Source organism: Euphorbia lathyris, chromosome 5, assembly GCF_963576675.1.
Source record: "Euphorbia lathyris chromosome 5, ddEupLath1.1, whole genome shotgun sequence".
Classification (NCBI taxonomy): Eukaryota; Viridiplantae; Streptophyta; class Magnoliopsida; order Malpighiales; family Euphorbiaceae; genus Euphorbia; species Euphorbia lathyris.
The window spans coordinates 95767227-95839315 of NC_088914.1; the positions used below are offsets into that span (position 1 = coordinate 95767227).

The 72089-nt window shown below is 35.5% G+C and overlaps 2 protein-coding genes across 2 annotated transcripts; one reads left to right on the forward strand and one right to left on the reverse strand.

The window, feature by feature from the left end:
* Positions 1–12158: 12158 nt before the first annotated feature.
* LOC136229447 (UDP-glycosyltransferase 89B2-like) lies at positions 12159–21507 on the reverse strand. The gene is made up of 2 exons (XM_066018242.1): positions 20791–21507; positions 12159–13043 (listed from the first exon to the last, which is right to left on the reverse strand). Exons 1-2 carry the CDS (start codon positions 21480–21482, stop codon positions 12413–12415), a joined length of 1323 nt encoding a protein of 440 aa, XP_065874314.1. The 5' UTR covers positions 21483–21507; the 3' UTR covers positions 12159–12412.
* A 20745-nt stretch (positions 21508–42252) lies between these two features.
* Positions 42253–42861, forward strand: LOC136229937 (zinc-finger homeodomain protein 4-like). Its single transcript, XM_066018797.1, has one exon. The coding sequence runs from the start codon at positions 42253–42255 to the stop codon at positions 42859–42861; it is 609 nt and encodes a 202-aa protein (XP_065874869.1).
* The last annotated feature ends 29228 nt before the right edge of the window (positions 42862–72089 follow it).

The following is a 72089-nucleotide window of genomic DNA, read 5'->3' on the forward strand; positions in this document are numbered from 1 at the left end:
CATCATACCCATTTGAAAAAGTGGGATCCACTATTTATGTAATTACTAAAGTACCGTTAATTGAGTTTCCCTCTTCTCTTCTTCATTTTCATTCTTTCTTCTTCCCCTTTCTTCATATCCATTGTTTCTCTGCAAGAAAACAAATTAATAAACCCCAATCTACAGAATCAAAATGGATTTAGTAAAAAACAGTGGCCATGCGGACAGAGCCAACTCACCAACAACACGACAATGATTACGGTAGATAGATCTGGAGTTTCCGGTGACATCTTCTTCAACCATATTGAGAACAAGTACAACCGATCAAGGAGAATCAAAATCGGTTGTACTTGTTCTCGATGTGTTGAAGAGTATGTCACCAGAAGCACCAGACCTGTCGACTATGATCATTGTCGTGTGGTAGGTGAGTTGATTCTGTCCGAACTGTTTTTTACTAAATCGATTTTGATTCTGTAGATTAGAGTTTATTAATTTTTTGTTGCAGAGCAACCATGGATACGAAAAAAAAAGAAAAATGGAGTAGAGAGAGGATAGATGTAAAATGGTTTGAGATTAGATATGAAATTGTAGAGGAGAACAAAAAAATTAATAAACCCCAAACTAGAGAATCAAAATGGATTTAGTAAATAACAGTGGTGATGCGGACAGAGCCAACTCACCAACAACACGGCAGTTATTATAGTAGATAGATCTGGAGTTTCCGGTGACATCTTCTTCAACAATATTGAGAACAAGTACAACCGATAAAGGAGAATCAAAATCGGTGGTACTTGTTCTCGATATCGTAGAAGATGTCACCAGAACCCCCATATCTGTCTACTGTGATCATTGTCGTGTCGTTGGTGAGTTGACTCTGTCCGCACTGTTTTTTACTAAATCGATTTTGATTCTGTAGATTAGGGTTTATTAACTTTTTTTTGTTGTAGAGCAGCCATGGATACGAAGAAAGAAGAAAAATGGAGTAGAGAGAGGATAGATGTAAAATGGTTTGAGATTAGATATGAAATTGTAGAGGAGAACAAAAAAATTAATGAACTCCAATTTAGAGAAGCAAAATGGATTTAGTAAATAACAGTGGCGATGCGGAGAGAGTCAACTCACCAACAACACGGCAGTGATTACAGTAGATAGATCTGGAGTTTCCGGTGACATCTTCTTCAACGACATGGAGAACAAGTACAACCGATAAAGGAGAATCAAAATCAGTGGTACTTGTTCTCGATATCGTAGAAGAAGATGTCACCAGAACCCCCCATATCTGTCTACTGTGATCATTGTCGTGTCGTTGGTGAGTTGACTCTGTCCGCACTGTTTTTTACTAAATCGATTTTGAACAAAGTATAAATTTAATAAATCATCTATCTAAAATTTGAACAATTTGAACATTAATTAATAAGAATAAATTAGCTTAGTGATATCATTCAATGGTTGAAAAACAAAAGGTTGAGGTTCAAATTTCACGTCTTACATCTAACAAACAATGATATTTATTAATATATAAAAAAATTTATGACGGGTAACGGGTACCAGATACCGTAGGGATATTCTCATACATGTCCCATTACCCTAACGGGTAATAGTTTTGATCTCATACTCGTCCCATACCCTTTTATACTGGGTACGAATAGTCCCATTTGGATCAGATAGTGTCGGGTACCTGCGGGTACAGTACCCATTGCCATCCTTAGTGATTCAGCTCAACTTGTCCATGAGTGGCTAAACTCATTTTACAACTTTATCTAGGGCTGTAATCAAGTCGGGCAGAGCTGAGATTTGACATGTTCATTCTCGACTCATGTTCGAGCTTATCATCCTGTTTGTGAGCTGCTCGCAAGCAGCTCGTTTATTTGTCCACGAGTTTTGCTCGTGAGCAGCTCGTTAATTCTATTCATAAACTTTACTCGCGAACATCTCATTAATTGTGTGCATTTGAAATTTCTTTATCACATAGTTTTGAAACCTATAAAATTAAATTTTTACACAAAATTACGTAGCTTTACATTTTCCCTTTGTACAAATACTATTATTAAAAAAACATTGAACCAAGCTTGTTCACAAGCTTGTTCACAAAAGAACCTATAATCAAATATGTTCGTAAGCTTTGGAGCAAAATTTCACCGTCAAGTTGAACTTGTCTATAAATCGAGCCGAACACAGTGTAGCTTTTATCGAGCCGTTCGGGCTCATTTACAACCCTACTATATAATATAACATGGTTATAGTTGTCTGAAAATGGTTACTCAACTTTAATTTGTATTTTGTCTCAATAAAGTCACTCTGGTGTCTTCAAGATAAAAAAACACACCAGAAAAGTAACGTAATTGCCACATCAGTAGTAGTCAATTTTCACCGCTGACTGAAACGAAACCTGGCTATCATCTAACTGACTGAAACGACACGTGGTTGCACATAGCTAACACGTGCTGTTTCAATCATCTAGGTGGTAGCCATGTGTCATTTCGATTACCGGCGATAGTTGATTACTACTGATTTGGCAGTCACGTCATTTTTTCGGTGTCTTTGTGGTCTTTAAGTTGTCGGAGTGATTTTATTGAGATAAAATTCAAAGTTGAATAATTTCATCGAGATAAATTAAAAGTTGACTGGCCGTTTTGCGACCAAAAAAGTTCAGTGATCAACGGTGCGTTAACCCCGGATTGTATAATTCTCCATATAAAATATAGAATTTGGACAAGGGCTCATAATCTGTTATATGATAATGTTTATAATTGTAATATATAGTTCATATTACACCCTCTATACTTGTTAATACTCGAGTTTACTCGTTTTCACGGTATGACTATTAATTTGAGTTTACTCAGTTATGGAGTTTTCATTTCTCAATTTACTCCCTATGAACATATTACAGCTCATACATAGGGTAAATTACACTCAAGGCTACTGAACTTTACTCATTTTTACGGTATGACCACTAAACTTTAAAACGTAAGACAAAATTGGCTCAACTTTATACTTTCTAACGTAATAGGCATTAATCTGTAAGTAATGCCTCAAAGTAACATGTAGAGACCTCAAAATAAAAAATTCCAAAAATTGATAATATTCTAAGCAATTTTAATTTTTCAAAATTTTTGTTTTGAGACCATTTAAGTATTGTTTGGTTAGGAGGGAGAAAATGAGTTTTTAGAAAGAGAAAGCTCTAGAAATGGTGATTTTGGAACATAAAAAAATGTAGTTTCATGGTAAATGTCGTTCTAAATAACTTTAATTTTTGAACATTTTCATTTTGAGGTCGTTGTGGATAATTTTGAAGCGTTGGTTAAAGTTCAGTGGCCATAATCTATTCTCTCAATTTTTATTCTTTCTTCTCCCCCTTTATTCATATCCATTGTTGCTCTGCAACAAAAAAAATAAAATAACAAACCCCAATCTACAGAAGCAAAATAGATTTAGTAAATAACAGTGGCGATGCGGACAGAGCCAACTCACCAACAACACAACAGTGATTACAGTAGATAGATCTGGAGTTTCTGGTGACATCTTCTTCAACGACATCGAGAACAAGCACAACCGATAAAGGAGAATCAAAATCGGTTGTACTTGTTCTCGATGTGTTGAAGAATATGTCACCAGAAGCACCAGACCTGTCTACTATGATCATTGTCGTGTCGTTAGTGAGTTGACTTTGTCCGCACTGTTTTTTACTAAATCGACTTTGATTCTGTAGATTAAAGTTTATTAAAAAAAATTATTGAAGAGCAACCATGGATATGAAAAAAGAAGAAAAATGGAGTAGAGAGAGGGAGAGGATAGATGTAAAATGGTTTGAGATTAGATTAGACATGTTCAAAAGCCCATTGGCCCGCCTAGCCCGTCCAAGCCCGCTCTTCAAAGACAGGGCTTGGACGTATATGTTTCGTAATAGGCCCGGCCCGGTCCAAGGCCGTTTAGGCCCGAATATAGAGTAGGTTGGGTTTGGGATTTGTCTCAAAACTCAGGCCCAGCCCAGGCCGGCCCAAACTTTATATTCCAAAAATAAAAATTTTAAATTTCTTCAACATAAAAATTTTCATACCATATATTTTTTAGAATTGGCGAACATGTAAATATTTTTGTTACTGTTTTATTTATTACTATCAAATGAGTATTTTTTTTTAATTTAGGATTGCGTTAATTGATTTTTATTGGAATAATCCTCTAAAGTTTATTTTATTATTTATATTTATAATAGTATAATTTTTTAGTTTAATTTTAATTTGAAAAAAATACAAATATTAGTTGGGCCGGGCCGGGTTGGGCTTGGGAATTAGTTATTTTAGCTTGACCGAGCCCGATGTAAATATAGTGCAGACTAAATTGGGCTTGGACAAAGTAATTATGTGACAAGCCCGATTAGGCCCGGCCCAAACCCAGCCCGACCCAGTCCATGAACAGGTCTAGATTAGATAGAGAAGAGAGAGTGCACTTTGTTTTAGGAGGGAAATCCAATTAAGGGTACTTTAGTAACCGTATAAGGAGTGAATTCCACATTTTCAAATGTGTAGGATAAAAATGCTCACGTGACGAGTTGACTTTTGTTGACCTATCATTTTTCCACGTTATACATGATAATGTGAGGTCAGTTATAAAGTTGTGTATTTTAGAGTGCAAAAGTGAAGGTTGTATACTAAAGTGTGAAATGATATAAAAGTTGTACATCACGCATGTAATTTACCCAAATAAAGTTTCACACAAAACTATTATTATTTAAAGGTCCAATGCTTCCCTAGCCCCCTTAACTTGTCCAAATTGGCCATTTTACCCCCTCAACTCATCGAATGTTCTATTTACCCCCTTAACTCCATAAAAGTGGTATTTCTCACCCTCTCAACTTGTTCATTTATCCTCCCAACTCATAGAATGTTCTATTTACCCTCCTTAACTCCATAAAAGTGGTATTTTTCACCCCCTTACAATCCGTTATCGAAGCCTAAATTAACAACTTTTTTTAAACGTTAAACCTATATTTATGCTATTTTGTAAGTGGAACCTAAATTGATACTTCCCCAAAAATGATAGGCCTATTTTGGTACATTATCCCTACATATAATGTATTTAACTTGTTTATATTAATGTTCTTGTTATTTGTATTTTTTTATTCGCTCTTTCTCTTTTCAACTTTTTTGACTACTATAAAGGGATAAGAAATACTATTTTTATGGAGTTAAGAGGGTAAATATGATCATAAGTGGTGAGAAATACCACTTTTATGGAGTTAAGGTGGTAAATAGGATATTCGATGAGTTGAGAATGGGTAAAATGACAAATTTGGACAAGTTAAGTGGGTGAGAAATACCATATTTATGGAGTTAAGGAGGTAAATATGACATTCGATGAGTTGGAAGGGTAAAATGACCAATTTGGACAAGTTAAGGGGGCTGCAAAAGGATTAAACCTTATTTAAAAAAACAATTATACCAAGCTTGTTCACAAGTCTTAAAAAACAATTATACCAAACTTGTTCACAAGTCTGTTCATCATCATTATAATTGAGTTTGTTCATTAATTTATTTATAACCGAGTTGAGTTTCGCTATACTTAAGTTCGACTCATTTATAAATCGGACCGAATACAATCAAAATTTTATCAAGCTGAACACCGAATATTTATAAGTGATTCCGCTCATTTACAATCTAGCTGCAACTTCAAGAGGCCGTCGTTGTTTTTAAAATTGAAGGGATAATTAGACTGCAACCTCCTCTACAATTGAAACCGTATTTCCTACTTTCCAAATACCTTAATGGAACCGAACTTGTTTATGGGTCTGTTTATGAATATTATAATCGAGGTTCATAAGTTGGTTCACGAACTTACAAGCGAGCCTGCTTATGAGCTTTCAATCCGAGTTTCATTATACTCAAGCTTAACTTTTTTTACGAATCGAGCCCTAAAACCATGCCCAGCTCAGCTTGTCCATGAGTGGTTCAACTCATTTTACAACCCTATCATATTTTACAACTCTATCTAGGGCTGTAATCGAGTCAGACCGAGATGAGTTCGAATGCATCATTCTGTCTGTGAATTGCTTGCAAGCAGCTCGTTTATTTATCGACGAGCTTTGCTCGTGAGTAGCTTGTCAATTCTATTCATGAACTTTACTTGCAAGCAGTGGCGGAGCCAGGACATATAGGTCGGAGGGGCTAGACCGTGGACAAAAAAAAAAATCCAAGGAGCAATTTAAGAAATTTTCCCCAAATTATGGAGCAATTAGGAAATTTTCTCCAAATAATCTTCGGATAAATTACATCATGGTCACTGATCTTTATCCATTTTAACATTATGGCCACTAAACTTCAATTCTTAATGGTATGACTATTGAACTTTATACTTTTTAACACCGGTGGTCACTCAACGCCTCAAAACGACCGTTAATGAGCTCAAAATAAAAAATTCGAATAGTTAATAATATTTTAAATAACTTTTATTTTTGAAAATTTTCGATTTGAGGTCATTTAGGTGTTTTTGGTTAGGAGAGAAAGTGAATTTTGAGAGAGAGTGCTCCAAAAAAAAAAGTGATTTTAGAAAATAAAAGATGTGGTTTCATGGTAAATGTTGTTCTGAACAACTTTAATTCAACGGTCATTTTGAGGAGTTAGTTAAAGTTGAGTGACCATCGATATTTAAAAAATATAAAATTTAGTGGTCATACCGTTAAAAATTGATATTTAGTGGTCACAATGTAAAAATGGGCAAAGTTCAGTGGCCATGGGTGTAATTTACCCATTTCTCTTCACTCCTTTTCTTTGTGAGTAAAGATGAGAAAACAATGTTTATAAAAAAAAAAAAAAGGAAGAGGGAGAGTAATGCTTGCTGGGTCTCCAAACCAATAAAGAGGTGGAAAAGGGTAATTTCGCCCTTTTTACCTCTTTATTTTTTTAAACCCTTAATTACAAAACGACGTGGTTTTGGCATTAAGGGTTTTAAAGAAAATAAGAGATGGAAAGGGCAATTTCGTCATTTCCACCACTTTTCCAGCATCGAAGTCTTCTTCTTCGGCCGCCATGGCTGGAGGGGCTCCAGTCATGGCGGCTCCCTGGCGGAGCCAGGGTTAAAGCCCCCTTCCATAGGGTTTCCGACGGGGCCGGAGGGTCGGGAGACCCTCCCTTACCCTCTGGCTCCGCCCTTGCTCGCAAGTATCTTATTAATTATGTAATCTTAAAAATTAAATTTTTACACAAAATTACGTAGTTTTACATTTTCTTTTTATACAAATATTATTATTGAAAAAATCATTGAACCAAGCTTGTTCACGAGCATGTTCGTAAACATTATAATAAAAAAAAATTGTTCATGAACCTATACCCAAATATATTCATGAGCTTTCGAACCGAGTTTCGTCGTGTTCAAACTCGATTTATTTATAAATCAAACAGGATACAATGCCGCTTTTATTGAACCAAAAAGCGAGATGGGCGACTCATTTACAACAGTATCATATAATTTAGGGTAAATTTCAAATAGAACCCCTGTGGTTTCACTAATTTTTAGATAAAGAACTATGATTTACTTTTTGTCAAAACGAGGATTAAGGTTTTAAACTTTAGCAAAATAAGGACTTTTTCGATTGATACTATTAAAATCACCTTTGACGACTTCAAAAATGACATATTTTAAGAACTACTAATATTCTAAGCAACTTTAATTCTTCAACTTTTTTATTTTGAGATTATTTAGATAATGTTTGGTAAAGAGAGAGAAGGTTAATGTTTAGAGAGAGAAAGTTCCAAAAAACATGATTTTTGAAAATCGAAAATGTAGTTCCATAGAAAATATGACATTGAACAACTTTAATTCTTGAAAATTTTTATTTTCAGGTCGTTAAAGATGGTTTTAATAGCATTAATCCAAGTGCGAAACCTCAATCATCGTTTTGACAAAAAGTAAACCACAGTCCTTTATCTGAAAATTAGTAAAACCACATGGATTTTATTTGAAACAATAACCCGTTTTAACACCCGAGACATAAATACATCATTTGCAGATGCCTCTAAGAACAAATTCCCCAAAAATGATGAAGAGCAGACTCAGAAGATGCAAGAAACCCACAATCTTTCAACTACTTTCATCAAGATAGCATTTTATAAACATTATAATCGAATTTGTTCGTAAGTTTATTCACGAACCTATAACTGAGTCCGCTTTTAAACCGAGTTTTACCGTGCTCAAGCTTGATTTGTTTACGAATCGAACATCAAAATCATGCTCAAACTTGGCTCGTTTATAAATCGAACCATACACAATGGAGCTTTTATCGAGTCGAAAATTGAACCGCTCATAAGCGGCTCGACTCATTTACAGCCTTATCATATTTTACAATCTTATCATTGTGGCGAGTCGAGTCGAGTTTTAGCCTGCTCATGCTCAGATTATTAGAAAATGGACCACTTCGAGCTCAACATCTTGTTAATGGGCAGCTCATTATGAACTACGCAAATAACTCATTAATCATGTTCAATTGATTTTTTTTTTAAATCACATAGTTTTGAAATCTACAAAACTACGTCGTTTTATGTTCCCCTTTATAGAAATACTATTATTAAAAAAATCATAGACCCAACCTTGATCACGAGCATGTTAATAAACATTATATTCATGAACTTATAACCGAGCCTGCTTACAAGGTTTCGAGCCGAGTTTCGTTATGCTCAAGTTCGGCTCGTTTATAAATCACCCTGAACACGGTCAAACTTTTATCGAGCCGAAAAACGAATCGCTCATGAGCGTCTTGACTCATTTATGAATCGAGCCTCAAAATCGTGCTCAAGCTCGCATCGTTCATGAATCAAGACGAATACGGTAGAACTTTTATCGCGTCAAAAGTCGACCTGAATGTGGTAGAACTTTTATTGAGTCAAAAGTCGAGCCGCTCTTACAATCCTATTGTATTTTACAACTGTATCATGAATTTTGCTCACAAACAACTCATTAATTATGTAATTTGAAATTTGTTTAACATAGAATCAAATAGATTTAAAACCTACAAAATTAAAGTTCAATGTGGCCTGGTGAACTATGCATCCCTGCTAAGCGAAGGTCCGGAAAGGGGTCCCACCACAAGTAGGGGTGGGCATGGTTCGGTTAACCGGTCCATTAGGCAAAAAAATTAACTGAACCGTTATCAACAGTTTTTTCACCATCCAAACTGAAACCAGTCCATATCAATTGGTTAACCATACAACCGGTTAACCATTAATTTCGGTTAGGTTTTTCGGTTAACGGTTTTTAACCAATTCTTACTAGTTAACCAAAAATCAACGGTTAACCATAATTTTTATCAAAACCTAAATTTTTAAACAATATTAAAATACACAAAAATTCAAAAATTCAAACGAAACGAATTCAGAATTCAAATATAAGTACCAAACTAAAAAACAATCCATCAAATTTACATTTAAAACATAAAAAAATGTAAATAATATTTCATCAAAGTACTTATTTACAACATAAAACAGCATAATCTATGTTATATATTTATATTAAGCAGTATAATATATGTATTTATAATTATATTTGTCTTGCCTTTGTCGTCAAATGGCCTATATATATATATATTTTTTAAATTATATTTATTAAACGGTTCGGTTAACCATTAACCATGGTTTTTGAACACTCTAACCCGAAACCAAAACCGAAACCGAAACCGATACCTATCTATTTTTTTAACCATTAAAAAAACTATCGGTTCGGTTAACCACTTTTTCCGGTTCGGTTATCGGTTTGACCGGTTTTTTTGCCCACCCCTAACCACAAGAGTGTATTGGGAGAAAGTCTTTCCTTGCCAATTTTTTTTGCAAGAGGCCGTTCCTAAAACTCGAAACCGTGACCTCTCGATCACACGACAATAAAAACATTAATATAACCAAACTTACTGATGAACTTGTTGATAAAAATTTCAATCAAGCTTGTTCATGCACCTATAAGTGAACCTGCTTGCGAGCTTTCAAATCGAGTTTCATCGTGCTCAAACTCGGCTCCTTTATAAATCAAGCCCAACGCAGTGGAGCTTTTACCAAACTGAAAACCGAGCCGCTCGACTCATTTACAACCATATCATATAATCTAACACGGTTATAACAAGATAACCTATTTTAACATTCTTATTATTATTCATCTTTAATTGGGGATTAGTCGGAGTTAATCAGATTTATATTTTTATATTTTTTCTTGGCCTAATACATAGCTCTCTGAATTTGTCCATAAAAGTAGATTGGCTCCCTGAACTTTGTTAGTATCTCACTTGCTCCCTAAACTTGTTATTTCGAATCACCAGCTCCCTAAATCTGCCCATAAAAATAGATTAGCTCCCTGAACTTTGCAAGTGTTTCACCAACTCTCTAAACTTGCTTATGCCGTTAGAAAATGAACGAACTCAAACTTAACATCATATTCGTGAGTTGCTCAAGAGCTTCTTGTATATTTGTCCACGAGCTTTGATTGCGAATAGCTCCTTAATTTTGTTTATGAACTTTGGTCACGAACAATTTATTAATTATATTCATCTGAAATTTCTTTAAAATAAAATCATATAATTTAAAAACCTACCAGACTAAAATTTCATCGTAAAACTACATAGTTTTTTCATTTTCCCTTTATAGAAATATTATTATTAAAAAAAATCGAACCAATCTTGTTCAAAAGCATGTTTATAAAATTATAATCAAGCTTGTTCATAACCAAACATGTTCATGAGCTCTCGAGCCGAGTTTCTCCATGCTCAAGCTCGACTCATCTATAAATCGAATCAAATAGGGTCGAGCTTTTATCTACCCGAAAATCGAGCCGTTCGACTCATTTACAACCTTATCATATAATATAGCATGATAACCTGTTTTAACATTCTTATTATTCATATCACGACACAATAACCCGTTTTAACACCCGAGACATGCATACATTACTTGCGGCTACCGCTAATAACGAATTCCCCAAAATCATGAAGAGCAGCCTCAGAAGATGCAGGAAATCCACAATCTTTCAACTTAGCCTTCATCAAAATAGCCTTACTATGCATCTCCTGATCTTCCATTAACTTCTCAATTCCCATCAAAATCTCATCTTTACTAACAATTTTAGACATATCATCAGCTACTTTATACCCTAAATTAAGATAATCAACTACCAATTTAGCATTAAAATGCTGATCACCACGAATCGGCCATCCCAAAATAGGAACCCCGATCCCAATTGCTTCCATCGTTGAATTCCACCCGCAATGCGATAGAAAACCCCCAATTGAACTGATTGAACCGAACTTGTTCACGAGTTTATTTGTGAACATATAACTGAGTCTGCTCGCGAACTTTCGAGTCGAGTTTTACCATGTTCAAGCTTGAGTAGTTTTCTAATCAAGCCTTAAAATCGTGCTCAAACTTGACTCGTTTATAAATCGAGTTGAACATATTGGATCTTTTATCGAGCCGAAAATCGAACTGCTCATGGACAACTTGACTCATTTACAACCCTAACACATTTTACAACCCTATCATTGGGGCTGTAATCGAACCGGCCCTAGCCAAACTTTGGTCTGCTTGTGGTCGACTCGTTATAGAATGGACGAGTTCAAGCCTCAAAATCGTGCTCAAACTCGGCTCTCGTTTATAAATCGAGCCAAACACATTGGAGCTTTTATCGAGCCTCAAAATTGTCCTCAAACTCGGCTCGTTTATAAATGGACCCGAACATAGTGGAGCTTTTATCGAGCCGAAATCGAGTCCCAAACTCGGCTCGTTTATAAATCGAGCCGAACACAATGGAGCTTTTATCTATCCAAAAATTGATCCTCAAAATCGTGCTCCAAATCGATTTGTTTATAAATCGAACCGAACATAATGGAGCTTTTATTGAGCCAAAAATCGAGACGCCCATGAGCTGCTCGACTCAACTCACTTACTATATCATATTTTACAACCCTATCATTAGGGCTGTAATCGAGTCAGACCGAGCTTTAACCTGCTCACGCTCGACTCGTTAAAAAATGGACAAATTAACGGACAACTTCGAGCTCAACATTCTACTCATGAGCTGCTCACAAGCAGCTCGTTAATTCTATTCATGAACTTGATAACTCGGGAACAATTCATTAATTATGTTCATTTAAACTGACATAGTTTTTACATTTCCCCTTTATAAAAATATTATTATTAAAATAATAACCCAACTAAGCTTTCTACCGAGCATATTCGTAAACATTATAATCAAACTTGTTCATGAATTACAACTGAGCTTTCGAGCCGAGTTTGACTATGACTTCTCTATAAATTGAACCGAACATAATCGACCTTTTATCGAGCCAAAAACCGAATCGCTCGACTCATTTACAACCCGATCGTATAATATAACACGATAACATGTTTTAACATTCTTATTACGACACAATAACCCGCACCCGTACCCGTAAAACCCGAGTTCTACATCACTTGCGGCTACCGCTAATAACGAATTCCCCAAAATCATAAAGAGCAGCCTCAGAAGATGCAGGAAACCCACAGTCTTTCAACTTAGCCTTCATCAAAATAGCCTTACTATGCATCTCCTCATCTTCCATTAACTTCTCAATTCCCATCAAAATCTCATCTTTACTAACAATTTTAGACATATCATCAGCTACTTTATACCCCAAATTAAGATAATCAACTACCAATTTAGCATTAAAATACTGATCGCCTCGAATCGGCCATCCCAAAATAGGAACCCCGACGCCAATTGCTTCCATCGTAGAATTCCACCCGCAATGCGATAGAAAACCCCCAATTGAACTATGGCTCAAAATTGCCACCTGTGGTGCCCAGCCATTGATTATCAAACCTCTCTCTCCTACCTTTTTGTCTAACCCGTTCGGGGAGTACCCGGTTTCTGATTGAACCACCCAAATAAAGGGTCGGGTTGATTGTTCTAACGCGGTTGCTAATTGTTCAAATTCTTCCATAGTAGGGGTAACTTCACTTCCAAATGCAATGTATAACACTGTTTTTGGTTGTTTGGAGTCTAGCCATGTCATCACTTCCGATTCGGGTTGATCCTGTCGAGTTTCCGGCTGCCAGTACCTGTCGATAGGATGTCAAAATAGGTCGTTGTGTCATAATTAATCGTCATGTTATAATCATGTTCCGCTAATTTAGTCTTAACATACAAAAAAAAAAAAAAAAAAGCTTAATGCCTTGTACTTGGCCCGAAACTTCCACTGCTGCCTAACTTTTAAAAGTTTCAAACGATTCTTTATTCTTGTCCAATTGCATTCAATAACCGCAAAACTGAAACAGCCCCATGTACTTTCAAAAGTTCGTAATTATGTCTCCCATTTTATACATCCAACAAATTCTATTTAGAAATTTGGATTATTGAATGCAATTAAATAAAATAGGAGGTCGTTTGGAATTTTTGAAAGTTCGGGGGATGAGGCAACATATGTATTAGGCCTAAAACAACATTAAGCTCTTACTCGCCAAATTAGTTATTTGTAAACATATAACTCAGCTAAGAAAGCGTTATTCAATTTATCTCTGTTTGAAATAATGTTTTTACAGTTTTTCTATAGTCACATTACATATTAAAAACATGTTTTCAAACTGTGAAAAAAATATAAATTTGGAACGCGGAAGAAATGAATAACACTATGTTAACCGAGTTTTATGTTCAAAATTGATTTTTTTTTTTATGATCAGGGCTTAACGTGGTAAAAAGTAAAAGGTCAGAGCTTAACGCATTCAAATAAAAAATCAAAAGGTTAATGAACCAAAAAAATGATGTTTTTTTACTTAAAAAAGGTAAATAATATATTAGTCTCCTTTTTTATACAGAACATTGTTTAGTCCATCTATTTTGAAATACACATTATAAGATCCTTATTTTTTTTATCAATATTAACCTTTTGGGCCTTCTCTTTTGTCAATATTAACCTTTTGATACTGATTTCTATTTTTTTTAGATTTTTAACCGTTATATTTGACATAAATAGACAAACAAAACATAGGAACCTTATAGTATGTTTTTCAAAATAGGAGGACTAAACAGTGTGTTGCATAAAAAAATGGTAAATAATAAATTATTTACCCTTAAAAAATGCTAAAATTTTATTTCAATATTTCTAGCTTGAAGCAATTTTGGATATCGAAAGAAAGTAGGCAGCTTTTGATCGCTGTAACTGATCCCATGAACTTCAAAACTTTACAACTAACGTCTTCAATTTGTTTATTTAGAACAAATAACCCATCAACTTGCTTATGTGAAACAAATAACCCATAAAATCCAAAAAAAAACATTCAACATAATATTATTTCAGAAATAAAAAAAAATATCCAAAATATCAGTTGTTACATCTACATCTAACTAATTTACTATAAAGGGTAAAAAAAACTCTTAAAATTATAAATATTAACTTATTTGATGGGTTATTTGTTTTAAATAAATAAATTGGTGAAATTAGTGGTAACATTTTAAAATTCAAAGGTTAGTTAGGCCCTGTTCTTTATCACTTAATTTCAGTAACAATCAGTTCAGTTCAGTTCAGTTCAGCATTCAGTTTCAGTAATTTATCCTTATTTATTATATTATAATTATTTGTATATAATTTATTATAATAATTATTATTATTTAATTTATTATTATTTATTATTATTATTATTTATAGTTTATCATTATCTATAAATTAGATAAAAGTTAAGAAATGATAGTCAAGAAATGATAGTTTATTAAAGTATATATCGTTTAATAAAAAAATTAAAACTAAAGTATGCTTCCATATTTAAAAATTAGGAATTGCACTCAAATTTATCGAATTTATCAATGTTAGAGATAAAATTGCACCATTTTAGATATTAGGGGTAAAATTACCCATGACCCAAAACGTTAGGGATATTTTTACACTTTAACCCTTAATTAGAATAAAAAGTTAAAAGTTTGTATTCATATAAAAATTTGTATTTGATTTCATAGGCTTTAAATTATATGTAAATTTGTGTTTGTATGTAATTTGTATTTTTAATTTAAATTAGACTCATTTTTATTTAATTTTATAGACTTTTATCGAGCCAAAATTTTATCAAGCCGAGCTTTTATTTGATATTCAATTTAGTTTTATCTTTAATAATATATTTATTTATTTATCATTGATATTATTAAATTTATTAGAACCATCATTATTATTATTATAAGTTTATTAATGTCCAATATCATCAATTAAATTATTTTAAAGTCTAATATCATCATTATTATTTAGTTCGGTTCAGTTCGGTAGTATTCAGTTAAATTCAGTTCAGTTCAGTATTCAGCAGTATTCAATTCAGTTCAGTTCAGTTCAGTTCAGTTCAGTTCAGTTTTTTTCAGCAATAAAGAACAGAGCCTTACAGATTTTTGGATATCTTAAGAGGCTGAGGATATATTAGCCTAAAAAAAATATGGGTTGCGGCTTCAAAAAAAAAAAATTGTCATTATCCAAGCTAATACGACACAATTTTGGCCTATGGCCTACTAGACTGAGCCAAACAAATAAAATAAAAAAGATACATAGGCAAAGTGCAATGATAGAGGGGGCGGACATAGGCGGAATCACCAGATACTTTTTCGGATTTAGTAAGAGCATCTCCAAGAGACTCTTAGTAGATGGGTTGAGACAACTCATTTATATATGAGTTAACATGATCCAATTCATTTATTAAACGGGTTATATGGATTGACTCATTTAACTCAATTAATTAATTCTAATAAAAAATTAGAAAAAAAACTAATAAAAAAAGCGTGAAAGTGTCAAAATGGAAAAAAAATTGTAATTCCAGAAATCTGTAATTCTAGATTCTGGGATTCCATTATTTTCTAGAATTCTAAAAAATTCTGAAACTCCAAAAAATATTAGAATTCCAAAAAACACCGAAATTTCAGTATTTTTTGGAATTCTAGAAATATGTAATTCTATTCGGGAATTCCAAAAAATACTAAAATTCTAGTGTTTTCTAGAATTCTAAAAATCTAGAAAATACTGGAATTTCATATTCTGAAACAAAAAAAAAGGAGAATGAGGAGAAAAATTGTAACAACCCGGCCCGGAGTGGGTGGCGCCGGGGTAAGAAGACCTGAGCAAGGAGCGACCCTAAGGATGGCGATGGGTTCAGGAATGAACTGAATCCCACATCGGAAATGGAGAGGGAGTGATTGGGGCTTATTAGTAAGATGTGAATCCAATACATGTAGACGCGTTTTAAAGCCGTGAGGCCCAATGTGTTGAAATTGGGCCAGAGCGGACAATATCTACATGGTATTGGACCAGGGTGTTACAAAAATACTCATGTATTTTAATATTTATCAAATACTTGTATCACTTAATTCTCCTATGTGTTTGGATATGTTTATGAAAGGGAATGGGGTAAAGGGAATCCAATTCCCTATAGGATTTGGGGTAATGGCTTAACCTAAAGTGGGGTAATTCTATAATCTAAGGGAATGAGTTTTTTTTTTTAAACAAACAAGAAGAAAGGGAATGAAACCCTCTCATTCCCATTCTCATTCCTAAAGACCCCAAACCAAAAGCCCCCTTAGTTCACTCCCTAAAAATAATATAAATAATTGACTCTTAGTGATTTAAGAGTGACTAAGACATATCATCTCCAACAATACTCCTTATACTCACTCCTTATTTATTATTTTATCATTACAATTATTAATTGTTGTGATATTTACCAATAGTGAAAAGAGAGAGAATCTTTAATAATAAATTATTAATAAAAAAAATGAGTTAGAAGGCACTAAGAGATGGAGAGAGGCTCTCTATTAATAGAGAGGATGGAGATGCTCTTAGTGATTTGAGGAGCCACCAAGAGACTGTTGGAGCTGGTTTTTTATTCTCCCTCCTCAAATTTTAACTTAAGAGCCAACTTAGGAGACTGTTGGAGATGCTCTAAGAGCGGAAATGATTTATCTTATCCGTAGATCAATAAATCTACGTGGTTGCAACAAAAAAAAGGATCCAGATCCGAATATTCGGAATGGTCTAAAGGATGAAGTTTGGATATTGTAGTCATTTTATGAGTTCTTTTTGCTCTTTGTAGTCATTTTCATCTCTTCGTTGATATTGTATTTGCTTTAGTCTGTAATCATATGAGGTTTTATTCCTTACATTATGTTTGTTGTACTTCTTCATTTTTTATCTAATGAAATTACAAGCATTTTTCTTTAAAAAAAAATACTTTTTCAATCACCCGGAGGTGCACTGATACCCTTTTAAAAGATACATTTATTGTCTCCTCTATCTGTTTTTTTTATGTCACGAGTTAAAGGAGAGAAAATAAATGTTTAGAAAAAAAAACCCTCAGAAAATTATGGTTTTGTACAAAAATAAAAATAAAAAGACATATTTTCATGGTAGTAAATATGATTCTAAGCAATTTTAATTTTTAAACTTTTCCATTTTGAGATTATAAACTATCGTTTTGTAACATGAAGTAAGATGTTAGAAACTGTGATTTTTATATTACGTTTTTAATGTTAATAATTGGTTTAAACTACTCTTTGGCTCTGATCCAAAATTTTATTATTTGGTCACTGATCTATTATTTGGTTTCTTTTGGGCTCTGATATATCCTAATTATTGCAATTTCACCCAATTTGAATTGAGGTTTAACATAAGTATTATTCTATTAATACGTGACGATATTTTGACATTTAGACTTGATAAATTTTAGTATATAGATTTATTTTTATTCTTTTCTTTTTTAAATCTAATTAATTATTTTCACCTAAGAAAATATATATGTCAAATAAACGTCCGATGTGTCAATTCTATGTATCCAAATATTACCATGGTTTTGTCAAGTTTCCATATAAATTTGAGGAAATTTCACCAATTGAAATAGTTCAGACACAAAATGTAGAGTTCTTATATGAAGCACTTAGTGTTCTGAATAATAGATCAGTTGCCAAATAACAATATTGTGATAAATAATATTTTAAACATTAATAATTTAGTCGTTGTGTTAGGTAATTATTTTTATAAATTTTAGGGTAAATAATTTATTAGTCTCGTTCTTTTTACGTAACACATTAGTGCTCTATTTTAAAAAATATATTATAAAGTCTTTATCTTTTGTCACTGTTAATCCTTTGGTAATTCTGTCTCTTTTTATTGATTTTTAACTGTTATATTTGACATAAACAGACAAACAAAAAATAACAGAATACCACTAGTGTCATTTTATATCGTACTATAACTATTCTGAAACTAAGATATGTTCTATTAAAAATCTAAAAAAAAATTAACATCCATAAATCCCGTATGCTTTGTTCCAAGAATATGGATAATAGCTTGTGTAGAAGACTGAGTGAGATGTCTGACATTCCCCTGACTCAATCGTTTGGGAAATACCTTGGGGTCCCTCTTCATAGTGACAGGGTGTCCAAAGCCTCTTTTAAAGACATTTTGGACAAATCTAACGGTTTGTGTGCTAGCTGGAAAGCTAATTCTCTTTCCCTTACAGGTCGCCTTACTTTAATCCAGTCTATCAACTGCGCTGCTCCAAATCACATCATGCAAGCATGTAAGCTCCCTGAGCCGGTCCTCAACGACCTTGATAAAATTAATCGGCGTTTTCTGTGGGGAGAGTCTGGGGATGGGAGGAAGATTTACCTGGTCCCTTGGAAGGAAGCCTGCCAGCCTAAGAGCAGGGGGGGGGGGTCTTAGTATAAGGCAAGCTAAGGACAATAATAAAGTCCTGTTAATGAAGCTTCTTTGGAGAATGTGGCAATCCCCCTCCTCCCTTTGGGTTCGTCTTCTGTGCGGCAAGTATAGGAAAGATATAATCTTTGGTGGCCCGAAGGAGAGGGTTGTCAGTTGTTCCTTCCTCTGGAAAGGGCTTAGTGCTGTTTTTGCTGAGTTCTGTACGGGGATTGGCTTGGAGGTGGGTAATGGGAGATCCATTAGTTTCTGGTATGACACCTGGATTGGTGACAAACCGTTGATTGAGGTGTGCATCGCCCCTCCGCCGAATGATCTCCTCTCCTGGAGAATTGCTGATGTGGTGGACTCGGAGGGAGACTGGATCTAGTCTAAGTTCGACTCCTTTCTTAGCCTGGAGACCCTCCTTAATATTAGAGGTGTGAAGATTAGTAATCAGGAGGAGGATAAGGACAGACACTGCTGGGCCTTGACTAATAATGGTTCTTATTCTTGCAAATCGGCCTATGAAGCTTTTACCCCTAATAGGGCTGATCCTCCCTTGGAAATTTGGAAGTCCATTTGGGCCCTCAAAGTCCCCTACCGCATTAGGAGTTTCCTATGGCTGGGAGTCAAAGACAGGCTCCTCACGAATGCAGATAGACACAGAAGGCACTTGGCTGTATCTGGTGCCTGTAGCAGATGCAGCGGCCATGTGGAAACCTTGTGCCATGCTTTGAGGGATTGCCTGAATAGTAGAAAGGTTTGGGAAGGGGTCCTTCCTCACCACATCCTTCCTTCCTTTATGGGGTTCTCTGATATTGACTAGTTCTCTGAAGGCGTTAATGGGAATTTGTTGGCCAGTATGGAGCACGGGGCTATTCTCTTCGCTATTATTTGTCACCAAATGTGGAAATGGAGGAATGAAGAGTTATTTGCTGAGAAGACTGTCTTTATTCCTGACCTCCGGTTTTACTTCTCGAAAAAACTCTCTGTTATTACAAAGAGTTTTGAAGGAGAGCCCCTGGTTCACCCCTCCCCGGTTAAAGAGGTCCAGTTAGTTGGTTGGAGGAAGCCCAGGGAAGGGGTTGTCAAGTTGAATACGGATGGCTCCTGCCTTAGTAATGGCAGAATTGCTGCTGGTGGAGTTCTTCGGGATGCTGGTGGCGCCTGGCTGGCTGGGTTTACCCATAACTTAGGTACGGGCTCCTCCTTTACTGCGGAGCTCTGGGGGATCTTGTCTGGCATTAAACTCGTCATTCGCATGGGTGTTAAAAGACTTTCGGTGGAGTCTGACAATTTGGAGGCTATCAACAGGATTTCGGATAGACATGCTGTTTGTCTTAAGAGTCAGAATCTCATTAAAGCCATCTTGAGGCTTCGTCCTGCCTTCGATTCTCTTACCTTCTCCCATATTTATAGGGAGCAAAACCGCGTGGCGGATCGCTTGGCAGCTGCTGGGCATGGGAGGATGTTAGGTGTTTCTACCCTTTCCGTTCCTCCTTCTTTTCTGTTACCTTCTCTTCTTGAGGATAGGATTGGGGTCAGTCTTCCTAGACTGATCCCAGGTTAGGTTTTTGTTTGTTTGTTTTTTTTCTTCCCTTCTTACCAAAAAAAAAAAATCTAAAAAAAAATAGACAAAAGGATAAAAAGTTAATATTAAAAAAATCATATAACGTATTTTTCCAAATAGGAGAAAACAGCGTATTACTTAAAAATATGGACATTAATAAATTAGATTTAATATCTTTCCAGTCTCTTCAAGTTGTCCCGATAATGTAATTGACCCCCTCAAGTAACTTGTTTGAAACAAATAACTCATCAAATGGATTAATATTTGTGATTTCGGGAATTTTTTTTTCTGCAAAAAATTGATGTATTAGCAGATTAGTTAGATATAACAACCGATATTTTAGAAATTTTTTATTTCTGATTTAATATTACCCTGAATGTTTTTTGAGGTTTGCAGGTTATTTGTTTCAAATAAGCAACTTGAGCAATTATTTGTTCCAATTGAACAATTTAAAAAGTTATTTGTGCCAAATATACAAGATGAGAGGGTTAGTTATCAAAAGTCTAAGTTTGGAGCTCAGTTGATAAATTATTTACCCAGTTATTTTTATAAATTTTACTATAGAAATTAACCGTTTTACCTCTCTGGTAAAAGTGGTCCCACTCCCCAAGCCGGCAATCCCAGCTGATCCTCCATGTATCTGATAAACACACTTTCCAGATCATCACAAGTATTAAACATCAACCCAACCGCCCCTTCAATTTGCGGCACCCACGGCGGCCGGTCACCGGGCTTCGGCGGACCTCTCCCCCCCGATGTTTTCCTCCTCAGATCCAAATCCCTAATCACCATCACTTCCGGCAATCCCGGAATCATCCGACTCTCACCTTCCCCAATCTCTCCGGCGTTGACTTTCCAAGCCCCCCATTCCATGGCAGCAGCGGCGGCTCCGAAAGTGAACAAACTGATCACCGGAATTTCAAGTTTCCAGAACACGTGTTTAGTCCAACCCATCTGAAAATCGACGACGGCGTAGACAGGGTGAGGTAGTGAAGATGGAGTATTGAAGCGATTGAGGAGGTGGTGGTGGAGATCTTGGGCGGATTGGGAGGCGAGGAAGTCGGAGCCGGGTTTCGGAGGCGGCGGAGGGGAGATCGGAGCGACGGAGATGGAGGGGTTTTGGGTGAAAGAAGAGGGGATTGAGGGAGAAAGAGTGGAAGAGATGATAAGGGTAATTTGGAGATTTCGCTTTGTGAGATGATTGCAGAGTTGCATACAGGGATGAAGATGGCCATGGCCATGGCCTGTGACTACAAAGATCTCAGCTCTCATTTTTGAGTTAGTGGGCAAAGGAATTTTCTTGTCCTATTTTATGGATAAAAATTCTACCGTAGATCGGGACCAATACTGATTCTTCCACTCGAATAATATTAATTTATGTGGTTTTATTGATTCGCATATATATAGTTTTAGCGTTTTGTTGTAAAAAGAGGATTGATGTTGTCGTCTATTTGTAAAATGAAGGATTTTGAAGTTGATACTGACAATTTGACTGTTGATTACATCGTAATAGAAAATTCTAATAATGGATGATATTCTAACTTTTTAGTTTTGTAATTGTTTAGGTGTTGTTTGTTTAGGAGAAAGAAAGTTACCGTTTAGAGAGAGAAAGTTCTGAAAATGGTGATTTTGAAGAATCTCAAAAATTCAGGATAAATATGGTATTAAATAAATTTAATTTTTGAAATTTTCTATTTTGATGTTATAAACGGTTAAATTGTTAATTTCATCCCCAAATTCACTGATTCTGCAAATTGGTGAGAATTTTAGTCCTTTTTTTTCCTAAAAAAAAAGCTCAAGTACTTATCTGCAAATTAATGAAACAATAAGGATCTCCTAACAATATTAATCTAAAGATATAACACTCATTTGACCCTTAAATTAAAATTTCAAAATTAATTAAGATTTCAATTATCAAAATTATCAATTAAATATTTAAACTAAATAAAAATCATCAATTATATCTTTATTCTATTCTAAAATGAGAAACTGTGACTATTTGACATGGATTATAATGAAAATGTTCAACCTGATAATTTTCGATTAGAACTCAATTAATGATTTTTTATTAAGATAAAAACTCAATCGATGATTTTCGACTAGTCCAACCCACATGAAAATGGATGATGGGTACACAGGGTGAGGTAATACAGGTGGAGTGTTGAAGCGATTGAGGAGATGTTGGTGGAGATCTACAGCGGATTGGGAGGTGAGGAAGTCGGAGCCAAGTTTTGGCGGCGGAGGAGGGGAGATCGGAGCGACGGAGATAGAGGGGTTTTGAGTGAAAGAAAAGGGGATTGAAGAAGAAAGAGTGGAAGAGATAATAAGGGTAATTTGGAGATTTCGCTTTGTGAGATGATTGCAGAGTTGCATACATGGATGAAGATGGCCATAGCCTGTAACTACAAAGATCTCAGGTTTCATGTTTGAGTTCATTAAAGTGAAAGTGAATGATGGTCACTTATTAATCAATTTTGGGTTTGATAACGAAGTGAAGGAGATAGTAAGTCAAACTTGTTGGACTCTATAAAAGACAAAGGCTACACGTTCTTTTTCTTTTATATATATAAAAATGCATATATTAATTATGGGTGTTCAAAAACCAAACCTTTTTCTTTTTCTTTTATCTAATCGGATTGATCATGATGTGTGGTATTGGAAGGATGACCGACGGGGCAACTATACAGTTAAAAGTGGTTACCGAAAGCTTGTGTCTGGATTTGGAACAAATTTGTTCATTGAGTCTCCACTTTGGAATAAAGTTTGGAATCTTAAAGTGCCCCCTAAAGTTAAGAACCTTCTTTGGCGGGTTCTTGCTAACTGTTTCCCATCTAAAGTCGCACTGAAAGCCCGAAGGGTTCCTATCTCAGATTTATGCGAGCTCTGTCATGGGGCGGTAGAAGATTCTTATCATATTTTTCTCAGATGTACTATGGCTCGAGCTATTTGGACTATTTCGCCTATTGGGGATGTGGGAACCCAATTTCATAACATTTTTTATTATTGGGGTTGGATCTTTTCTAAATCGGTGGAGCTTGTTGAGCTTGTAGCGGTTTTATGGTGGATTATTTGGTGTTATAGAAATGACGTTGTGTGGAATCAGAAGGATTCACAAGCCTCGATCCTGTACCATTCAGCCGGTTCCTTTCTACAGGCCTGGAAGAAAGCGCAGGCGTCGGTTTCTCCTTATGGCAGTCCGGCTGTGCCAAGCCCGACGGTGTGGCAGCGTCCTCCAACAGGCTTCCTAAAATTGAATGTGGATGGGGCGTCATTTGCGGATGAGAATGTGGCTGGGTTTGGGTGTATTGTTCGGGATGAGTTGGGCCGTTTTGTTGCAGCTAAAAATGGAACCTTGCAGAATTATCAAGATGCATCGTTCATTGAAGCGCTATCGGTCCGTGCAGCTAGTTGGATCAAAGACCGCAGATGGAAGGATGTAATCATTGAATCAGATTCTTTGATCGTGGTTCAGTCTATGGCCCGCCCGTTAGAGGTTTCATCTCCTTTTAACGCCTTAGCCAATGATTGTCATTTTTCATTGAACGAGTCTTTTAATTGCTCTATTCGTTTTGTCTGCCGTTCTGCAAACTTGGTTGCTCATTTGTTAGCTAGAAGTAGTATTTTACCTTTTCATCGGGGTGAGTGGTTTTCTGTACCCCCTGATTTTATTTGTAATATGCTTCTTCTTGATTCTTAATATATGATTCTTTGGTTGTCAAAAAAAAAAAAAAACAAACCTAACCGAAATAATCGACCGAACCGAATAATTTCGGTTTATTTGGTTCAGTTTCTGGTCAATTAGATTCGGTTTCGGTTTTATTTTTTTTTAATATTTCGGTAATTTCGGTTGGTTTGGTTTTTAAATCAAAATTACCGAATTAACCGAACCGACCAAAATAAATTAAGTATAATTAGAAATTATATTATTGGAATCTTTGTTAAGCATGATATTTCTTGGATTATCCATAATTAATTATAATCCAAAATTAATTATCTTATTAGTCTATTTAATTTAATGTTTACCTATCAATTTAGTAACATTATACACTAATTCAATATGGAACTATCTACAATATTGATTTCATTTCTATATTAAAAAATCTATTATGTTTTCTTGCAATAAAACTTTAGTTATTTTCAAAAAAAAAAAAATCAAAAATCAAAATCCAAAAAGGAAAATAAAAACAAAAATTGTTATATATATAAGTAAATGTCCAACAACATCATTATCAATCTAATATTAACCTTACATAGAAATAATTGTTAATGAAATTTTTTAATGTAAAAAACCGAATAACCGAACCAAACCAATCGAAATATTTCGATCGGTTCAGTTCGGTTATTTGTTGTTATTTGGTTAGGTTTGGTTTTTATTTTTAAAACTATTCGGTAGGGGTGAGCATGGTCCGGTTCGGTCTAAAAACCAAATCAAACTAAATTGGACCAAACTGAATTACATGTATTTTTTAAGACCAGACCAAACGAAATTATAATTTGGTTCAGTCCGAACTGAACCGAATTATTTTGATCCAATCCAGTTTGGTTCATGTTTGGACCGAACATAACACATATATGATTTTTTTTTTTTTTTTGAAGATTTCTTATTATAAGATAAGAACATTTAATACTTTATAAAAATCCATTATATAACAGTTGAGAAGAGGAACTAGGGGCAAGAAAAGGTAGAGGGAAAGGGACCTAGGCTACACATTATATTCATTTAGTTTGAAATTAATCAATTATTTGTCATTAATTCAATTATAATACAAGAATATAATAACAAAAATAGGGATAAAAAATTTCGATAGTTATATTTCAATAGTAAAAAGACATTAAAAAGTGATATGACTAATATATTTACAGTAGTCAACTTTCAATATTGACCGAAAAAATACGTGATTATCATCTAGTTGGTCGAAATGACATATGGCTGGCACCTAGCTGACATGTTTGTCCCGATTTGTTCGTTTGATGCTCATTTTTATAAATTTTCCGGTTTGTCGGTTTGATGCTCGTCAGGATCCTTTCCCATTTAAAGCTTTATGTGTAAGCTAGGACTCGAACTCGAAATCTAGCTTAAACGACTTGAGGCTATTAACCACTTCAGTCAACCTTAATTAGTAAAAACAACTCATTTGGTTACATGATTTGCATATGAAAGACCGTAGTTTTTTTTTTCCTATCAAAAGAAGTATCGTGTTTGTCCTCATTTGCAAAAGCTCTTAGTTGACATTAATAATTTGATCATTAATGACTTCAAAATAAAAAATCGAGTATCATATTTTAAGTAACTTTAATTCTTAAACTTTTTAGTTTTAAAGTCGTTTATGTGTTATTTGGTTGGAAAGGAAAAAATTAATGTTCAGAGAAGAAAAATTTAAAACATGATGCTTTTGAAAAATCGAATACTTGGTTTTATAGTAAATATAGTGTTAAACAAATTTAATTCTTATAATTTTTTATTTTAAAGTTATTAAAAGTCAAAATATACAGTCTTCTCGTTTATCCACTTGCCCTTCTTTTTTTAATTTATTACCGAGTTATGTTTCTGATTCATTGTTACAATTTTGCCATGATTTGGCTCATTAATCCATTGTTTTTTTTATTCAAAAAAAAAGTCAAAATATTAATATCAACCAAAAAAATCATCAGTTTTGCAAATTGACAAAAACCCCAGTCCTTTTAAAAAAAAAAAAAATTCACAAACGCCCATCTATAAATAAGCCAAACTACATAGGTTATTTTTAAAAAGCTTGATACATTAGAAGTCCTCTTAACTTGTCAAAAAAAATTGATTGATCCTCTGAATTTATATAGTGTCTCATTAGCTCTGTCAACTTGTTTAAAATAACATATTGACTATCTGAATTTGTTTAAAATAATTTATTGGTCCCTTAAACTTGCTTATAGTGATTAATTTCCTCCTGAACTTGTTTAAAGTGATATACATTACAATTTGTCTAAATCTGTAAAAAAAATTCAAAACTTAAAAAGTAGAGGCTTAATTCGTGATTTTAAGTATTTAAAACAGATTAACTTTTTATATTTTACATTTTTATAGCGTTTTTTTTAGATTTAAAGACTTAATCATAATAGCAAAAATTCAATCCTTACTTAAGCTAACTTTCCCTTCCCAACTAGAATTCAATAGCAAATATAGTAAAAACTGTTAACAATGTTAAAAAAAATAACAAAATGAGAATAACATAAAAAAAAATAGAAAATATTATTTAAATTTTAAATTACAAGAAATTAAATGAGAATTTCCTTAAACATTTAGACTAATGGAAAATTGGACTATGTAATTTGAGATTTAATTATATCAATTTTTTTTTTAAATAGTACATATACCTAGAACTCAAACCATATATTTAGTCCAACCCATTTCAAAAGTGTGAACTGTTAAATACCGCCCTCAAATTACTTATCACCATCTCTTTTGGACTTTTTTGCCCTTATCATAATTTTGATCAAAAACTGAAAATTCTCTCTCCAAAATCATAAACCCGAACAACAATAATTGAAATTATGAAAATAATTGATGTGTGACAATCCGAACCCAAAAATGGATGATTACGAGTCGGAAATATTAAGATTTACATATTTTTATCAAAGAACTTATGAAAATAATACATATTTTTCATGACGATTTTGTATTTTTCGTCACAAAAAATAGGAGAATTTTTCATTTTTCGTCACAAAAAATTGAATGATTTAGTATTTTTCGTTACTAAATTTTTTACGATTTTGTATATTTCAAAATTTGGCCTAAACGGATGCGGCATACCGCCCGACCTATGGCAGGAACGGATGCAGCATCCCGTTTAGGCCAAATTTTGAATTTTCTCTCAAAAAAATTCTTTCCCAATTTTGAAAAAAAAATTATGCCAAGGGCAAAATTATCCAATGAGGGCGGTGATAAGTAATTTGGGAGCGATAGACTTTTCGGTACCACTAAACTACTTTATTTTTATTAATTAAGATTTAATTTGTTCAATTTTATATTTATGATTTATTAAATTTATATTTTGTTAAATTTGTAATATTTTTTGTTTTATTTATGATTCTTAACGGGTAAGGCTACTCACGAATTAAATAGGACGGGTATGAGATGTAAAGATATACCATTATGGTAATAGGACGGGTATGGATAATTAAAAATTAAACGGATAAAGGTTTGGTTTTGACACTACCCGTAGATACCCCACCCGTTATCATTTTTAGTGAGGTAAAGGTGGAGTCTTGAAGCGATTGAGGAGGTGTTTGTGGAGATCTTGCACGGATTGGGAGACGAGGAAGTCGGAGTCGGGTTTCAAAGGCGGAGGGGGAGAGATCGGAGCAAGGGAGATAGAGGGGTTTTGGGTGAAAGAAGAAGGAATTGAAGAAGAAAGAGTGGAAGAGATGATAAGGGTAATTTGGAGATTACACTTTGTGAGATGATTGCAGAGTTGCATACATGGATGAAGATGATCATGGCCATGGCCTGTAACTACAAAGATCTCAACCAGTGGCGGAGCTATAATTTTATATTTGGAGGGCTAATTTTATTCTTTGTGGCCGATGTTAGTGAAATTTTTCAAAATCCAAACTGTTAGGGCTAGGCAGAAGTTTTATGGCCTCAATTTTCTAAAACTTTGTCTTTTTGGATGAATTTCTTATGATGTTTATAAAGTAAAATTTAATTCAAAAATTAAGTTTTGTGAGTTTTAAAAGTAAAAAATTGATTTAGGAAAAAAAATTAATTCACAAGGGTTAAGAAGATAAAGAGAACATCAAAATAATTAAGAATAATAAGGTTTAAGAAAAATCGTTTTATGGAGTTTGAATCAATATATTGCAATAATACTACAAATACATCAATATGAATTAAAATTAGAGGGATTGTTAACTGTTAAAACTATACTACTCAAAGGTGGAGCCGGATACTGAAAGACTGAAGCCCTCGAATCCTGGGATGGCTCCGCCTCTGATCTCACCTTTCATTTTTTTCTTCTGATTAATCAATTTTGTGTTTGATAATTAAGTGATGGAGATAGTAAGTCAAACTTGTTGGACTCTACAAAAGACAAAGGCTACATACTTTATTCATTTCTATTTGAAATTAATCAATTATTTCTCAATAATTCACTTATAAAGTAAGTTGCTGTTTGAGAGAAGAGTAGAGGAGTTTAATGGTAGCGGGGCCAAGCGAGGGGTTCGAGCAATGACGAATACAAGATTGATAGGTTGTGGAACCGATTTCACACATGTATGCGTAAAAAAATTTGCTAAATCGACTTGTTCAATTTTTTTTATATGTATACATGTTATAATCTGAGTGGTCAAGAACCAACTTTTAAGTATCAATATAAAACTCCTCAAAATTAAGATAGATTTTGTTTAAGATTCTTAACATGTAAAAAATTTGTGTCTAAGAAAATTAGATTTAGGGAGGAGGTTCTAATAAGCAAAAAAAAAAAATTAGAAATTTGGATTTAAATATGGATCACAGATAAAAAAAAAATAGAAATTTGGAGGCCTGACTTTTGGCCCTTTTTGGGTCAATTTTGGAGCTGCTAATTCAACATCCTATCAAAATTTCTCGGAGACAGAGGGATGGAACCACCTCAGATTGAGTAATTAAATACAACCTCAATGAGTTAATTTTGTATCATGTAATAATTCACAATTTATCAAACACTCAATCAAAATTTTAGATCATATGCCCAATTTATCAAATACACAATCAAAGTTTAATCAAATCATCAACTTAACAATCTATAACATCAAATTTTATGGAGACAGAGGGTCATGATCATGGTGGTTCCGAAGGCCAGAGACCCTCCCTATATCCGCTCCTGGGTTCGGGAGGTTCGACCAACCCTTCTGTCTCGCTAAAAGAACCCTTGAAAAGGGTTTTTCATCATGGTCCTTTTTCTTTCTTTTTTTCCTCTAAACCCTGATAAAAAAAAAGTAAATCTTGAATTTTAATAAGGGAAGATTTTCGTGTGTAAATCTATCGTAGGTCTTGTTTAGCGACAAATTTGGAAAGGTTAGCACATAAATTTTGGTTGTATAAAAATTCATCGGTATAAAATTGTGTCGCTAAAAGATATGACTTGGCATTTTTTAGTTGAGGTGGCAGGTGAGGTGGAGATGACATGGAGGCTGAGGTATTGCACTATTAGTATTATCTCATTAGTCTGTTAAATTAGGACATTTTTATTGTAATTTGAAAAGTTTCATGATGCATTTATGTGTTTATTTGATATAAGGACAAATCTATGTCAATGTAAAAACACATGGTCAAATTGTTAGAGATTAATATAAGATATATGATTGGACCGTAACTATCAACCTGAGCTTTTAGTTTAATCGGTTCAATGACATGGTATCAGATCATCTAAGACCAAACGGTTGAGGGTTCGAATCCTGGCAACCTCAGATTTGTGGAATTAAAAACACATGGCTGGATGACTTAATATAAGACATATAATTGAGTCCTAACTATTAGTTTGAGCTGTTGGTTAAAACGGTTCCATAACACAAATATGTATATTAACCCTAATTTAAAGTTGTCGGAGTTGGTTTAAGAAGTTTGTTTTTAGAAAAGGTCAGGAGTTTTAGCCTTTAAAAAATCATTTCTCTTCTCTTCAGATTAATGATTTATGGCGTCATATGTAGGCTAAACTAACTAATAGTAGCCCACCCAGAGAAATAGGAGAAGGGTGTACAATGAGTTCTCCCGCACAGGACTTCAAATTTAAGGGGTCTAATTTTTTTATTATATAAATCTAAATAAATTATTATTTTATTATGTAAAAAATTAAGTGAATGTCAACTTATCCAGAAAATTAACGCCCTAAGAGTATTATTAAGTACCCCAATTTTTTTATTATTATTTTACAATATCTAATTTAATTATTTTTATTATATTTATTAGGTTAAAAATCAAGTTAAAAGTATTTTGGTGTTTCATTTTGTAGAAATATTATTATTATTATATAAAAATATTAATTTTTTTTTAATGAATAGGCCCCAGTTTTTTTCCATTTAGTACAGAGCCCGAAAAATGTTTAAGACGGTCCTGAGCTCACCTCTCTCTCTCTCTTTTCCCTTCCCTACACTATCTTACAGTTGCTTGTATGAACTAATGAAATGAGATTTTCTATGTTAATTTGATTTTTTGGGCAATCGTTTTGGGTTTTGGTATGGATTTAGAAGGAAGTTCAGTTTCGTGTCGAATTCTTCATCATCTTCTGCTTCGCTGGAGATTGGTTCTCTAGCGGCATATCCGATGGTGAGGATTGAAATGGAGGCCGCACAGGCACTTGTCGATTTAGTGGATTTTGCACTACGAAATGAACCGAAATTGTGATTCAAGTGGTAAATGGGAAGTAAAGCGAAACGAGGTAAAAAGCTAGTTGATATAGAAGGGTCAAGAATTGGGAAAATTTTAGGATATTACTGGAGTAATACTCCATACCAATCAATCTATATACATATTTCTCTTTCCACCAATCATACCCATGGAGTGAGATTCAAAACGATTTTGATTGGCCGGGAGTATTATTCCCGGAGTACTCTAAAATTTCTCAAAGAATTGAGATAGTTTGAACACTTAAGTAATGGGTGATAAGTAGAACTATTCATGGATCGGGTTGGGTCCAGCAGACTTTTATCTAAAAATACTTAGTTCAACCCGTTGTTAATTTAGATGGATTCGGACTCAAAAATCAAATCTCAAACCCAATCCATATAAACTCATCTAAATATATATGTATAATTTTTACTAAAAATAAAATAAAATTTGTACTTAAAAATAAATACTAATAGATAAATATTTAAATTTATTAATTAATATTAATATGCGGGTCAAACTGGACCGACCTATGCTATTTTTATAAATTTCAAGTCCATCCAAAATATAGGTGGGCTGTAACGGGGCCTAGGTCGGACTGGGTCTAAGGATAATTTTTTTTTTGTCTAAGTCCGGTGCAGGGGATATGGACTTGGACTGGCTGGACGGATACCTGAACTCGTGAACAAGTCTAGTGATAAGTCTAAGTCAAATTTCCAAAACAAGTAAAAATTGGCTGAGGAAATAGATATGTTGAGAAATCAAATATATTCCCAAATGATAAAAGAGTGATAAATCTAGAGTGAGAAGAGAAAAAAATAAGGAGAGAAAAAATGGTGAGAGATAAGAGAGATGAAGATGGTGATGATGTGTCATTGAAAGGTATAAAAGTAGAAAAATAAAAATTTGAAAAATGGAGTAGGAAAAATATTCTTTGACTATTTGACCAAAAATTGACATATTAGCATTTTTTTAACGATGTTAACAGTTTGAACTGTTTTTGCTAAGAGAATCTCTAATACAAACAACTTCAAAAATTGTCAAAACTTAACAAATCATTTAAAAATATAGTATTTTATTTTCACTCTCATCTACATCACTTTTGCAGACTGATGATGGAGATTTACTTCTGAATCCTGAAAAGTATAGACAAATTGTTGGAAAATTAAACTATCTCACAATCACTCGTCCTGATATTTCCTTCGTGGTAAGTATTGTCAGCCAATTCATGTCATCTCCGAAAACTTCACACTGGAATGTTGTCAGTCACATTTTGAAATACCTAAAGGGGACTCCGGGCATGGTATATTGTATCAAAATCATGGTCATCACACTGTTGAAGGCTTTACAGATGCGGATTATGCAAGAGATCTTATAGATATGCATTCTACTACGGGTTATTGTGTATTTATCGGAGGCAACCTCGTATCATGAAAAAGTAAAAAGGCAGAGTGTGGTATCTAGATCCAGTGCAGAATCTGCGTACAGAGCTATGGTACAAACTACGTGTGAACTTGTATGACTACCCAATCTTCTTGGTGAGATTGGATTCACTCAGAGAAAACTATGAAGTTATAGAATGACAATGAAGCACCTATTTATACCGCCAATATAATCATGTATTTAATGAAAGAACAAAACACGGAGAAGTTGACTGGTATTTTACTCAGGAAAAACTAGAAGATGACACAATCACAACTCCACACATCAGAACAGGGGGACAATTGGCAGATGTGTTTACGAAAGCGTTACCAGAAAATTGGATTAACTATATTTGTACCAAGATGAGCATGATTAATATAAATGCTCCAGTTTGAGAGGCTCTATAATTAATATAGAGCATGTCCAAGGCTGCTTAGGTTGCTATATGTTATTTAACTAATACAGAAGATGCTCAAGGCTGTTGTAAGGTAAAAATGTCTAGGCTACTTATGGGGTAAAAGATGTTTGCTTGTCTTTTGAATAATTAGCTAGTTGTGTATATAAATCTATGTCCATGTAATACATAAAAGATATAGAAATAAGTAGATCTATTCACGGGCCCGAGTATCCGTCCTGTCCACCCAGGCCCGTGCTCCCTGGACCTGGCTTGGACATAAAAAATTATCTATAGGCCCAGTCTGATCCAGACCCGTTAAAGCCCGTCTTTTTTTGGGCGGACTTGGGATTCATAAAAATAGCACGGGCCATCCTAACCCGGTCCGCCTAATAATATTAATTAATAAAATTTATATATTTGTATTTATTTGTTTTTGATAAAATTATTTTTCTTATTTTCATAAAAAAAATGTTTCTTCCTTAACATTATTTCTATTTCCATAAAATAATTACCGAAAGAATAAGGTTTTTTGTGTTCCATAAATTTATGTTGGGATAAGCATATATTCACAACATATATATTTATCCGAATAAGTAAACGGGTTTACGGGTTACCTCTTGTAGCGCAGATCCCGTTCTTGATTTGCAGCGGAAGGGTTTCGGATCAATCACCCGATCTAGTATCACCGGTCAAGCCTTCAACCACGCCAATAGAATTGGAAGAGGAAGACAATTGGTTCACGAACTAAAGCGACGACGAATCCCAAAGAGAGAGGGGGGCAGCGGCCAAAAGGAGGAAGCAGGAGAGAAAAATTCTCTTTTTTGTGTTTTTGAGATACTGTATCTCTAAAACCTAATTCCTTATTCTCTTAGAATTAATGTTGGTTAGGGTTTCTATTTATACTGAATAAATAGATAACCTAACCCTAATTCTTATTGGGTTTGAGCTCGTTCCATTTCGGGCGGGCCTAATTGGATCCATATCCAATTAATTCCAACATCTCCCACTCGCACGCAATGGAACTTATTCCAAACTTTCTCAATCTCGGTCTCTATCATACTCTTGCAAATAGTTCGTGCGACCGGCATACTATCGAGAGCTCTAGTGCTATATACTCGTTAGAACATATAGCTGCTCGATTTTCATGTAACAAACTTGGAACTATGTACTCGTTAGAGATATATAGATCTTAGATTTGAACACGGATCGTCGGTGGTGTATGCTTTTATCCTAGACTCCATATCATATCCACTGTAGTCTTCAGATCTCTACAGTACATCTATTTTTCACAAATATGCACATATGCATAAGTCTCCGGATGGTGAAGAATAGAAACACTTAGATATGATTCAAATGGATGTCTTTCCCTCTTAACATTATTCTGTCCATTATAATTTGATTCGCTTATCCAGTTAGGGTCTCGTTGGTTGGTATTATCTCATCAACCTCGAGGTATCCCTTTCCAAGGTAGCTACATCAGACTAAACTTCTTAGAATAAGTCTAGGGTCTATAAGGATAAACAATAGTCAAGAAGCGCATCTTCATGACGTGAGTCTCACATTAGGAAAAGGCGAGATCAATCTACTTTTCCATCTCGTGGTCGCTAAAGCACACATGGTATGGGTCATATGTTATGGTGTTCAATTCTTTTCTGAAGAAGAGCATGTTATTAACACCATACAGAAGCATAGGTCTAGATGTGCCTGAACATCTAACTTTAGTTCATCACTTATGATGATCACTTCTGGCTATGACAGAAGGCTATAAGTTATCGCAAACTTGCCCTTTTAGATTACTTGTTAATCTTTTTCATGTATTTGTAACACATGTTATCTTGTACCGTAATGGAAACACTTTTCCATGTCTATAGCAAGACGACTTCTATCATTGAACAAGCTCTCGAATTTGCTCAAAGACAGCCTCATCCTTCATTTATCATCACATTGACGAAATGGGGGAAACTGCTCATGTGAGTGAGCTACATTCTGTCTAAACATTCATTTTGAGTTCATAACAGCAAATATTTACAATTAAATACTCGCACTTGTGTATTGATGAAAATTCATAAAACCTTTATTAATAATTCATGTTTTACAAATAAAACAATGAAGAATGAGAAGTATACTTAGATCCTAAACAATCCTTGGGATCTAACATGTTTAACATAAACATCTCTCTTGACTGGTTTGGTGAGGGGATCTGCAACCATGTCATGAGTAGATATATACTTCACATTAACTTCTTTGCGTGCAATTAAGTCCCTAACAAAATGATATTTAATCTCTATGTGCTTTGATTTGCTGTGGAACCTCTGGTCCTTAGCGAAAGCTATAGCAGATTGACTGTCACTGTTAATTATGACTTGGGTTTGACAATTGGTTACATTCAAGTTGTTTAGGAACCGATTCAGCCAAACAGCCTCTTGAACTGCTGATGAATACGATATGAATCCAGCTTCCATGGTGGACAGGGCTACACAAGTTTGTTTCTTGCTACTCCAGGAAATCGCGCCATTTCCTAGCAAAAACACATAGCCTGACGTGGACTTTCTTTTGTCCAAGTCTCCTGCCCAATCAGCATTCGTGTATCCTCTCAGATTTAGGTCTTTACCTTGATAGCATAGAGAATAATCTAATGTTCCTTTAAGGTACCTCAGTATCCTCTTCACAGCTGCACAATGTGCTAGTCCTGGGTTGGACTGATATCTACTCACCATCCCAACGGCATGACAGATATCAGGTCTTGTACAAAACATGGCGTACATTAGACTACCTACGGCACTTGCATATGGAACTTTTTCCATCCTTTTCTTTTCGTTTGGATTCTTTGGACACATTTTGGTACTTAGGGTGATGTCCTTAGTCATCGGGCTATCTATAGGCCTACTTCCACGCATACCGAAACGATCAATGACTTTGTTAACATAAGTCTCTTGAGGCAGTGCTAATAGTTTCTTTGATCGATCCCTTGAAATATTAACCCCAAGTATGTATGCGGCTTCGCCCATATCTTTCATTTCAAAACTTGAGTGTAGCCAAGCTTTGATTTGGTTTACAAATTCTATGTCATTTCCTGCTATCGGTATGTCATCTACATACAGAGATAAAATGACAAAATTTCTACCCGACCGTTTCGTGTAGACACAATGGTCCTCTTCAAGCATCTTGAAGCCATCCGAAATCATTTGATTGTGAAAACGAAGGTACCATTGCCTAGAGGACTGTTTAAGGCCATAAATTGACTTTTTCAATTTGCAGACCTTATGCTCGGAGCCTTTTACCATGAAGCCCTCTGGCTGTGACATATAGATCTCTTCGCTCAATTCTCCATTGAGAAAAGCAGTCTTAACATCCATTTGATGTAGCTCTAGGTCTAAACTTGCTACAATAGCTAAGATTAATCTAATAGATGTAAACCTTACAACAGGTGAGAATGTCTCCTCGAAGTCTATTCCTTTCTGTTGTGTATAGCCTTTAGCGACAAGGCGAGCTTTGTACCTTTCGATACTATTGTCAGCCCTTCGCTTCAGTTTGAGAACCCATCTGCTCCCAACAGCTTTTCTACCCTTTGGCAGATCAACCAGTTCCCAAACATGGTTGGATCTCATAGAATCTAGTTCCTCTTGCATTGTTATAGTCCATTTGTCTTTTCCCGGAGAAGTGAAAGCTTCTTTAGCATTTCTAGGTTCCGTGTCATCATTTGGAGTTACTAAAAGAGTTGTGCCTTCGATACCAAATCGTCAACCATCAACTCTTTGCCTTTTAGTACGGCGCAGTTCTGAGTTTTGATAAACTTCTCTCATGTATTCATCATAACCCGAAATCCTATCTCTTAGACTTTGTCCCAAATTCTCACAAGAATCAGGAATCAAACTCCCACTTAAATAAGGATCTGTCACATTCAAAACGTTTTGAGGTTTGGAACTTTGATCTTGTTCTTGTTCCTGGTAGTGATCGGTATCATTACCTTGATCCTCAAAATTCCTCCCACTCGAATGGAGAGGTCCGTTTGAATCTATTTCCTCAAACAGAGTGAGATCAGTGTCAATTCTCCTAGCTTAGGAAACTCATTCTCTAAGAAGACGACGTCTCGTGATTCAAATTCTGTCACTCGGCCTTCACTATTTTCTCCCACTAGGACATATCCCTTTGATACGTCAGGGTATCTTATAAAGACACACTTTCTACCTCTTGGGCCTAATTGCCCAAATTTGCTAGAGGTATCATGGGAAAAAACAGTACAACCCCAAGGTCTGCGCATACTCAAATCGGGTTTTCTACCAGTCCACAACTCATAAGGAGTGGAAGTGACAGTCTTGGAGGGCACTCGGTTTAGAACATATGTAGCTGTTAGCAAAGCATCTCCCCAATAAGAATAGGCAAGTTTGCTTCAGCCATCATAGATCGAACCATATCAATGAGAGTTCTATTTCTCCTCTCAGCAACACCATTTTACTGCGGAGTGTATGGGATAGACAACTGATGCTCTATCCCTTTCTCATCATATAAAGCTTTGAATTCATCTGAAAGATATTCTCGACCTCGGCCAGTTCTCAAAACTATGATCTTCTTATCTAGTTGATTTTCAACAAGGTTCATAAACTTTCTAAAACAACTCAAAGCTTCAGACTTATGAGACATCAAGTAGATGTGACCATACGTACCTTGTATAGTCATCTATGAAGGTGATGAAGTAGTAGGTCCCATGCCTAGCCCTCACATTCATTGGACCACAGACATCAGAATGAATTAATTACAGAGGAAATTCTGCCCTAATACCCTTCCCGAATGGTTTTCTATGCATTTTTCCTTTAAGACATGGTTCGCATGAAGGTAATTCAACTTTTCTTAAACTACCTAGTAAGCCATAAACTAACATCTTTATCCACAGAAGAAGAAGTAGTAATAGAAAAATTATTGGAGTCATATAATTCAACATCCAAAATAGTCAAACCATTCAGTACATATCCTGAACCATAGAATTCATTATCCAAAATTAAATGCAAACTGTTATTAGCAAAAAGAAAGGCAAATCCAATTCTTAACAAAGAGTTCACAGAAATAAGGTTTCTCCGAATATTCGGAGCATAGAGAACATCTTGTAGGAGGAGAGTTTGACCGCCACGTAGACTCAATCTACATGTGCCAATCCATTCGACTGCAACTCTCGAGTTGTCTCCCACATAGATCCATCTTGAACCGACTGGAATTCGTCGGAACTGGACAAAGGTCTCTCTTTCCTTCGCCACATGGTCCGTTGCACCTGAATCAACAACCCACAAAGGATCATGTTTAGCTATGAGAATAGTGCTAGATACATTTATTTCACTCACACATGAGTTAGTGTAGTGTACCTTAGGAACTTTGCAATCATTTGCATAGTGTCCTTTTTCTTGGCAGTTGAAACATTTCACACGTGAAAGCTTCGGTTTCTTTCTGTTCTTTGTTCTTTTTCCCTTTCTATTTTCTGTATTCACAGGCTCTTTGGCTTGCTCTTTGCCCTAGCCATAGAAGCGCTTACGCTTTTGCCTTGGAGGATTGGAACGCCTCCCACTTGAGTGGGCTCCCACATAATGGGCTTCAGCATTGATCTTAATTGATGCCACGCGATCCTCCTCTAGCTCAATGTGGCGATAAACAGCATCGAAGGTTTAAATTGCTTCGGTGTGGGTTAGGTGCACCTTCATGTGCTGCCAACTGTTTGGCAAAGAGCGGATAACAGCTTGCACTTTCTGCTCATTGGTTAACTGATGACCTGCTTCATTCAGCTCACTGATCATGTTGGAAATTTCTCTTAAATGCTTTTTTATTGTATGATCAGGCCTCTTCTTGTAAGTGTCATACTTAATTGTCAATGAGCGGAGTCTAGTCAGAGACACACCTCCAAATTTCTCCTTCAAGGCATCCCATAGGCCCTTGGCTGACTCAATGTTACAGAATTGCCTAGTGAACTCATCATCCATGGCACTCAGCATGATGATGCGGGCAGTGGAATCCTTTTTCTTCCATGCCGTATAATATCGGCGAAGCTGAGCAGTTGCACCATCCTCAAGTTCGGCCATAACCGTATCCAAGTGAGCAAGCACATCTTGCTCTTCAAGCACATACTTTATTTTTGTTGACCAAGCCTCATAGTTATCCCCATTTAATTTCAGGTCTTTGTTGAGTTCAGCAACTATAGACTTTCTAGCTGCTGCCATTGATGACTGATCTACAATGGTATTGCACGACTTAGTAAGAAGTTATTAAAGGTTCAATACACACATTAATTCTCTAGACAACTTATATCTAATCAATCAAATTTTTATTCTAAATTTCGATTCGAAAATGAGACCGAAGTGGCTCAAATTACCCTTTACACTTTAGTGTTAGATCCAACTAATTAGATACATTAATGCGTAGAGAATTTTGTTACTCACAAGTAACGATTTTGCAACTTATTACAAAAATATGGTTGTTGTAAGGAATTAAGATGACTTTTGATTTATTATTTCGATCTTAATGTTGACTAATCTTAACTACTATGGTCGAAGATAATCATTAAATCAATAATAACTAATCACTGATTTAATAAATCGTAATTAAATACTCACATAAAATTATTCAAGCTCATCAATTCCAATCCACCATACCAAAAATTATCGAATCAAAATCGAATAATAATTAAATTAGGATCCCAATGGTTATCCAAACATATTTGAATAATTACACCATAAATATAAAAATTATCCAAACATATTTGAAATTTTTTTTATTAAAAATCCATTAGAAAACAAAAAATTCCAATAGAAATCCTAACAAAAATTATAACACTCGAATAATAAACCCCAAAGAAAAAATTTGTTCCAAAAATTAAATCCACAACCACACTAAAAACAAAAATGATTCATTTAACCAACATAAAAATCTTCCATCTCTTCCATGTAGGGAATTTCTCCTACATGGAACGGGCGAGGGAAGGAACGAATCACAGATCTCCTTAACATTTCAGGCATCTCCACTAAAACCCTAATTAAAAGAGATTGTATAAACTGCTCATCCAAAAATTTTGAAAAAAATACCCCCAAAAAAATCAGAAAAATTCAAAAACACGTTTCTGTAAAAAACGGGAAAAAATTGGTCACGGGAAGAGGCCCCACGCGCCCACACGCGCCTGGCGCGTGTGGAGGGGCCTCTGCCACGTGGCGCGCGCTGGTTGGTCCAGCTGGCACCAGCACGGCACCGGTTGGCCAACCAGCGCCTGCCGCGTGGCGGCTGGGGGGAGACACGCGTTTTCTCCCCCCCAGGTGGCGCGTGAAGGCCACGCGCCGCCTTCCCGGCCGATTCCGGCGACGAAAAATATATGGAACCTAGGGTTTTCGGGGTCTCTAGACTCGATGGTGTGGTTGGTTTTTCGATTTGACGAGCGGAACGAAAAATCAGAAGGTAACAGCAACCTAAAATGGGTTTAATTGAGTAAAAAACGTTTAAATCGAACCCTAATTCAATTTAATCACGCAATCAATCAATTCCAGTGCATAATCATAAAAATAATAACAATGAATTATTTTTAATCTTTCAAAAAAGATCCAACGCAAACGAATTCGCGGTAAAGACGGAATACTAGATCCAATGGCTCTGATACCAATGTTGGGATAAACATATATTCACAACATATATATTTATCCGAATAAGTAAACGGGTTTACGGGTTACCTCTTGTAGCGCAGATCCCGTTCTTGATTTGCAGCGGAAGGGTTTCGGATCAATCACCCGATCTAGTATCACCGGTCAAGCCTTCAACCACGCCAATAGAATTGGGAGAGGAAGACAATTGGTTCACGAACTAAAGCGACGACGAATCCCAAAGATAGAGGGGGGGCGGCGGCCAAAAGGAGGAAGCAGGAGAGAAAAATTCTCTTTTTTGTGTTTTTGAGATACTGTATCTCTAAAACCTAATTCCTTATTCTCTTAGAATTAGTGTTGGTTAGGATTTCTATTTATACTGAATAAATAGATAACCTAACCCTAATTCTTATTGGGTTTGGACCCGTTCCATTTCGGACGGGCCTAATTGGATCCATATCCAATTAATTCCAACAATTTTTATTTTTACCAAATACTAATAATTAAAAAGCTAACAACAAACAACTAACAGCTTAATGCAACTGCAAAAAGCTAACGGCAACAACTATTAGCTAACAGCTGAACCAAACATGCGGTTTGTCAATTTTAAGAATCATTTTGGCTCTTAATTTGGTTTTTTTCCTGTTATTAGTTGATTTCCTCTTTGGTCCAAAGACTGATGAGTAAAGAGAAAGCATGGAAAACTAACTTAGGGGGTGTTTGGTTGCTACTTTTTATGCTCCTGTTTGCCTTTTTACTTCAAAAGGGAGAGTTTTAGGTGTTTGGTTAGTGACCTCCTGTTTGCCTTTTACATCTGGAAAAGCAGCAGTAGGTGTTTGGTTAGTGACATCCTGTTTGCCTTTTAGACCGAAAAGCAGCATTTTACAAAAGCAGAGAATCTATGCTTTTTGGAAAAACAGCTTTTTCCAACAGCAAACAGCAAACCGTAACAGCAACAACAAACAGCAAATAGCAAACAGCAACAGCAAACCGTAACAGCAAACAGCAAACCACAACAGAAAACAGTAGTTAAAACAAACGGCCCTTACATTTAATTTCCAAAACAAGTTAGTCTATATAACAACAAACCCATGATTCATAGCTGATGGTTGCAAGTCAAGCAAGAACATCCATTTTATAGATTTTCTTTAAACTCTAAGTCTGGACTTAATTCTAAATCTGCTTTAAGCTCTAATAAATTAGAATTATAGGTTGCTTTATTAGCTAAATCCACCATTATAAATTCTAATCCCTTCAACCCTCCGCTACCTCTTCACTAATTAATATTATCTACATGATCTAGCTCAACTATGTTGCTTCACTTGCAAAATTAACCACTAAGCCTTCCATTCATCCAAACTAAATATTTTAAGGATAATTTAAAAAATAACCCTGTATTTTCGCTGATTTGCAGATAGATGACTGTGGTTTTTTATTGCAAAAAGAAAAATGGGTTCCTCATCCGTTTGCAAAATCAAGGATTTTGCAGTTTACAATGCCAATTTCACTGTTGATGAGTTTAAAATAAAAAATTACAAGAATTGATGATATTCTATCAACTTTAATTCTTTAACTTTTTTGTTTTAGGGCATTATAGGTGTAGTTTGGCTGGAGAGAGAAAACTCCTAAAACGATGATTTTGGAAAAAGAATCTATTTTGAGATCATTAACTGTCAAATTGGTAATCTAAAAGTTCCTAATAACCTCATATTCTTGTCAAATTATATTTGATAACCTCAACACAATTTATTGGGTGTAGAAAATACTAGACACGTACGTGTCAAAAAACAAATAATTAGGAATTTTAAAAGTTTATGAGAAAGTTAAAGTTTTCGGGTTATTGAAGGTAATTTGATAAAAATAAGTGGTTATTAACTGCAATTGGATAAAAATAAAGGTTTGTTGAATGCAATTGAACAATAATAAAAGGTTGAGGGCTAAATATCGTGTCAACAAATATATTAAATGGGTGTTTGTTTACCAATTTTTCATCTGTCTTATGTTTATATTTTCATTTTAAAATTGAGATTTAAAACAACATGTAAATAAAACGGACTCTAAGATTGCTTTAGCTCCCTCTCTCTCTCTCTCTTTATATAAGGGTATTGCCAGTGCTAGAGACTCTATCCTTGCCATTGTTGATCAATTTCATCTTCATCTTGTTGATTGTAGAAAATTCAATCAATTTCCTTTTCTTCCGGCTTTGTTAACTTCTTAGGTATACACCCGAATTTGACTGTTGATAATCTCAAAATAAAACAGAAAAGTTTGCACTTTAGCATGGAGGAAGAGAAGGAGATGTCAAGACATGGTGACATTATCACTCCAACAGCAGCTACCCTTGTGGAAGAACAAAAGAAGAATAAAGTGGTGAGGTACAAGGAATGCCTGAAGAACCATGCAGCAGCTTTAGGTGGAAATGCAACAGATGGGTGTGGAGAGTTCATGCCGAGCAGCGCCGAACAAGGGAGCCTTGAAGCCCTAAAATGCTTAGCCTGCAATTGCCATAGAAATTTTCACAAGAAAGAGATAGATTCTGAGTCTTTAATACTTATTTTCAGCAATCATCATCATCATCATCATCTTCCTTCTATGAATCAGCAGATGATTGTTTCACATGTCCCTTCAGAATCTGATGAGAATAAAGATGGAGGGAATGGTGTTAGGGCAGTTGAGAAGGCTAAGAAGAGGTTTAGGACTAGATTCAGTCAAGAACAAAAGCAAAAGATGCTATATTTTGCAGAGAAAGTTGGGTGGAAAATGCAGAAGTTGGATGATTCTTTTCTGCAGAGATTTTGCCAAGAGATTGGGATTAAGAGGAGAGTTCTCAAAGTGTGGATGCACAACAACAAACACCATTTTGCCCGCGGCTCCGAAATTAAAAATTGAGAGTCATCGTACACTCAATTGAGTGTATATTGAGTGCGTGGTGAGTCCTAATATTTACCCGGTCACTAACCGATTAAATGAACTAAATTTTTTAGTCACTTTTACTTGAGTTATGTTTGTAGGATAAAATAAAATCTAGATAACAATGTGTGAATTATGGTAAAATTCAGGTACCATTAATGTAATTAACTCATGAAACTCCGGTAAAATATATTAAATTGTTCGATCGTCGTTACTTCTGGTGTATTTTTAGGATAAATGTAATTTAAGTAAAGATGTGAAGTAGGGTAAAGTTCAGATACCATTGCTGTAATTTACCCATCATAATTCATAATATGATTGCATTTACATTCTCTAACACATGTTTGTCCTTTAATTTTTTTATGTTTTGCATTCTATTTTTCAAAGAACATTTAAAGAGAGGAAACTCTTGTTTATACCATACATGAGAGTAAGGTTAAATGAGTTAACGTGGCTCGCAAATTATTCGAGCTCGGAACAAAGTTCAGCTTGACAGGGCTCAGTTCGAGCTCGGGACCGTCTCGAGACATTAATGAACCGAGTCTGATGAGCTTTCGGCTCGAAAGTTTGGGAATATGCTCGGTTATTTTTTTAATTAATATATATATTTAATTAATTTTTAATTCAAAATAAATAATTAATGACCACTAGTAAAGAAAGAAAATCAATTAGTCATTTGTTGGTTCCTTATAATGTGAGAATAAGTTCCAAAGGGATGTTAATGGAATTATTACTGGGTTAAAAATTTGTCTGAGTAAAAAGGTTCTCACAGTCTCAATAGCACAGTCCAGAGGGAGTATATTAAGCAACTTTAGTTGACTAGCAACTAAGATTGTTTCTGCCCTTGATTCGGAAGGTAGCGCCTCAGAAGGGCTTCCGAACTTAGCACGTTTAGACACAACTCTGACTAATTAAATTTTATAGTTCCGAAATAAAAAGCAAGCAATAATATAGAGTAAGAGTTAGAGAAAATGATATTCAGCAGTTTTATCCTGGTTCGGCCTCCTGCCTACATCCAGTCCCCAAAATACCCTCTTTCGAGCTTTAATCCGCTACTGAGCTCTTTGATGGTAGAGAACAAACCCTTACAACACATATTGATATATTACAGAGTACTTTCCTTTATAACCTACACTCAACTATCTATCTCTCTGTTTGCTTAATACCGAGCAAACAGAAGAGCTTCCGAACTATTCTAATTTATTGATAATTTTGTTCTGACTAAGAATGCAGTGAATGAACTTAGAAGTTGTTACACAGATGTGTACAATAGTTGTGTAAATGTTTTTGCTTTGCTTTGGAACTTTAAGGATAATTCTCTCTCAATTTCAGTGTTGAAGATCAAGTTCCAATGTTGCAAATGATGTGGCTTTTATAGTGACACTTCAAGGCATTGATCATTTCAAATTTCAAAATAACCGTTGGAGGAAAACGGCTCTTCTGTCCCTTTCATCCTCAGAGCCCAGTGTCAACAGACAATAACATTCCTTCTCTTTTCCATTATTTTTTCTGTTACGCTGGGCTTCAAAGCTTGGTCGGAAGCAGACTGGTTGTCTAACCAAATCAGGAAAAGTCTTCAGGTTGACCAGGGGGACACGCCGTCTGGAGCTTCTGAATCTTTCCTTATTGGGCGAGGCTTTATCAGTTCCACATAGTCAACTCTTGATCCTGTCTCAGGTGCCTTGATCCGTTATCTTCCGAGTTTGTCTTATCTTTGAGACATCTATCCTTGTGCTTCTGGATCCTTTTAGCTATTGGGCTGAAGTTGATCCAAGAACCTTTGATCCATGGGCTTTTGATTTAAGGCTGATGCTCGAAATATGTAACTAGCAACCTAAAGACAAGTGCACCTTATCGTGATCAAGTAATAAGTGGTAAGTAAAGTATCGTTCCCACGAGGATTGTGTTCATATCTATTGATTTCTGTGAATTTCTATTATCTAAGCAACCGAAACTTGAATTGTTTGAGATACTAAACTAATGAATTTAAAACAATTAAATAAAGTAAACGAAGAAGGAAACAAAATGAATTTAAATATGATGTAAGTCACTAGATCAAGGCTTCACCTAACCTAATGTATATAATCCACACAACAATCTTATTCAAGTTCTTAAGTTTTAATCTAGAGACGGTGATTATTTCCTAAAGTAATTAACCTAGCTTTGGTCCAGTCAAAATTAATCCAATTTCACATACAATTAACCTAGCCTTGGTCCAGTCAAGAATAAAGGCATAATGAAAGCATTAAGTTCTCTGAAATAACCCCAAAGTTAAGTCATGAAACTAAACCCTGAAAAACCGCACCACATAGACACATGTCTAAACTATGTAGTTCCATTAATTATCTTAGTGTCGGTCAACTAAAATAATTAATTGTAATTTAGCTAAATAGTGGCCAGATATCTAGCTAGGAAATTAATCTCCATAGTTTAATTCTCTATTTAATAAATTATGAACTTGAAATCAGATTGCAAGTAAATCATATACTTCGATTAGGATCCGCCTAGCTATGGAGGAGTTAGTTCATGGTAGATAGAAAGAAAACAAGAAATTTAATAGAAAACATAACTAAAATAAAGAGAAGAAAAGATGAAGTGAGAATAAACTTTAAAATAAAGAGAAGAAAAGATGAAGTGAGAATAAACTTTGAAATAATAACTAGAATCAGTTACAAAGGTAGAACAAAAGTTAAAGATTCAGTCAAGAACAAAAGTTAAAGATGTTGTGTTTTGCAGAGAAAGTTGGGTGGAAAATGCAAAAGCTGGATGATTCTTTTGTACAAAGATTTTTCCAAGAGATTGGGATTAAGAGGAGAGTTCTCAAAGTGTGGATGCACAACAACAAACACCATTTCGCCGTGGCTCCGAAATTAAAAATTGAGAGTCATCATATACTCAATTAAGTGTATGGTGAGTTCCAATATTTACCCGGTCACTAACCGACTAAATGAACTAAATTTTTTAGTCACTTTTACTTGAGTTATGTTTGTAGGATAAAATAAAATCTAGGTAACAATGTGTGAATTATGGTAAAATTCAGATACCATTGATGTAATTAGCTCATGAAACTCGCGTTGACCGGTCATTAACCGATAAAATATTTTAAATTGTTCGGTCATCGTTACTTCAGATGTATTTTTAGGATAAAATATAATTTATGTACCAAAATGTGAACTAGGGTAAAGTTCAGATACCATTGCTGTAATTTACCCATCATTAATTTTTTATGTTTTGCATTCTAGTTTGAAAAAGAACATTTAAAGAGAGGGTAAAACTCTTGTTTATACCATACATGAGAGTAAGGTTAAATGAGTTAGCGTAGCTCGCAAACTATTCGAGCTTGGAACAAAGTTCAGCTTGACAGGGCTCAGTTCGAGCTCGGGATCGGCTCGAGACATTAATGAGCCGAGTCTGATGAGCTTTCGGCTCGAAAGTTTGCGAATATACTCGGTTATTTTTTTAATTAATATATATATATATATAATTAATTAATTTTTAATTCAAAATAAATAATTAATGACCACGAGTAAAGAAAGAAAATTAATTAGTCATTAACTCTAAATCTCAACTAGTCACAATTCACAAAACTCATAAAAAAAATATTCTTAATGGTTGCTTTGGTGCTTAGACTAAACATTGGGAATTTAAAGTTCAAAATACAAACTCTAAGGTGCCGTTTGGTTCGCGGAATAGAATGAAATGAAATAGAATGGGTATTCCAAAGGAATAGAATAGCAAAGAATGTAATAGAAATTCCTGGAAATAATTATTCCTATGTTTGGTTGGTGGAATAAAATAGAATGGAATAGATAGTTTTTTTATTCAAAAGACAACATTACCCTCAAATGTAATGTCTTATTTCTTTTAAAATTTTAATAATTACTATAAATTATTTAAATATTTAATATATATTATTTTAAAAAATATATAAAAAACAGATAAAAGGGAAACATGAAAGACGGAAAAATACAAAAATTAATGAAAAAATAAAAAAAAACATGATTATAGAGACGTGAAAGCTATGAAAACGCAAAAATAGGAAAAACATGTAGAAAAAACTCATGAAAACAAGAAAATGCAAAAAAAAAACATAAAAAGATGTGAAACATGAAAATGTTAAAAACACAAAAATATGAAAAACAGAAAAACGTGAAAAAATGGAAAAAACATGAAAATCACGAAAATAAAAAATAATATTAAAAACAGAAAAGCATGAAAAAGTAGGAAAACACGAAAATGTAGCGAAAAATGTTAAAAAACGTTAAAAACACTAAAATATGAAAATGCGTTTATTATGTTTTTTCATATTTTCATGTTTTTTTTTTGCATTTTTTACGCTTTTTCATGTTTTCCTAGTTTTCTTGTTTTTGGTGTTTGTTCACATTTTCGTATTTTTCGCGTTTTGTCACGTTTTCGTCTTATTCACGTTATTGTATTTTTTTGCATTTTTTTTGTTTTTTTCACATTTTCACGTTTTAGTTTTTCGGTTTTTTGCAGTTTCGTTTTTTCGCGTTTTTGTATTTTTCGTATTTTGTTACTTTTTCGTGTTATTCACGTTTTTTATGTTTTTCATATTTTTTTCACGTTTTCGTGTTTTGTTTGCATTTTTTGCATTTTCATGTTTATCGTGTTTTTCACGTATTGTCACATTTTTGTGCTTTAGCATTTTTTACGTTTTCGTATTTTTTTACGTTTTTGTGTTTTTCATATTTTTTCACGTTCTCATGTTTTTCGTATTTTTCGTATTTTTCACATTTTTAGTATATTTCGTGTTTTGTCACTTTTCGGCATTATTCATGTGTTTGCTTCTTTTTTGCGTTTTCTTGTTTTTCCCGTTTGTTCACGTTTTCATGTTTTTCGTATTTTTTTCTTGCATAGTCTCGTGTTTGTAACTTTTTTTACATAATTCACATTTTTGTGTTTCATATTTTTCGTATTTTTACATTTTTTAACTGCTTTCTCATTTTTTTTTTCATTTTTCACGTTTTTTTATGATATAAATTATGTATTCGCCAAAATATATATGATTTGAGAAATGGGCTAGAGAGAAAATTGAGGATTTAATGGAGGGTAATTTTGTAAATTACAAAAATACAAAATTAGGAATAGGCTTTTCCTTTGATAAATTAAAGAATAACTATTCCATTAAAACAAGGAATAGAGATTCCATGGAATAGCTATTCTATAAAAAAAACATTGAACCAAAGGTGGGAATAACTATTTCTTAGGAATAGCAAATCTATTCCCCCTCTATTCCGCGAACCAAACGAGCCCTAAAGGTTAATATGCTCATGCATCTCCAAGTTCTTTCTCTACTTTGTCATCTACATGGCCATTAGCAATCTGTGAGTTGTCTTCTCCGACCACCAGTACAACTACTATTCTTGGAGTTTGGTCATGATAGATTATTGTTTTTATAGGGAAAAATAGAAAAAAAAACCTTGTGGTTTAAACATGGTAGCTACTATTCTTGGAATTTGGTCATGATAGATGATTGTTTTTATAGGAAAAAATGGAAAAATAAACTTTTGAATGACCAATTTGCAAGCAGTGGTTTAAAGAGGGTAAAACTCTTGTTTATACCATACAGAGTCTGTGCTTTAAAAATTTACAAACAGGGGTGTGTGCTTTTTGGAGTTTACAAACTCAGTTATTCCTTCAAAAATTATTATCGTGACTATTTACCCCAAAAGTGTACGATTTGGAACAATTAAAAAGACTGACTTTGCTTCAAAAAAAAAACTGACTTTGCAAATTATCCAAAGTTTACAGTCTAACTTTACAAATTAACTAAACCACAAGTATTGTTTGGCTGAAATATTAACTTACATATTCTTTAAGTGCAAAATTCACAAAGTATAGATCATTGTTTGCAAACTTTTAAACCACAAGAACTGTCTTTACAAATTGAACAAATCACAAGATTTTTTGTTGTATTTTCCCCTTATATATATATATATATATATATATATATATATATATATATATATATATATCTTTTAAACTCGTGTAGATTATGTTATATTTTTTTATCATCTAGGCTACTTATTCTATGTACGTACGATCAATTTAAAAACTCAGTCCGATCAAAGCTCGTTTCGAGATGGCTCAGCTCGAGGCATAAACGAGCCAATTCCAAGCCTAACATGGGCATTGTTAATGCAGAAATGTTGATCTCAACTTCTGTTTTCATGGAAATTAATATTTATATAGCTTTTTACGTCGTTAACTCGATAAATGTGGAAAAAAATACAATATACCACAAACTATTGATTGTTAATTTTTAACACAAAAATACGATTTACGAATCAACTAATCGGACATAACTCATTTGATACGCTTATTATTTTTGTTGATTTAAATTATATATAATCATATGAAATATACAGATGAAGTAACATAATTATCTGGATCTTGCTGATGTAATATTGATTACAGGCTTATTTATACATGTAACTAAGAAACAAAATAAAAACGAATTGTACACTTAGAATGATAGCTGTAATCTAATTGCTTTTCCCGCCTAAAACACCTTTGTGCCTTGTGTGTGATCGAGGGATGTAAATGGGGCGGAGATTCTCCGCCACTGTTGGTGGCCCACCCCAACGGGGATGGAGAATCCCCGATAAGAATCTCATGGGACGCGAATGGAGATAACTTTGTCCCACGTGGCGGGGATGAGGAAATGTATCTCCGTCCGGGGATCCTCGCCATGTTAATCCCTGATGGGGATCCCCGATTATTGCACATAATAATTGAATTATATATTGATTTTTAATGTGTTTTAATAGTTTCTTAATTGATTTTTTGGATGATAAGTACATTTTAATTAGTGATTGGATGTTTTCAATTTTTAGTTTTTTGTGATTTGGAAAATTTGAGAATGATTGTCGATGCATGGTATTATTATTTGCTTCTTAAAAAGTTTTAGGCTTTACTGTTTTTCTTTAAAACATAAATGGTGATTCTTGTTAAGCCCAAAATATACCTAAAATATCATTAATATTTACGTCAGTGTTGTCATGAAATCGTACTAATTATATCAATTTAGAGTACTTTTACGTCTATATATGTTTCTTTGATGCAAGGTACTTAATTATTTGGTTAAATCCAAATAGGAGCTAAAACGGATCAAAAACGAAGGAAAAACCCTAAGTTACGAGCCAAAAGTACGAGAATAACAGCACTGATACGAGGAGATGGGAACGAGGCGAGACTGGGAAGTACAAGCCCTGTCGCGACCGAGATTCCCATATCTTGGTCGCGACACGCTAAATCGAGGCACGAAAGTCAAAGTCGTTCTGAGGAAAAATATGCTCCCCAGGTCGCGACTGAGATTCTAGAATCTCGGTACGACCAACAGCCAATTCAGCACTGATTTCACATGTCAAAAATTCAAGAAACGCGTCAGTTCGGGTGGATAGAAACGTCTCTTCACAGTGGACACGGCCCTTCAAACATGACTCTTCAACATCTATAAATAAAGAGTTGGTTAATTAAGTTTTAGAGAGAGCAGATATAATGTTGAGATTCTGATTCAGAAGTGAGTCAGAAGATTAGTTTTCAATTTTGTAAAGCAAACTTGCTGTACACAAGATTGTTCTTAGATTATTACAAACACATTAGCGATTAAGTTTAGATTAAGAGTTGTTCGAAGACAAGTTCACATTCTGGTAGTAGATCGGGCAATCTCTATTCCGAAGATTCAGCGAGAAGAACTAACGGCTGAAGCGCCCCAAGGTCTGACAAACCTACGAAGTTTGATGAAAGGATTGACAACCCGGAACTCAAATTAGTTAAAATGCTATCCATATTTATTCTTCTCTGTTAACTTGTGAAAATTCACAATTCTATAATAAAACATTTACTTTATTCAATAAATATTTCTATTGTTACTTTGATGTTACCTTCGAAGTAAGGTTCTGGTGTTTTCATTAAAACGTATTAAATTTCATATAATTATAAAGAAACTTAGTTGAACACTTGAAAGAATTAGTTTTTATGGAAGATATGATCATTGAGTCAGCTTATCAGATATAAAATACTAATTTGATTAAGGTAGAAATCTGCTCCGGTCCAGAGAGATTTCTACGGTTCAAAGCCTGTTAATTGAACAAATTTATGATTTATTACATGTTCATAATCTTAGCAAAGTTAAAGTTGTTTTCTTTGCTTAATGTGAATAAGTTTTATACTTTTCTTACTTTAAACACAAAAGTTTCTGTCTCGTGATCAAATCTCAGACAGAATTGTATTCTAAAATTCAACATATATTTCTCGTCTGATTCTGACCAATTCAATTCAATCCAATTCAATTAAACGATTTTCTATAATATAAACCTAAATACGTAATTTCAACTATATTAAAATCAGTTTTCGCGAAAAAGCGTTCCCTTTGGGATCGATATCTTTTTATTACTACAAGCGAAACCGTGCACTTACAGAAATCACTCAACAATTCTCCGTGGAGAATGTGGGATGGGGATAAAGGTTTTGAAACATCTGTAAATAGTGAATGGGGATCCCCACATGGACGGGGATGTGAAAATCTGTCCCCGTCTCACTCGCGAGGACGGGGATAGGAAATGCATTCCCTGCCTGCCTCGCCCCATCTGATCCCGTCTACATCCCTAGTGTGATCTTCTTAGTTTGTATCCTTTATATTGCTATGTATTTTAACAACTGGTAGACTTCAGTTTGAATCCTTCATTCTTCCAACACCATCCATTCAAGCTAAAGTAGGTATTGTTAAAAAATTGAGCTTAACCATGACTGGTTTATTCTGAGATCCAATCAAACCTTTAGTTAGGAAATCAACAAACTGATAGCAGTGTTTACACATGGGGTTTCAATGAAAACTTCAATATGTTTATCTCTAACCACAAGACAATCTATGTGTTTAGTTTTCTCGTGAAAAACTGGATTTGCAGCAAATTGTTGCTTGTTTGTCATAATGTAAAGGAATGGGAAATGGAACTTTCATTCTGAACTCTTCAAGTAGATAACTCAGCCACTTCAATTCCCAAAATGTGATTGCTATTGATCTATATCTTGCTTCAGCAAAAGAGCGATTCACAGTTCTTTGCTTTTTAGATTTCCAGGAAATCACTGAGTTACCAATAAAGATGCAGTATCCAGTTACTGAACTTCTGGTGTTTTATAGCGGCCCCATTCTGCATCACAATGACTTTTTAGCTATAAATTATTGTTTGCAGAGTAGAATAACCCCAAATAAGTTGCACCCTTTAAGAATTTAAGGACATGTATTGCTCCATCCATGTGAAGTTGATAGAGAATATGCTAATATGCATAAGGGTAATATGGGAATTAAGAGATATGTGGTTTAGGTCTGATTAGTGAAGAAAGAGTGGTAGTATATATATATATATATATATATATATATATATATATAATAGTAGGGAGAGAATGAAAGGGTATGCAAAAATCATGTTGTTTGGCTTATTCGAGTTGGGCTCTGCTCTTTGAGTAGAGAGGGAAGAATATCTTCCTGCGGGGGGTTAAGTTTAGGCTTGTTGAAACACATTTCCACAAGATTTTGATTTGACAAAATCATCCATGATTAAGAGACAATTAAATTTAAGTGCTTTATTTTAATTGTACTAATCCGTTTGTTCAATGTTGAGTATAAATATAAATAAAGATAAATATAAAAAGTAAGACAGGAAGAGGTCAGCATAGAAGCCTAAAGTATCAAGCTGAGTGGAATCAAACTTAGCATCAAAAGACAAAGACATAAACGCCCACAACAACTGTCTCACGAAGCTGAGCTGACTAAACATATACTCAGCTTGGAGATTGCCAATAACAATGATTTACGCAGTAGAAGCTGAGTGATTCTTCAGGACAGCATGAAAAAGTCGTTTGCTAAAAGACAATGATTACCGCCCCTCTGTACCAATAATTGAATCCCTGGAAATACGCAGAAGACACATTTCGAGATGTATGGGTCAATGGATTATTGGTAAAGGACAACTGACACAAAAAGACAAGCCAGACGCAAGACGACAAGCCTGACGTCTGAAGGAATGCAGAGGAAGGGAATGGCCGGAACAGTATGAAGCTTACCAGAATCTGTCCCCTAAAAGACCCGTTTTAACATCAACAGCTAAATCATTTCAAAATGATCCATCACAGATTTTCCCTATTTAAGGACAATCAAACTTCTTGGATCATTGCCGAATTACAAAAAGAAAAATACAAGAGAGAAAAGATACAAAAGCACTTAGTTACAAAAAGAGATCTTACACCCATCTTCTATTCCTTGTGTAAATGCTAGAGTGATTACTTGTAATCTTCTAAAGTGTTCTTTATTTGAAAAAGAACAAGTGTTTATCAATTGTAAAATTGAGAGTGTTGTGCTGAGTGTTTGGTTGTAAACATTTAGTGGTAGAGAAATCTAGGTGCTGGGTTGTAGCACTTAGTAGGAGTTGAGTAGACGAATAGAGGAAGGTACTCTTGCATATTCAACTGCCTTGTAATTGGTTTGTGCTCTACCTTTAAAGAGCTCAGTATTGGATTCTAAAAGCTCGGAGGACTCTGGGGACTGGACGTAGGCAGAGAGGCCGAACCAGGATAAGTGATACTGAGTAATCTCTAAACTCTCTCTCAATATATATATGTGCATGTGTTGTGTGTGAAATTTACTCAGCATATAAAATTGTTTAAAGTTGAATCTGAGTAATTTCAAGTGCTGAGTTAGAAGCTGACCTCCAAGTGTGTCAATATCTAACTTATAAATAAAACAGCTTTAGTCAATATCCGGCCAAAGCTGTCTTATATCATATCTGGCCAAGCTGACCAAAAGCTGAGTTGACAAACTCGCAAAATAACTAAGTCAGCATACAATTAAATGAAAAAGTTATATTAGTTCCTAACCCCCCCCCCTTGGAACCAATCACACGGGACCAACAAGTGGTATCAGAGCCTAAGCTCACTACTCAAAGATATAACTATCTTGAGCGGATCCCATAAATGGGTGAGAACAGCACTCGTTTCCTTCCAGGGAACCAAACAACATAGAAGAATAGGATGAAAAACTTTATTCAAGCCACAAACATGAGTGCATGGCTTGCAATTGTTCAAGGTCCACATGTGCCATATAAAACTGTTAACAATGAGAAAATTGTTAAGAGCGAAGCTGAGTGGACAGAGGATGACCTCAGAAAATTAAAAAATAATGCTTCGGCTATAAATATGCTTCACTGTGCTTTAGATGCTGCAGAATACAATAAGATTTCAGGTTGTGAGTCAGCACAGGAGATTTGGAAAAAGCTTGAAGTGACCTCTGAAGGCACCAGTAAGGTTAAGGAGTCCAAAGTCAATCAGCATATAAGACTCTACGAGCTGTTCGAGATGAACGAAAACGAAGACATCTCAGAAATGAACTCAAGATTCACCAACATCATAAATGAGCTCAAAAGACTTGGAAAGAACTTCACTGAAGAGGAACATGTGAAGAAAATCCCGAGAAGTCTACCTAAGAGCTGGCAAGCAAAGAAAACAGCTGTAGAAGAAGCTCAGGACTTGACTACCTACAAATATGATGAGCTGATCGGATCCCTGCTGACCCATGAGATCTCTATGAAAAACTTTGAAGCTAAAGAAAAGTCCGAAGATAAGAAACAGAAATCACTAGTGATGAAAGCTGACTCCACAGAAGCTGAGTCAACTGATGATGAGGAAATGGTTATGTTCACTAGAAAGATGAAGAAACTGTTCAGAAGAAATGACAGAAACAGCAAAAGGCCATGCAAGAAAGGTGATAGGTACAAAGCTGAGTCTAGTGACAAATATAAGAAGGACAGCTCCAAGTCCGTCACATGTTTTGAGTGCCACCAAACTGGGCATATCAAGTCAAGCTGCCCAAACCTAAAAAGAGATAAGAAGGGAAACAAGAAGGCAATGGTAGCAACATGGAGTGACAGTGACGAGTCAACATCATCCGAAGCTGATGCAAATGAAACGGCAAACATATGCTTCATGGCCGATGATGTTGATCACTCTCAATCCGAGCAAGCTGACCTCTCTGATGAAACTGACCAGGAGGAACACAACAATGAGGTAACATCCCTACTTTTGCTTAGAAACGAAATGGTAAATGCCTTGAGTGACTTATACACGCTAACTAAAAAGTGTAACAAGAAAATCAAATCACTCGGCAGGCGGTGTGACGAGATTGAAGAGGTCAAGCTGAGTGACCTCAGATATCTCTTCCAAGACAATGCAGATTTACATAACAACATTCAAATAATGCATAAGTTTGTCACGGAGGTTCAATCTGAGTCAAAGAAACTTAGAAAGGATGTTACAACCTTACAGAGTCAAATAAAAGGCTCAAATAGAAATAAACCCCATGCTGAGTACGCAAGTACTAGTCAGCATAAGCAGTTCACTCAATGTGAATGTTGTGGAAAAAGGGGGCACACAAAAGAAGTGTGTTGGCATAACAAGCGAGTTGTACAATGTGATTTCTGCGGAAGAAAAGGACATTCCACAAAGGAATGCTGGCATGCCCAGCACAACAATGCTGACCGCACTCAGTACAACCCCCAAAGGGTAATATTTTGTGACTTCTGTGGTAAGCCAGGCCACACTATAAAAGTATGTCGTTATAAATTAAATTATGATTTTGCACCTGTTTACACTAACAAGAAATGACCCAAAAAGAATTGGGTACCTAAAAATGAATAGTTTAAAATGCAGGTTAGCTTGACATGCGTAGAGAAGTCAAAGCTGTGGTATATAGACAGCGCATGCTCAAGGCACATGACAGGGGATGAAACACAATTCATCACACTAGAGCTTAAACGAGGTGGAAGTGTAAGCTTCGGAGACAATAAGAAGGGTAAGATAGTCAGCTCAGGTACTATCGGAAGTAACCCAACTATTGAGTCAGTCTCCCTAATTAAAGGTCTCAAATACAATCTGCTAAGTGTAGCTCAGCTTTGCAAGAGCGGCAGAAAGGTTGTATTCGATGATACTAAGTGTCAAATACTCGAGGGGAACACAAATGAATTGATTTTAATTGCCCCTCGCGTAGATAATGTATACATGCTAAATTTAGAAAAACAGTTTTCCAAAAACATATGCTTAGTGTCTAAAGAGGATAACTCCTGGCTATGGCATAGAAGACTTGGGCATGTCAGCATGGACCTTCTTGTCAAATTAGCTAGAAAGCAATTAGTTGAGGGATTACCCAAATTGAAATTTGAGAAAGATCAATTATGTAAAGCTTGTCAGCAAGGGAAACAAACCAAAAAGTCATTTCAAAGTAAAAATATTGTCTCAACCAAGAGACCATTGGAATTACTACACTTGGATCTTTTCGGACCTATCCAGCCACTCAGCTTGGGAGGTAAGAAATTTTCCTTGGTCATTGTAGATGATTTCTCTCGGTACACTTGGATCATCTTGCTGAGTAGCAAGGACGAAACTTTTGAGATGATCACTACACTTATTAGAAAGCTTGAAATTGACAAAGACCTAAAAGTAGCTCATATTAGAAGCGACAATGGTGGAGAATTCAAAAACCAACAGTTTTGATGAATTCTGTGAAACCAGTGGTATTGACCACAATTTCTCTGCTCCTAGAACACCTCAACAGAATGGGGTTGTTGAAAGGAAGAACAGAACAATTGTCGAAATCGCTAGAACCATGCTGAGTGAAAATAGGCTTCCAAAGTACTTCTGGGGTGAAGCTGTCCACACAACATGCTATATACTGAATAGGGCTCTAGTAAGACCTATACTTAAGAAAACCCCATATGAACTTTGGAAAGGACGAAAGCCCAACATTGGTTACTTTCGTGCCTTTGGGTGTAAATGTTTCATACTCAATACAAAGGACAATCTTGCAAAATTTGATGCTAAAGCTGACGAAGCGATCTTCTTAGGGTACTCAACAAACAGTAAAGCATATAGAGTCTATAATAAACGAACTCAGGTTGTAGAAGAGTTTGTTCATGTTGAGTTCGATAAAGCTGACCCTGCAGGAAAGACAACTCAGCTCACTGAAGATGAACCAAGCTCAGCTTCCGCTGATCAAAATGGAGCCTCTGAATCATCGATACAAGGGCTGACCAAAGGTAAGTAAGAAGTTGAAATTACATTTGCTGACCAGTCCATTCCTGTAGAGATTGTAGAAACACCTCTTCCAAATGACTCAACATTGCCCAAAGAAATAAAAATCCCAAGAGGACATTCAGAAAAGTCCATTCTTGATGCTGCTGACAACAAGCTGATGACCAGAGATCAGCTTAGGAAATACCTCAGCAATGTTGCATTCGTCTCAATACATGAACCAAAGAACTTTGCTGATGCTGAGCACGATGAATATTGGATCAATGCCATGCAAGAAGAGCTTGAACAATTCACCAGAAATGAGGTATGGGATTTAGTGCCTAAACCTAGGAATCAAAAGCCTATAGGAACTAAGTGGGTTTTTAGAAACAAACTAGATGAGCATGGAAATGTAATAAGAAACAAAGCTCGACTTGTAGCCCAAGGGTATAGTCAGCAAGAGGGTATTGACTATGGGGAAACATTTGCATCTGTTGCTAGGTTAGAAGCAATACGTATATTGTGTGTCTATGCCAGTTTCATGAACTTTAAGTTATACCAAATGGATGTCAAAAGTGCATTTCTTAATGGTTTCATAAACGAAGAGGTATATGTTAATCAACCTCCTGGGTTTGAAGATCCAAAATTTCCAAACCACGTTTATAAACTTAAAAAGGCCCTGTACAACCTAAAATAAGCTCCAAGAGCTTGGTATGAGAGGTTGACCAACTTTCTGCTAACCAGGAACTATGTCAGGGGAAAAGCTGACACAACCTTGTTCATTAAGAAAAAGGAAAAACATACCCTACTTGCACAAATATATGTAGATGATATAATATTTGGTGCTACTGACGAATCTTTGTGCAAAGAATTTAGCAAACAGATGCAAACTGAGTTCGAGATGTCCATGATGGGGGAACTCAACTTCTTCCGTGGACTCCAAATCAAGCAAGGTAAGAATGGCATCTTCATAAGTCAGTCCAAGTACACCAAGGAAATGTTAAAGAAATTCAATATGATGGACTGCAAACCCATATCAACCCCTATGAGTACTGATACTGTCCTATGCAAAGATGAGAAAAGTAAGTCAATAGACACTAAACTCTATCGAGGTATGATAGGTTCGTTACTTTATCTCACAGCTAGTCGACCTGATATACAGTACTCAGTATGTTATTGTGTGAGATATCAAGCTGACCCCAGAGAATCTCATCTAACGGCTGTAAAAAGAATTTTTAGATATTTGCAGAGCTCAATTGATGCAGGTCTATGGTATCCAACCTCAAATGACTTCACCCTCATTGGATATACTGATGCTGACTATGGACGAGATAAGCTAGAACGTAAAAGCACTTCGGGAGGATGTCATTTCCTTAGAAGCTGTCTAGTATCTTGGTTCAGCAAGAAGCAATCATCCGTAGCCCTGTCTACAACTGAAGCTGAGTACGTGGCTGCTGGAAGCTGTGTTGCTCAAGTTCTATGGATAAAGCAACAGCTTGAGGATTATGGAGTGAAGACCGAAACAATAGAGATCATATGTGACAATAAGAGTGCCATTGATCTATCCAAAAATCCAATCCAACATAGCAGGATGAAGCATGTCAGCATAAGGCATCACTTCATCAGAGATCACGTACTAAAAGATGAGATCAAGCTGACCTATGTGCCAACAAATGAACAGCTTGCAGATATCTTCACCAAGCCCTTGGCACGTGAACAATTCAACATACTAAGGGAAGCTATCGGTATGTCTAATCCCCTTCAATAATTCTCTAGTAAATGTTGTATGATTGCCATGCTGAGTGAAAATTTGAACGTTGTGCAAATGCCATGCTGAGTAAAATAAACTACTACTAAGCGTGAAATGTAGAAAAATCACCCCATACTGAGTTGACATATATGTTGTGTGATTATCCTAAGTAGGTACAAATACTGAGCAACTATCATAAAGATAGGAAATTCACCTTGATAGAACTAAGTTTTCAGTATCACAAACGGTTCATTTTCTAGGAAACCTGCGCTAAAACCCACTTACACCATTAAATGCAACACACGTAATAAATAGCACCAGGAAGAGGCAAACAATTATGAGATAACCCATGCGCCGATAATGTTATAAATGACAGAATCTCTGTCGGTTGAACGCCCCAAGGAAAAACGGCTAGTTCAATTAATAGGACCGTTTTAGGTATATATAAATAATGGATGAATTAATCCTCAAATCTCTTCACACGTAAATCCTTTGGTATTCAGAATCTCTCTCTCTCTCAAATCTTCCACAAAAATCTCTGAAAATGACCAACACTCAGAAAATCTCCGGTGAAAATTCTGGTAAATTGATCACCGATGAAAGCCCCAAATCTACTCCTCAGTCTAACCTAACTCCGAGCAAAGGCCGTCAAATGGACCCGGCAAGCTCCTCAAAACAGAAGAAACCCAAGGCTAGAACCATGGTAAATGTCCACACGAAAGTCCACAACCTGGAAGTCCTAAAATGCCGTTGGTTCTCTCCCAGCTTCGTTACCGCCGAAAAGCCATTCTGTGAATGGATTGAGAAGAACGAGTGGATAGGCATCTTCTCTCTCCCCGAACCACCTATCCTTGGTTGGTTAGGGAATTCTACTCTGGTCTCCATGTTGATAAGGATGATGCTGACTATCTGGAGACGCACGTTAAGGGTCACAAGATTGTAATCACTCCGTCCTACTTGGCAACCTTACTCAACTTGCCTAACAAAGGAACCGAGTTTAGAACAACAAAAGAAAAGGTATCAACGGAAAAGCTTGACCAGATGAAGGGATTTTGCAAACCCAAAAATTACAAAGGAGAAATACCCAGCAATAGTATGGGACAAAACCAGAAGATGGCGCACTACATCTTGACAAACTTCATCTTCCCTAAACTCAACTCAGCCTCGTCTGCCTCCAACTTTGAGCAGTGCTTTATATGGCACATGCTAACCTATTGTCCACTCAATATGCCTATGTTTTTGGTGGGAGCACTTCAACGTGGAGGTAAGAAACTTCGACTAGGTTCTCTAATCACCAAGACCCTTGAAGATCACAAGATTGAGACCATCACTGAGACTAAAAGCTTGGGAACAGAAATAACCGCGGCTCTGCTATTTGGGTTATTGTTCAACCAACCCCTAAAGGGGGGTGAAGATATTAAGGAAGATGAGGAAGAAAACGATGCTGAATAAGAAATCGAAACTGAGCTAGCAGCAGATGATGCTGAGCCAAAAGTTGAACCAGAGGAAGTTCCTGCCGATTCCCCTAAGGCAAAGAAGAAGAGAAAGACACTTGCCACTTGTGCAAAGGATATTGAAACTGTGCCCAGAAAGAAGAGGGCTATGACCAGAGGAAAGAATGTTGATGCTGACCTACCTCAGGTTACACCTAAGTCAGCAGAGAAAAGGAAAGGGCAAGCTGAGGCCGAAGAAGAAAATGAAGAATCTCCAGAACAACCTCTAAAGAAAAGTAAGAAATTCTGGGTTGAAAGTTGTTGAAGATGATCCCATTGATTGGGTTGTGACACCCAAATCTCACTGCACTCAGAACATTGGGATTGATCTTGAGAAAACTCCAGTTGAGCAAGCTGATGAAGGAGAAGAACAAAGACAGGTTGATACTCAGCTTAATGCTGAAGAAGAAGATCATGCTGAACAACATCAGGAGGCACATGTTGAACAAGAATAAGAAGATCATCAAAGAGAGGATCTGAATGTTGAAGCCGAGGTTGAGGATGCAAATGTTCAAACTGGCCCTTCACCTCCACAAACTAAGTCCCTCAAAAGACTGCAAAAGAAGGCTGTCAAGACTCCTCTTATTGATCTCTTGGCTGAGTCTCCATCTTTGGAGCAAATTACGGATCCCTCCAATATCCAGTTCGAGTATTTTTCCCACCATGTTGAGTCTCCTCCTAAGGAATCAGAGCAAAATCAAGCCTCTGTTACTCGCACTGAGGAACATGCCAAGACTCCACAGAATCCAAATCCTGCCGAGTAAGAGCTCGAAGATCCAGCCACTCAACACGGGGAGAAAGCTATGGATCCACCTGTTCAACCTCAACATCCTGGTATTGCACCTCATCAAGACCCAATTACTCAAGCTAGTAAGCAGCCAACTCCATCACCATCCAGCTCCACCTTCATTCCTGCGTCTGAGCCAACTTCCACTGAGCAACATGAATATCTTAGTGCAACTCAGTCTGGCCGTCGAATCATTAAAACGGCTCAATCTCTTCTCTAGGAGTTCACCACTTCTGATGCTGCTAGGTCTGCTCATCTTGAGTCAATAAATATCTCTGCCATCACTCAACTTCTTACTGAAATTAAGGGACTCAAGGATCTTATCAGTGTTGTGACCACCGTCCAATCACAGCAACCTAAGCAAGATCACATTGCCAAGCTGACTGAGCTATTCCTTTTGATGATAAACCACATGAACTCCCTTGAAGGTAAAATCAACAATCTCTCTGCACCTAATCCAGGATATGCAACTTCGGCTGAGTTAGATCAACAATTTGCCGAACTGAGAACAGAACTACCCAACCTTGGGACAACGACCAATCCTGAGTATGCTACATCTGTTGAGTTGCACGGATGCTTTGCCAAGCTGACTGCCGATCTCATATGTACACGAGAGCTTGTTTCCTCCACTTCTCAATGTACAATTGATCAACTCAGTGAAGCTGTGAGTCTTCTCAGTGTCAACAAAACTCAGATGGATGTTGACCCCATCAATGATAAACTTTCACAAGGTATTCTGCAGGCCATTCGCTATGACAATGCTCAACGCATCTTCTATGATTCTGCCCTATTGAAGATGTATCATCAATCCTTTGCTCAGATTACCAGCTCTCTTACCTAGCTTAGCAAGTCCCATGAGTGCATTATCAACCTGATCACTGGGTCCATCCCAGTTCCTCGAAACGTTCGAGATGATTGTGTTCCTGTGATAGATGGCTTGAGTGAAAGCACAAAGCGATTACAGCGCTATTCCAATGTTCTATCCTCCGCCGCAAGAAATGACACCTTTGTCTATAAACCCGATGCTGGCAAAATGGGGGAGAGAACTCAAGATGGAACTCAACAAAAGGCAGGTGCATCAGGGAGCAAAGGTGAAAGGAAAGGGTAAGGCGGTAGAATGAGAAAAGAAAGGGTAAGGCTTAAGAAGAGAGATTAAGAAAAGAGACTCTAGTGAAACCTTTTTATGACTTTATTTTGTGTGGGCACAAGTATCTTGCATTTCAAGTATTTTGCATTTGTATGTTTTATAATGAACTGTGTTTTTCATTCTGCTCAAATGCCATGCTTGTCAATACACATTAACATAAGCAAATTGAACAAACAAATACTCAGTATACATAATAACGAGTAAATCAAACTGAGTATTCAAGCATTTCTGAAAGCTGACCTAGATTCAAAATAAATTAGAACTAAATCTAGTCAGTACCCACATCCTTAGTTTGTCTCAAAATAAAATCTTGGAAGGTTTAAGAGGTAAATTAACAGATGCAACCCTTACGGGGGAGAAATCTCAGAAATATGAAAAATAAATCAATCATGGGGAATTTCAAAACTGAGTTCCATAATTATGCATTTTGCCAACATCAAAATGGGGGAGTTTGTTGAAACACCTTTCCACAAGATTTTGATTTGACAAAATCATCCATGCTTAAGAGACAATTAAATTTAAGTGCTTTATTTTAATTGTACTAATCCGTTTGTTCAATGTTGAGTATAAATATAAATAAAGATAAATATAAAAAGTAAGACAGGAAGAGGTCAGCATAGAAGCCTAAAGTATCAAGCTGAGTGGAATCAAACTTAGCATCAAAAGACAAAGACATAAACGCCCACAACAACTGTCTCACGAAGCTGAGCTGACTAAACATATACTCAGCTTGGAGATTGCCAATAACAATGATTTACGCAGTAGAAGCTGAGTGATTCTTCAGGACAGCATGAAAAAGTCGTTTGCTAAAAGACAATGATTACCGCCCCTCTGTACCAATAATTGAATCCCTGGAAATACGCAGAAGACACATTCCGAGATGTATGGATCAATGGATTATTGGTAAAGGACAACTGACACAAAAAGACAAGCCAGACGCAAGACGACAAGCCTGACGTCTGAAGGAATGCAGAGGAAGGGAATGGCCGGAACAGTATGAAGCTTACTAGAATTTGTCCCCTAAAAGAGCCGTTTTAACATCAACGGCTAAATCATTTCAAAATGATCCATCACAGATTTTCCCTATTTAAGGACAATCAAACTTCTTGAATCATTGCCGAATTACAAAAAGAAAAATACAAGAGAGAAAAGATACAAAAGCACTTAGTTACAAAAAGAGATCTTACACCCATCTTCTATTCCTTGTGTAAATGCTAGAGTGATTACTTGTAATCTTCTAAAGTGTTCTTTATTTGAAAAAGAACAAGTGTTTATCAATTGTAAAATTGAGAGTGTTGTGCTGAGTGTTTGGTTGTAAACATTCAGTGGTAGAGAAATCTAGGTGCTGGGTTGTAGCACTTAGTAGGAGTTGAGTAGACTAATAGAGGAAGGTACTCTTGCATATTCAACTGCCTTGTAATTGGTTTATGCTCTACCTTTAAAGAGCTCAGTATTGGATTCTAAAAGCCCGGAGGACTCTGGGGACTGGACGTAGGCGAAGAGGCCGAACCAGGATAAGTGATACTGAGTAATCTCTAAACTCTCTCTCAATATATATATGTGCATGTGTTGTGTGTGAAATTTACTCAGCATATAAAATTGTTTAAAGTTGACTCTGAGTAATTTCAAGTGCTGAGTTAGAAGCTGACCTCCAAGAGTGTCAATATCTAACTTATAAATAAAACAGCTTTAGTCAATATCCGGCCAAAGCTGTCTTATATCATATCTGGCCAAGCTGACCAAAGCTTAGTTGACAAACTCGCAAAATAACTAAGTCAGCATACAATTAAACGAAAAAGTTATATTAGTTCCTAACCCCCCCCCCCCCCTTGGAACTAATCACACGGGACCAACAAGGCTCACTTCATTATTCTATCTTTGTCTTTCATTTTATTAGTGGGTTGCTATTTACCACCCCCTTTTCCTACTTATCGCCCCTAAAAGACATATTAGCCCCTTCTCTTTATTTTAAAAAAAAAAGTTTCAAACCCCTTCCCCACACACCTCAAAATTCCGGAAATTTTGCCTTGGCGGGCCAAATGGCCCGCCACTAAACAAGGGATGGCGAGTCAATGACCCGCCATCTTTAAAGGAGTGGCGGGTCAATGACCCGCCAGTTCTTTAGGGATGCTGGGTCATTGACCCGCCATCCCTTATCTAGTGGCGGGCCTTTTGGCCCGCCAAGGTAAAATTTCTGAAATTTTTTAAAAAATTTGAATATTTTTTGAATTTTTTTAAGAAATTTAAATATTTAAAGTTTTAGGTTCAATTTCTCAGATCCATTCTGCGTCTACTTTTTGTTTTGCTTGGGAGAGAGAAAGGTTTTCAATTTTTTAGGCAAAAAAATTGAGGAGGGCAAATATGGTAAGAAAGGGGCGATAAGTAGGAAAAAGGTTCATTACCAATGTAATAGTTCTTTGAGTTCTTCAATCTAATAGATTATTGCTTGGTATATCAGAAGTTGAGTAGGACTATTTAAGTATTGACTGAGTTGTTATGTGATGAATAAGATATTTGGCCTAGTGAAGCCTAGATATAACAATCTCCCCATGATTCTTCTGTACTGTTCAGGATCTTTGCACAAAGGAGAACTAAGGTCAAGTTGAACTCCACTGGGTGTAGGATTGCTCACTGAATGTGCTTCCAATAAGCATGCATCAATAAGCATTTCTAAAATATATTTATGTTGTGACAATATAAGACCAGTTGATGATCGTGCAATCTCGACTCCCAAAAAATCTTGGTTTGCCCTAACTCTTTGATTGTAAAAGCAGCTAGTAAGTTTTGTTTTATTTAAGTATCAAATTCTTTGAAGTTCCTATAATGAAGGCATCATCAACATAGATGACTATTGCCACAAACCTTTCTTAATTTGTATAGTGAACAAACAATAATCATGATATGACTTCACAAAACCCAAAGCAATTAATTTCCCAGTAAATTCTGTGTACCATTGTCTCCCTGCCTAGTTAAGGCCATATAAGGGCATAGTGAGTTTACAAACATGTCATGCTTTTGCTTTTGTATATCCATGTGGAGGCACAATGTATATTTTTAATCTATATAAACATGCAGTGCATATTGTTTATGTCAACTTGGTGAAATGGCTATTGAAAAGCAGCTACCAATGCAAGAAACACTCTCATTGTGGTTGTTTTTGTAATAGGACTAAAACTTTCTATGTAGTCAACCCCAAACTTCTGTTGTATCATCTGGCCACTAACCTAGCTTTGTATCTTTCTGTAGTGCCATCTGCATTGTACTTCACTAAAAAAACACATCTCAAGGTAATAGTGTTTCGATTAGGAGGTTACTCAATTAAGGTCCATATTTATTTATTTTTCTAAAGTTGACAATTTTTGGTACATAGCAGTAACCCGATTGGGATTTTGACAAGCTTGTGGATTAGACTTAGGTTTAGGAATTTTATGTATGAGCTAAAAAAGCTTTGTAATCAGAAGAAAAATCACTTGAGTCAAAGTGAAGCTGGGGGATGAGAAAAAGTAAGAGAGTGAGTTTCTTGTGTACGAGAAGATTGGTTTGATATGATAAGAGTAACAACATGATAGAACATCTGGATGAGATGGTGAGGACTGAGATAGATTAATTGGGGACACGTGAGAAGAATATGAATTTGAAGGTAAGGTTGAAGGTGTTAAATGAGAAATTTGAGAAGGTGACTCAACTCATATATGGATAAAAAAAAGAGACTTGTATATTTTCTAGAAAAGAAGTGGGAATAATAGGAGTTGAATTAAATAAAGAATCAATAGAATTCTTGAAAGGAAATCGAGTCGCATAGAATATCACATCTCTTGAAACTACAATACGATTATAGCATCTCCAATTGGAGGTACTTAAAAAGGTGTTTGATGAGGTGGAGGATGCTTGGAAGAGTACCTTGCATTGGAGTAACAATGGTGTTTGATGTGGTGGAGGATGCTTGGAAGAGTGTTTTGCATCGGTTAGTGATGGTCGTAGCTGCATGGTATGACTATGAGATATGGCAGATGGATGTTAAAACCACTTTTTTGAATGGAAAGCTACCCGAGGATGTCTATATGACACAACCTGAGGGTTTTATCAATCTGAAGTATCCTAACCAAGTTTGCAAGCTTCAAAGGTCCATTTATGGATTGAAGTATGCATCTAGGTCTTGGAATCAGAGATTCAATGAAGCCATTATTGAATATGGATTCATATGGAATCTTGATGAGCCATATGTGTATAAGAAAGTTAGTGGGAGCGTATCCACCTTTCTAGTGTTGTATGTCGATGACATACTCCTTATTGGAAGCGATATACCAACACTGCAAGGTGTAAATCAGTGGTTGAGTAAATGTTTCACAATGAAGGACTTAGGAGAGGCCGAGACGATCGTAGGGATCAGGATCTATAAAGATAGACCCAACCGGCTTCTAGGCCCGAGTCAGGCATCATATATAGACAAAATTCTTAAAAGGTTCAATATGGATAAGACTAAGAAAGGATTCGTGCCTATACGATATGGATTGAAGCTTGGTAAGAAAGATTGTCCTTAGAGAAATCATGATAGGTTGAACATGCAGAAGATTCCTTATGCATCAACTATATGATCTATCATGTAATCCATATTATATACAAGGCCTGATGTTGCATTTGCATTGAGTATGATTAGTCGATACCATTCAGATCCCGGTGAGGAGCACTGGAAGGCAGTCAAGGCAATCCAGAAGTACCTTAACCGTACCAAATATGTTTTCTTAGTGTTTGGTGGTCAAGATAAGCTAGCAGTATCATGTTACATTGACACAGGTTTTGAGACTGATGAGGACGAAAACCAGTCACAATCTGGTTATGTTTTTAGCATGAATGGCAGTGCCATTAGTTGGAGGTCCTCAAAGCAGTCCACCATTGCTGATTCTACAATGGAAGTTGAGTACATAACTACATGTGATGCTGTAAAGGAAGCAGTTTGGATCAAGAAGTTCATAACTAATTTAGGAGTAGTTCCCACAATCCTAAGCCTAGTTGATGTTTTCCATGACAACACCGGTGCCATAGCACAAGCACTGGATCTCAAGTCACACAAGAGATCCAAACACGTAATTAGAAAGTTTCACCTCACTCGAGAGATCCAAAGCAGAGGTGACATTACATTGCAGATGGTTGACACTAAGAACATCGCTTATCCATTTACCAAGGCACTTGCACATTGCCTACATGATAGGCATAATATATTTATAGAAATTAGGGCAATGTCTGCTTGGAACTAGTCCAAATGGGAGACTATTTGTGTGCCATAGTTCATAGGTATTGGTTCTTGTAATATGTATTATAGTTTGAGTTATTTTGTATACATACACTATTTGTGTCACATTAATAAAGGCATTAATCTAGTTCATTTACATCTTGTGTTATAATATGATTAGAGTATCCATTGATTGACAATCACAAAACCTTATCCCAAGTCTATACCAATCATGGATTCATAGAACCATATACTTGTAGATTCGATGACTGTATGGTAGTAATTCACACTAGCCATAGTACTTGTAAAGTTAGTTATAAATATGGGTACATGTTGCAAACATGTGACTAGATCGACCCGCCTAAGGAAACTACATGGTGGTCGTTGAAGGAAAATAGGCAAACACAGGCACAACGGAAATATAAATTTTTTTACCTATTTCCCTTAACCCAATATCTGTTATGAAGGAAAATAGGCAAACGTTTGGCAGCGGAAATATAAAATTTTTACCTATTTCCTTTTCCCAAGATCCGTTAATCGTTATTTCATATAAGGATGGATTGAACATAAATACCTTTATGACGATCAATCTACCGTTGCAAACAAAGTGCCCGCAACTTCAAAAGAGATGGAAATTGTCTACCAATCTGCCCCTACCCGAACAGACCTTCCAAACCTCCAAACGACAATCCCAACGGTGGAAACATGGAACAATATGTCTAGAAGCTCCTGCCAAAAATCGCGACGATCCGACGGTTCAATCTCCGGAAATCCGCGAAATCGTGAACTGACCTGATGTAGGAGAAGCAAAACGAATTTCTCCTTTTGTATGTCTTTTCTACATTCATGAACATAACAAAACATATAAGTAAATGATTAGAACTCAACCAAGTAATAGCAATTAAGATAGATTGCCTCTAATTAATCAACACAAGATCAAGGAGAAAAGAAAGAGATGAAATCAATTGATTCGGAAGCAATCGATGGAATTCCATCCTCTACTGTAGGGGTCGAAATTCTCAATCTGCGGGGAGACTAGGGTTGGCCGAAATTCACAGTTAATGGGGTATATATAGCATCTTCCATCTAAACCCTAGTTAGATAGAATTAGGTTACTGAATAAGAATTTAATTCGGAATAAAATTCTTATTGTTATTATCTATAATTATATTAAATATAAAGATAATAATAACTTATTGATAGGATAATAATAGAAGTAATTTAATCTCATTAAACCTCCTAACTTATTTATCCTATAATTAATTTAATTCACAATCATAATCTGATTATAATTGTTTAAAAAATAAATTAATTCCTTTATGTATTTAATACATAAATTCGCCCCCCTCATGTTACTGGGCCTTAGTGGACTCAGTTGGGCTTCCGTCAATTAATTAACATCTGTTTCTCTTTTGGGTTCCAAGTCTTATGTGTGACCTATTAGGTTCTTATTGCTTCTAGCCGTATATAACTATTAAATTAATTTTCTCAGAATTATATTTAATCTTTGTAAAACCGAATGAGTACGCGAACTGTGATTGGTAGATCCGAAACATTCCCCCAGAGCTATAAGAAGACAGGTTGATTCTGTCGTTGACCTTTCCGTATTAGTTACAGTATAATTCGATCCTTTGTCAACTACATCCTTGAACTGAATCTTATGACTATGGGCAATGTCAAGTCACATATAGCGAGACGTTCATTTTACTTGTACAGGCCGAGTTAACTCCAATTAGATAGGTTAAGTGAAATCTGCATTTCAAGTCTTAAGTTATCACCTTGCAAGGATTTAGAGTTAAGTCTTCCACAAGCGATCCTTGGACGTATCTCCCATTTATCAGGAGTGACAAATGCTCAATCCAATGTATAACTATCCTGCAATTACTTCATGTGATACCCAACGTCTGCCGTACACACCCCAGAGTCATCCCTGTTATGGATCGTGTTACAACAGGATCAAAGTATCACATTCCATAATCCAGAATCACTAATTAACATTCCTTTGAGTCTTAGGATTACTTATACCTATTAATACCAATGAGATGAACAGGTGACAAGGATAAATCTACCCATCCTGTTATCTCAAGTCGGGTCCCCAATCCTAATGAACTCCCTTTCATTGGATCCATGTAACTGTCCAGATATCTGCATATCTGAAGTGAAGTAAAATAGGCAAACGTTTGGCAGCGGAAATATAAAAATTTTAACCTTTTTCCATTAACCCAAGATCCGTTAATCGTTATTTCATATAAAGAGGGATAGAAGGAAATACCTTTTGATGTTCTATCTACCGTTGCAATCGAAGTGCCCACAACTCTTACTTCGAGTTCCCGAGCACAAGACAAAAACATAATTCAAAACCAAGTTAGAATTCAACCGTATGAATGCAATCAAGAACAGATTGCCTCTAATTAATCAACACAAGATCAAGGAATAGAGAAAGAGATTAATAATCAATTGAAACGGAAGGAGGCGGTGAATGATCTCGTCCTCAACAAGGGGGTCAAAAATTCTTCTCTTCGGTAGACTAGGGCTTGGCCGAAATTTACATATAAGGGGGGTATATATACTCTCTTGTATCTAAATCCTAGTTAGATAGAATTAGGTTACTGAATAAGAATTTAATTCGGAATATAATTCTTATTTATTATCTATAATTATATCTAAATATAAAGATAATAATAATAACCTTTTAGGATAATAATAGGAGCAATTTAATCTCATTAAACCTCCTAACTTATTTATCCTTTAATTAATTTAATTCACAATCATAATCTAATTAGGATTGCTTAAAATCAAATTAATTTCTTTATGTATTTTACATACATAAAAATCGCCCCCTTAAGTACTGGGCCTTAGTGGACTCAGTTGGGCTTCCATCAATTAATTAACATTTGTTTCTCTTTTGGGCTCCAAGTCTTATGTGTGACTCATTAGGTTCTTATTGCTTCTAGCCGTATGCAACCATTAAATTAATTTTCTCAGAATTACATTTAATCTTTGCATAACGGAATGAGTACGCGAAATGTGATTAGAAAATCCGAAACATTCCCCTAGAGCTATAAGAAGACAGGTTGATTCCGTCGTTGACCTTTCTGTATTAGTTACAGTATAATTCGATCCTTTATCAACTACATCCTTGAACTGAATCTTATGACTATGGATAATGTCAAGTCACATATAGCGAGACGTTCGTTTTACTTGTACAAGCCGAGTTAACTCCAATTAGATAGGTTAAGTGAAATCTGCATTTCAAGTCTTAAGCTATCACCTTGCAAGGATTTAGAGTCAAGTCTTCCACAAGCGATCCTTGGACGTATCTCCCATTTATCGGGAGTGACAAATGCTCAATCCAATGTATAACTATCCTGCAATTACTTCCTGTGATACCCAACGTCTGTCGTTCACACCCCAGAGTCATCTCTGTTATGGATCGTGTTACAACAGGATCAAAGCATCACATTCCATAATCCAGAATCACTAATTAACATTCCTTTGAGTCTGATGATTACTTATACCTATTAATACCAATGAGATGAACATGTGACAAGGATAAATCTACCCATCCTATTATCTCAAGTCGGGTCCCCAATCCTAATGAACTCCCTTTCATTGGATCCATGTAACTGTCAAGATATCTGCATATCTGAAGTTTGTGAGATCAGCTCTCTGTCTCGACAGAAGACATTATTACATGCAAGTCTCAACAGTGATATGTCAATCCCTTATTCAAAACATATTACTTGACTTGGGGTGGTTTTAAGTTTATTAGTTTATTATAATGTTTCGTCTCACTTCATGCTTGTATGAACACTTTATAATCACTTTAAATAAACTTAGGGATTTTCTTTTATTAGACTTATTTAGTTCTTTAAAAGAGGTTACCTTTATACAGTTATGAAACCATATCTTATTAAAACAAATGTTATAAAGAACAATTCATTTACATTAGGTTTATATCCTAGAACAATTGTCTATAGGACACTAAACCCCAACATGTTAAACGTTATTTCATATAAAGTGTGATAGAACGAAATACCTTTATTGACGATCTATCTACAGTTCCAAACGAAGTGCCCACAACTCTTAATCCCGAGTTTCACGAGCACAAACAAAAAAAGCAAATAAATGATTAGAATCGATGAATAGCAATCAAAGAAGATTGCCTCTAATAAATCAACATGAGATCAAGGATAGAGAAAACGAAGATAGGAATTAATCGAATGGAGACGAGCATAGTTTTCTTCATCCCTTATTTGTGTTGGCCGAACTCTTAGCCTTTGTTTGGGGGTTTGGAGGTTAAAGGAGGTGAGAGTTAAAGGAGGTAATGGAAAGGGAAGGGAAGTGATGGAAAGGAAAGTTAAAAATTAACCTTGTTTGGGAGTTTATAGGATGTAAACGAGGTTAAATGTTTAACTTCATTTGGGAGTTTAAATATGGAGGGGAAGGAAAGTTAAATTTACTCTGCAGAGACAATAAATTTAAAAAAACTTTACGTTACTTCCGTTAACCCCTAATTCGGAGGTTAGAGTTTGGAGGTTAGAGGAAGTAAAAAAATTTTACCCCATTAACCTCCATTTACTCTCAAAAAATAACTCCCAAACAAGGTTAACTTAATACTTAACCTTTCATTACTTCTATTAACCTCCTCCCAAACAAGGGCTTAAGTAGGAGGAGTATATTTATAGTCTTTTTAATTCCAATCCCTAATTAGATTGAAT

Coding starts and splice junctions, on each gene's coding strand:
- LOC136229447 (XM_066018242.1), bottom strand. CDS start 21,482: ATGAGAGCTGAGATCTTTGTAGTCACAGGCCATGGCCATGGCCATCTT. Junction 13,044..20,790: donor GGACCACTTTTACCAGAGAG/GTAAAACGGTTA, acceptor TCCTATCGACAG/GTACTGGCAGCCGGAAACTC.
- LOC136229937 (XM_066018797.1), top strand. CDS start 42,253: ATGGAGGAAGAGAAGGAGATGTCAAGACATGGTGACATTATCACTCCA.